We start from the raw sequence: 68,773 nt of genomic DNA, 5'->3' as shown, positions 1-68,773 counted from the left end.
TCCAGCATCTTAAAGGTAACGATGCGCGCAAGTGCAACAGCTGGATCTAACCTCGACTCACATGACGTCCATTCTTGAGTGGGCCAGACAGAACGGCACACCAGACTCCATTCAGAAAATCTCACTTTAAATTCATGTTAATATTCCTAAGAAGCCATTCAATAAGAGGTTTGTAGTATTATATTACTAAAAAATGTAAACTTTTAACACAAAAGGACACTGTGCTTAATGAGGGAGGGATGATCATTAAGTACATTAATGCTATAAACTGTTGGACTTTGTATAGAATATATTGATGGTAAATTAAGTGAGAATTTGTAGAAAACATTGGAAGACAATAATCTATGGAAAGCACAACAGATATTTGTGCATGCAGGTATGTATATTTGAGAATGGATGTTTGTGTGTGTGTGTATATATGTAAGTATGTTCTCTTATGCAGGTATGAACACACACACACAAATATATGCTCTTGTATGTATGTATTACTTTTTATGATTTGCTTATTAGAGAATCTGTTGATGTGCAGCATGAAATAGGTTTATTTTATATATATTATTTATTTATTTCTATTGGAAGTAAAGACAAATAAATAAATAAAACAAGGCAACCCAGGCTGTGAGACATAAGTTCATCCTCACTCCATCAAAAGAAATAGTTTTGTATGTATAAATGTAGGACTGAACCCTTGAACATATTAGGTTTTACATGTTATTTTACCACTTTAAAAGTCAAAGTGATTTGATCTGTGGGTGTTTCAGCTAAGTGTCACATCACATCAGCTGTTTCTGTTCTGTGACGGCTGCTGTCTACATTTTAAAGTTAAATAAAGTCTGTTTTTCCTGTTGCAGAAGAAAATATACAACAAAGATGTTTGAAAATGTCCTGATAAAATAAAATGCTTCTGCTCATCTCCTTTAGTGATTGCAGACATCTGGAAAGTGTCATGATTGGCTATCAGATATGAACAATAATCTAAATATCCTGCATCCTACATGTTTCCAGAAATGCGTCCATCCACCTGAAGCTTTTAATGCGAATTAGAAAGAAGAATAAGAGCAGTTTCTTCAGAGGAGATATTTTGGAAACTGAGAATTTAATTAATATTTAGGGCAGCAGAGCAGCAAGAAAATGAAAGCTTCTTTGAAACTCGGACTGATTTTCAAGGCCTTGATTTTGAAAAAGAGTGAAAGTGAAAAAACAAAAGTCTGGTTTTTATTGGCTTTATTTTGTAGCTGCTTTTACAGTCAATTCAAGCCACCTGAACTGCAAACAGAAAAACACCAAATATATGGATTACAACGATTGATGTGTATTTAAATATAATATTAGACTTGGCTTTGCTATTGTCTGTTGGTGTACATTTGTATTTTATAATAATACATTCCGGGAATTGAGTTCCATCAAAAACACGAGGCGAATATTTGTATTTCAAACACTTTCACACATTCTGCGTTGAAACTTTACAGCGAGACTTGGTGCTCTCCACTATGTCCTGCAGAACTTTCTATTTGTTCCAAAGGAGACTAAAACAAACGGGAACACGTCTCTTCTACCACAAAGAAACAACGTCCTAAATGTCAAATAAGCACAAACTGATCATCGGCCCTCAGGAGCCACAATCAGCATCTAACCAACCGAAGTGAAGAGTAACAGCAGATTCCAGAGGGAAGAACTCAGGAGCTTCGTGACGAAACAAAAGTAAAGTTCTGCTTTGGTCGGTGTTATTTCAGGGACACAGTTTCAAAATATTAACCATAAAAACAAAACTCATTAGGAATACAGGAGGATTCTTCTCGTGAGTTATAACACGGCAGCGTGTTCATCAGTCGAACTAATGGCCTTAATACTGGTTAATAAACCCTTTCACTCATCAGTTAGAAGCTTCATTAACGATTATTTTAGTCATGGATTAATTTGTCTTTTAATTTCTTGATTATTCTTTTTGGTCCATAAAACGTCAGAAAACAGTAAAAATAAACGTCCGTCACAGTTTCCCAGAGTCCAAAACTCGAAGATATTAAGTTTAATATCACAGAAGCCCCAGCAGCAGTCCAGATGTTTTGGATTAGTGGTTTATAACTGAAGATTTATTCACCATTAATGAAGCCGTAAAGGTGACGCAGTGTCAGTTTTAAGATTTGAAACATCAGTATAAATAACTCTCACTGTGATTTTCACACACTGGTTTGTTCTGATTTCCAATATTCAAATATTTATCAGTAATATTTGAATGTCTGATTGTCTTTTTCATGTACTGTGGCTTTAAAACAGGATCCGACTTTAGGTGGTGAAAGTCTTAAACACCTGGAGCTGCTGAAAAACAAGCTGCACTAACATGTTTCTGAGGTTGGCACGATAATATATGAATATGATCTTCAGCTCCAGACTCACACGTCCCCTCACTCATTAAACACCAGGCTTTGCCGGGTGATGGAGCCCCTGAAGCTAAATAGGACTGATATTATGTTTTATAAATATCTAATATTCTTCTGATCCGCTCTCCACTATAAAACACTTTTACTCTGATGATGTTTTTATGTAGGAAAATTAAATAATAATAAGTACAACGTCAAACTGAGGCTGAAAGGTAAAAGACATCTACGCCCTGTTGGAGCTGCTGAACTTGGAATTTGAATGTCGTGAGTTTTGGTCATAAAACTTCTTTCTGATGTGGTCCGACACACTGAAGTGAGCTCGCTGTGTTTCACGTCTTATTTAAGTCGCCTTAGTTCAAGTGCACAAAGTCTACCGTCACCCTGAAAACACAAACAAATAAAACTAGTGGATTTGTTGCCGAGGCCTCAGCTCTCACTGCGTCTTCATGCTTTTCTCTCGTTCGGCGGCGTCGAGGGCGGCCATGTTCTGGGAGGCCGTGATGAGGTGCACGAGGCTGATGCTGGACTTCAGCAGGCAGATGATCCCGCAGAGTCCCTGCAGCCAGTAGAGCCAGGCTGCAGCAGAGACACAGACACACAGGAGGTGAAAACACAGCTCATCACTCCAACCTGCCTATGAGCTGATGGAGGACGGGCGTCTCACCGGCAGGCTCCTGGACGTGATGGAGGACGTAGAGGAGACAGAAGAAGAGCTCGTTCCCAGCACACATCACAAAGAGCACCGGCTGCAGGAGACAAACACTCAGTCATCGTTTCTCTGCAGTCTTACGTTGAGATCTAATGTATGTGTGTGAGTGTGTGTGTGTGTGTGTGTGTGTGTGTGTGTGTGTGTGTGAGAGTGTGTGTGAGTGTGTGTGTGTGTGAGTGTGTGTATGTGTGCGCGCTCTCCTCACCTTGGATGTGTAGTAGATGCGGAGGACGGGGTTCCCCGAGAGGTCGATGCTCTTGTGACTGGTCGATCCTTTTATTGTTGAGCTGAGAGACAGAAACAGACATATTCATATACAGTTCAGTTACATTAACATGACAGCTACAGAGACAGCAGAGTCAGCGCGAGCTCGGAGTCTTCCTCATCACTCACGTCCACCAGAAGAAGAAGAAGAAGAAGAAGACACTGGTTTTTAGTTTGACGTACGTCACCGGGACGCGAGGCGAGCAGCCCGTCATCACCTCGACACAAACTCTCTGTCATTGACTCTTCAGTCTGTAGTTTTCATGGACCAGGTGTGTCGGGAGGATCATGTCTGACCCAACACTTACATGAGCGGGCAGGTGAACCTGCCAACAGGTGAGGACGTACCTGTGCAGGTGCAGCCAGTGGCTGGCGATGTCCAGACACATGCTGAGCTGGAACAGGAAGGTGTAGGAGGGGTAGATCAGGGACAGGTTGACCAGCAGACACATGGTGGCACAGCGGTCTGTCAGCATGTCCAACATGGCTCCAAACTTAGTGCCTGAGAGAAAAGTCAGAAGATTGTTATCTGTGACTAACGGGCTTATTGATTATTGATTATTGATTGAAGAGTCAACTGATCCGTCTCATCTCTCCTGCAGACACGTACACTGATTAAGCGCCCGGGCAGCGTGGCCGTCGAAGGAGTCCAGGAGGCTACTGAGCAGGTAGAAGAAGACGGCGGGCCACGGACAGCAGGGCATCAGGTAGAAGGACAGCAGGGCCAAGACCACACGGGCGTAACCTGATCAGAGATCAGAGGACAGAGGACAGGTCAGAGGACAGAGGACAGAGAACAGGTCAGAGAACAGGTCAGAGGACAGGTCAGAGGACAGAGGACAGGTCAGAGGACAGAGAACAGGTCAGAGGACCGAGAACAGGTCAGAGAACAGGTCAGAGGACAGGTCAGAGGACAGAGGACAGAGAACAGAGAACAGGTCAGAGGACAGAGAACAGGTCAGAGGACAGAGAACAGGTCAGAGAACAGGTCAGAGGACAGAGAACAGAGAACAGGTCAGAGGACAGAGGACAGGTCAGAGGACAGGTCAGAGAACAGAGAACAGAGAACAGGTCAGAGGACAGAGGACAGGTCAGAGGACAGAGAACAGGTCAGATAACCTGACTATTAAATTACAGTTTATTAATGAAGTTTATAATTATTGGTCACCAGGTGCAGACCTGGGTAACAGGTGACACCAGTGTTTCCCTTTTGATTCGTGGCCCCCAGAAAATAAATAAAGTCTGAAGAGGCCTGAAGAGCTAAAAGTGTTCAACATTTCACTTCATATGAAGCAAAAAAATACAGGACAAATAAAGCAAACCCACATTTAAAAGGTAGATAGATAACATGATGTTTTATGTATCCACTATATTCGGCATTTTTTGAATGGATTCCGGTTTGACATTTCTCTCAGCAGCATCCACTGTACGTTGGCTAATGCTAAGCTAGCGACATGATGGTATAGACGGTAGAAACTCACCGATTAAATTGGGAACGAAGAAGAAAATATTTTCCTGCGCCATGTTTGTGGTTTGGGGGTTTTGCTCCGTGTTCTCGGTTCTGTGTTGGACTCGTTCAGAAAGAGAAACTCGCTTCAAGCGACAGTTGAATGTTTTTAACGATGACTTCCTCTCAGCAGCTTTTAGTCAAGTGTCTGTTTTCACACCGCAAAACAACAGCTCAACTTCCGGTCGTTTGTTTTCAGAATAAAAGCGTCTTCTTGACAAATTGACTAAATTTCAAATACGATCTAGAGCTATTAAAAAACAAAACAACATATTTTTTAACAATGTTGTGATGGTTATTTTTTGTATGTAAACCCTGCACAATGTCAATGTATTATTTTTAAAGCTGAAAATTTTGAGTCAATTAATTAATTGGTCGCAAGAAATTAATCTAGACGTATTTTGATGATCATTGGGGCCGTTTTTGAAGTATGAATGAAATTCTGTTTCCAGCTTCTAAAATAAAATGATTTGTTGTTTTGTTTTATATATTGTTGTTTGACGTAATGACATACATTTAAGTTGTGCTTTTATTTTAGAAGACAAACATGTCTTTCCGGTCTCTATCTCCTGTTTCTGTGCAGCTTGATGACGGCAGCGACCGCAGCGTAGCTCCGGTTGGCTCGTGACGTCATGTGACGCAGGTCACAGCGTGCAGCGCGCGCCTCCCCTTTAATAATTTCTCCCAGAAACAGATTGAAAAGTTATTTTTAGGCTTTTATTCACCTCGGAGGTCACCGGAAGTACAATTCCTCCAGGACAAGAAGGACAAGAAGAACAAGGAGGAAAAACAACTTGGAATACAAATAAAAATACTTTTAATAAATGATGACCTAGTAAGAAGAGTACTTTTATTCATATCATGTATTAGTTATACTTATTTTCTTATTACACTCAACAGGTGAGCAATAGGTCAAATATTAAACGATCAATCACTGATTTAATTAATCTATTTTCTTATTTATTTTGAGCCACATAAATTTGATATTCAGAATTAAAAAAAAAACTGCATTTCTTTGTTTTGTTTCTGGTTAAACGGAAACTGTAAAAGTTAAAGCAGAAGACAAAAGACTAGAATGAAAATCCTTTTATAGTTAATTTTACGACTCCAATAATTCACAATTTAAAGACAGATCCATAGTTTGTCTCTTTAGTCTCTTTTTACCTGATCGAGGTATTAATTTATTTTAATTATTAAATATTGTCTATAAGTCTCCAATTCTTCTGGAGCGGCTCCGTGTTTGTCCAGAAAAATGAATAGAAACACATGAAATCATTCAAGTGTAACGGATCTCTTTTTCTTACACAAACATTATTTATCGATTCACTGATTGATCAGATTTGGGGACTGACTGACTGCTGATATCCTTCCTTCTCCTCTGAGCGTGTGCAAGTTTAAACTTTAGGATCTCTACTAGAATTTAAACTGTAAACTCCTGGAGAAAACTTTTCTGGTGAAGTGATTCAACTTATCGAACACCAGTTGACCTTTGACCTTCTCGCCCAACAGACAATGAAAACAAAGCAACGCTTCTGTTTTTGTTCATTTATTTCTCCAAAATTATTTTGTTACGTTTCTGTACAGCTCACTTTTCAACTCTCCTCCGAACGCTTTGCATTGAACCTGAAACTCGGCCTCCTGTTTGAAATCCATCCACGTCCTCACACACATGCATCCTGCTCTACACACAGACACCACCACCATCATCATCATCATCGTCATCACCACAGCTGAGCTTCCTGTCAGTTTATTAACCTGCTGGCCTCAAACAACACAAGCCAGGACAGTCGGGGGTGTTTTTGTCTTTTGGGGGGAGGAAGGTGTTTCCTGCCTTCTGAGGCCGTGGCAGTAACACTGAACGTCCCACAGAAACATTTAAAACTGCACCAGGAAACGTACATGAAAGAAAGGAATAATACAACACGGCATTCTGGGAAATCTGCTCGTTTGCCACGGAGTGGTGAACAGACTGAACCAGAGCTGAAACACGCAGCTACAACATTTCCAACTCATCCACCTTTTTCACAGCGTCCATGTTGGCAAGATTATCGTTCTTCTTCTGGATCAAAGTTGCTTCAGTTTATAAATGACTAACTGCCCTTGAACACACCACAGAGCAGACTGAGAAGTTTCTGAGTTTCAAAATTATGAAATCTGGCAAAACAGGAAAATCCTTTTTTTGGATTATTTTATAATGGAGTTAATTACTGGTTCAAGTCATTTGTCCAGAATCTGCTGATTTTAAGTGACGATAAACTGAAAGTCTTTAACCTAGAAAACAACAATAGCCTTAGATCAACAACTTATTTTCATTACCGATTAACCTGCTGATTATTTCTTCAATTAATCGATTGTTCACTCTCGTTTGGTTCGACAGATAAACAGAGAAAAGCAGATCATTCTCATATTTGGAAGCCATAGAGCTTTTTGGCATTTTTGTTTGAAAATTTACTTCAAAGGATTAATTCCTGTCCATTAATGAATCCATTAATAGACTAATTGTTTCACTCGCTCAGCAGATTGATAGCTAATAAAAATAATTAGCTGCTGCTTTAGACAGCAAACATGAACATTTCCCAACATGAAAACACAGAAATCCTGATGTCAGTGAACTTCTCACAGCAGATCCTGTCTGCTGCTGGAAACCAGAAACAAAACATGAGACGTTTGAGGATCCGACTTGAAACAGGAAGAATGTCCATCGACTCGCCCCTCAGCCCGGGGGGGGGGGGGCTTTATCTTCCCAGTGCAGCTTTCATTGGCAACAACAACCACAGAGGAATGTCAGCACTGAGACTCGTTACAAAATAATGCTTTTAAAAAAGGAAAAGGTTGGCAAAATGAAATTCAGTCCAGACGTTTTGAGGTTTTTGAGTTCATCCAGCAGACACAGACTTGTTTCCAGCCTCCAGGACGTCTTCAGAGTCTCCACGAGGGCCTGAAGTCCAGGTGTCCCGTGAAGACCTCACTGAGACGGCGTCTCTCCTGCAGCGTCCCTCTCAACATTTGCACAAATACGGAAAAAAACTAAAATTTGAAGCAAAAGCCAAAGTGTGCACACGAGAAATATGCACCTGTTTCCACCCAAACATTCTTTTACTATCAGTGCAAATGAGGTAGACATGACAACCAGACAGCATCGGCTCACACCGAGGTCAGCTTCCTGCGGCCGCGGCGGACGGACGGTCACGAGACCGGAAACAGCCGACACGGATTCACGTTCCGGCCGCCGGGACGCGACTGCAGGAAGCGACCGGAGGATGTTTCTACCCATTCACACTGTGCAAAACCAGCTGAGGAGAAGTTCTGCTGCCGGAGCCCCGAAGAGTTCAACGATGAGTCAAAGACCAGATTAATAAAAGGACTTCAAATATAGAGATGAACCACAAACTATTTCAGATTAGAAATGATGTCACTTTTCATGAAATAAAACGTTAAAAAGAAGAAATGATGAAACAAAAAAGGGGCTGAATATAAAACAATGAAATGATTAAAACGAGCTGAGTGTGTTGGTTCATGTATATATTTCACACTGAACCCTTTGAGGCTCCACAGTTTGCAGGTCTCAAGTGTTTTTCGGGGCGACTAACGAGATCTAAACAAAAACATGGCACCAAATGTAGTGACGGAACCTGGAAACACGCCCCCGTTTATACTGGCTCAAAATAAAAAGTAGAAAGTGGAACGCAGCCCTGCCCAGAACTGCAGACTCCTTCCCTGAGACCTCGACAGGAATGCTGGGAAAGGTAGTCCTTTTGTCCTCCTTAAAAACGTGAATATTTTTTATAGCTCTATCACAGTAACATTGCGCTTATTCCCCACCTAGTGGTCAAAATTGGCAATTACATTTTAAAAACTTAAAAATTAGCATACAACATAAATATTCCAACTGCAGTAGAGGTAATAATAATGATAGCATCTATTTGTCTGCATCTAGTACAAATTGGTAAAACTCACATGACAAAATAATCATTATTATTACTCTAACAGCCTCAAAGTTAGTGCTTTTATGTACACTGGTAAGTACAATGCAATCCAAGTGTTTGGACAGTGAACAATCTTCAGTAAACCTGCTGCATTCACGCAGGTGTTACATTTATACGCATTTATATAAATAGGTAGTGAGCATGGGATCCATACAAATGCCGTCTGTACACAAGTTCCATGCACTGAATTGTACTAATTTGAAATGTAACATGTACATCTTATCTACAGATGCAGGCCGAACTGTGGGGGGGAACACACACACACACACACACACACACACACACACACACACACACACACACACACACACACACACACACACACACACACACACACACACACACACACACACACACACACACACACACACACACACACACACACACACACACACACACACAGCTTCCCTTTAAAGGAGCAGTCTGACATTTTGTTTTCTTATTTCCTGTCGAGACGACTCGACTGCTCAGGACAGAAAAGTGTTTCAGATGCTTTCCAACAGCTTCACATTCATCTTTTCATGTTGCCTCTTCTTGGTTTGCGGGCGATAAGATGAAACGCACCGCGAGTCGGTACACAGGTTTATAATAAAGGCTGTTTATTGCTGTAATATCAGGACTACGTGTACGTCACAAGGGGAAGACTGGAGCAACTCTATAAATCTAGATTCATAGTTACAGTAACCAGTAAACTACCAGGTGTGATCGGCAGAGTGCATGCTGGGAAAAACGACGGGATGAAAAATGTTTGAAAGTCTTTAAAATATTCACTCTCATGAGATTACAGGAGTCTAATAAAGTTTTAAAAGAACTCTAGTGGGGGGCTGTGGTGGACTCGACAGAGGTTAGGGACCACTGCCGGTCTGTTTTAGTCATTTTATAGCATTTTTGCATCAATGTCAGGCATTAAAGTTGAATTTATCTTATCCATCAACATGTAAAATGTAGAATATATCACAATATGACCGTGTGATGGAGGGCGCGACGGGCCACTATAACCGGGCTTTTATTCAGAGTTGGTGAAGCGTTCACAGCCGGCGACTTCATCGGGACATTTACCAACAAGTAGCAGCGCAGACCGAAGGGGAACGTCAGCACGTAAATGTGACAGCTGTTGGAAGGCCGACAGTTTCCTCCTCTTCCTCCCTCTGAATGTCAGACTGCTCCTTTAAGAAGACTTAAAGGGCAGTGTGGTACAGTTGTCTGGGATCAGCCCAACAAAGAGATGGCAGTGTTTGTTTAATTGTCATATACAGAATTTTATCACTACAAATAAAAGAAATGTGTTGTCAAGAAATTTCCCCTTGGTCGCCACCCCCCCCTCCCCCCGCCGCACGTATGAAACACTTACAAATCAAAAACTGGGTTTACAATTGACCGTTATTTACATAGTTACAGTGGATTTTAAAGCACCGCTAGCCCAGTGGAAGCTCCACAACTGTCGCTCTCTTCCATACAAACTGAAAACATCACCTAAACCTGCTCGTCGCCTCGACTTTAAACCTGAACACCTGAAGGTCTCGGCTCAGACCTGAATCTCAAACTGGTCCGACGGGCGACCCGTGTCTCCCGCGGTCAAGACTGTGCAACGGATTCGGTGCGTCACAAAGCGAACAAACGAAACGGGTCGACTTGTTCGGTTTGCAACACACGGCTCATTTTCACACTCGTGGATGTGTCGCTCGTTGGTTTTTTTGGATTGTTTAGTTTCATCACTGCTCCTGTGCAACTCCTAATGTGTGGACGAGGACTCGGTGGTCCTCAGGGTCCGAATACTCGTGTTTGTGCTGCTCAGTCAGCGGGCAGCTCTGTAGAAAAGGTTCCTCTCTCTCTTCTTCTCACGTCAAGAGAGGAGATCTGAAAATGTGCACTTTTAAAATTGGGGTATGTTTTTTTTTAACAAGCCTCTTAAAATACGGTAACACTTAAACCCCCCCCCCCCCCCCCCCAATGGAACTAGTTCTACTTCTATGATTGGCTCAAACCCCCCGCAGCCCTGTTGGTTTTGTTTAAAGAAGCTCGCAGCAGAGACGAGAACTCACGAGTACGAGAGGTGAGAGCCGTTAGAGATGTGAGAAGTGACCGATGTGCTCCGGCTGAGCCCTCCGTCACTCCCCCCGCCGCCCCCCGGCCCCCCAGAGGCCGTCCTCCTCAGAGGCTGGGGGCTGTTCCTGAGGGCCATCAAACTGGGGCCCCTGACACTCAGGCCCCCACCTCCGTAGCCTCCCTGCGACGATGAAGAAGAAGAAGCGGAGGAAGGAGGAGAGGAGGAGGAGAGGGAGATGGGGGGAGGCGGTGGTGGGGGAGGCAGGAGAGCCAAGGACTGAGAGGAGGCGTGGGCGGACAGGTGGTGGTGATGGTGGTGATGGTGGCCCTGGGAGTGATGGGGGTAGTGGCCCCCTCCCACCCACTCCCTGGCCCGCTCGCGGTCCCTGCTGTCGCGCTCGTGGCTGTCGCGGTACAGCTGCGGCGTGCTCTGGTGGTGTTGGTAGTGCTGAGGGAGGTAGTGCTGCTGGTGCTGCTGGTGCTGCTGGTGATGGTGGTGGGAGGCGGAGGCGGCGGAGGAGGAGGGGTGGCCCCTGCCGCTCTTGTGCAGCTCGCTGTCCCTGCCGAGGCCGTGGGAGGAGGCGACGGACTCTGCGCGGCCGAAACCTCCTCCGCTGTGGTTCTGACTGCGCCAGGACGGAGTCGCCACAGAGTTCTGGACGCTGTGGCTCCAGTGGCTGCCGGAGCGGGGGACGGGCCGGGACGGCCAGCCACTGGAGCCCGAGGAGGGGCTGGGGGTCGGGTAGCCCTGGTTGAAGGCCTCGGCCGGGATCCCGGTCAGCGCCATGTTGCTGAAGCCGAGGCGCATGCTCTCCGAGTCGAAGGCCTCGATCTCGTGAGCCTGACGCTCCAGCAAAGTCCGGATTCGCTCGGAGCGTTCGTTCTGCAGAGAGAGCATCTCCTCCTCGATCTGACAACAGACATGCAGGCGGTTACTTAAAAGGCTTTTCTTCGAGAGCGCAATCAGTCCATTCAATGATTTATTGGCCTCTTTTCAGAATCAATATCTAATCTCTGGTTCAGGCTCTCAAATTTGATGCTCTGATTTTCAACAACCGTTAATTTGTGCACAATATGTAATTGGTGAAGAGGTAAAAAGAGTCACATCAGGCTCATAAAACTATTCAAAGACTGTGACGATGTGTTTGTGTACAATGCTACTTCTTCCACTGTTGTCTGTCCCACCGCTGCAAACAGCTGCAAACAGCTGGAACAGAGTCCAGTTGTCCCTTTTCAATAATGTATATCTGAAGCATCCTGGTCTGCGAAACAGGGGACACACCAGGCAGGACCCGGAACCAGAGCCTCACAAGGTTCTTTTAAGTTCAGGCCATCAAGCTTCTAACTGGGCGCCTGCTGACCAGCGTTCACCTACACTGTCATTAGCTGGTGACTAAGCGGTGGGGGCCGGACGGGCAGCGAAGCAGCAGCAGAGCACGGCGGGTTGATGGGACAGTGTTGTGTGTTCATACCCTTTGCTCCAGCAGCGCTCGGCGGATGGACACCCTCTGCTCCAGGTCCTTCACCTCTCGCTCGTGCTGAGTGTCGGTGTGGATCTTGATCTTGCTCTGGTAGGCGTTCAGCAGCTCCAGCTCCTGCTGCAGCTGCATCCTCAGCACCTGGTACTCCGCCTCCTGGGTCTCATCCAGCCGCAGCTGTGGGAACAAACAGGGACGAGCGTCAGTATCAGTGGAGCACCATCTGAAGCGCCGACGTGGGATTTTATTAATAAGAAGTAACGTGCAGCGATCTGCCTGCTTGAATAAGCTGATCATTGTAAGAGTTTCACTGCTGCCATCTGAACTCTGTTGTCACTCTGACATCATCGTGTCACTGGTTTCAGAACATCTCGTCTTGACTGCAGGTGAAAAACACGTTCACAGAAATGTTGATTCATGTGTTTTATCCCTATGAATAAAAGTGAAACATGAGGCTGAAACTAAATCTGTTTAGTATGATAAATGATTAAAAACAATAAATCAATTGTGAAATAAGCGTCCTTATTGTTTGTAGATAACCTGCTGACAGTCTGTGTCATATAACTGTGTCCTGACCACCTCTCTGGGGGGGTGCTGGTGCGGTGGGTGTGTTGAGGTGTAGGTGCAGTTTCAGGTGTAGCAGGTGCGCGGAGGTTTCCTTGCCTTACTCACAGCCTGTGTGGACAGCATGTCGTTGATGGAGTGGTCGTACTGCTCGGCCAGGATGGCCAGCTTACGTGTTTGCTCCTCTTTGAGGCGTTTGAGGACGGCCTTGTGGTCGGATTTGGGAGTGCTCTCCAGCAGGTGGTTCCTCAGGGCTTTGTACTGCCGAGTCTGGATCTTACAGGTCTCCTGGAACTGACGCTTTATCTGCAGCTCTTTGGACTGAAACGAGGTTTTAATAACAACCAGATGAAATCATTGTAATACCAAAATATGCTGTATATTAAACGCTAAAACTAAATATAGGAGGCTTGTGACGTTATATTTATTGTTTTCCAGGACACTTTGGGCAGTTGGTCACTTGCATTACAGAAGCTCCTTCATACCTTGAGGCTCTTGGGCTGCTGCCGGACCTCCATGGTGTGTTTCTGTCTAAGTTCTTGTTCCCGGCGCTTGTTGTACTCCATCTGGTTGGTCAGTTCGGTCTGATGTTGCGTTCGGATCAGTTCGGCCCGGGTTCGCTGCACGGAGCCCAGCTGCCTGAACTCCAGCTCCTGGGTGGACTCGTGGTGGCGCAGCAGCATGGCACACTCCAGATCCTTCTGGGTCTGCTTCTTGTTCAGGTCCTGGGGGGGGACGAGACCGAGGTCAGAGGGAAGAAGTGTAATAAGAAAGTTCAACCCGTGTGTGTCATGTGACCTGTCTTTTCCTGTCTAACAATGCCGGAGTTCTGCTTTCGTGTTCTTAATAACCCGTCTCAGATCTGTGCATCTCCACTTCAATCATTAGATTTTTTTACTTTTAGAGCTTAAGGGGGATCTGTCCTACCTCTCTGAGCAGGTCCTGCTCCAGGTTGTGGCGAGCCAGCAGCATCTTCCTCTTGTACTGGCGACACTGCAGCTCGTAGTACTGCCTCTGCCTCCGGAGCAGGCTGGCCTCCTCCTCCGCCTGCATCTGCTGCAGACACTCTTTCTGACGGATCAACCACTCCTGCTTCTCCCGCTTCGGAGTCGACTGGTTCTCACTCAGCTCCTGTTTAGTGCAGAGAGGCAGCCAAAGTGAACAAGACTGGACATCAAACATCCAGAAAAGTGTGGATGGAGAGCCGACAGTCCTGCCATGATGGAAATACGACTCCAGTCTGAGAATGTCATGTACACGTGTTGTTAGCAGATACAAACACTGTAAAACCTGTGTGGCTCTTTGTTTGTCTGTGCGTTTATATAACAATCTTTCCTGGCTGTGGATGTCTAGATGCTACGGTTTTCCTTTTGCTAAAACACACTCTTCAGGAACGACAACATAAAGATCCGCAGGAGGTCATTCAAACGGGTAAAGTATCTGTTACAAATCTACATGAGCTGCTAACATTTCAATCTGCTTTGAAGCACAAAACGTTGGTAGAACGTCTCTAAATAACACTGAGGTCTGGTGAAGATGAGTGACCTGAGGGGTGACTGGTAACCAGTTTCCATCATCAGCATTAGTCCTGGATATGTGAATGTGTGTTAGCTCTCACCTCTTTCAGCTGATCCTTGCGCTGGCGATACTGACGTTTCTGTGACTCCAGTAAGCTGGTCAGCTCTTTCTTCTGCTGGCCCAGTATGTGCTGCTGGAACTTCTTCTCTTCTGTCAAAGCTGCTTTCGTCTGCAGGAGGACACAAACCGAGGCTGGGTAAGAGGCTGGCTTTCTAAAAGAAACATGAGTGCTGATCCTGATACAGCAGCAGTGCTGAACTGATTAAACACAACCATAGAAACAGCATACGAGACAGAACCATGAAAACACCGATTCCTACAGGTGAGCATGGTGTGAACATACCGAGTCTACAGGTACACAAAGCTCTAAAGTCTCGGTCTGTCCCTCTCACCTCTTTCTCCAGGATGGCCTGGTGCTTCTTGACCAGCTTGTCGGCTTCGGTGGAGAAGCTGTTCCTCTGGTTCTCCAGCTCTTTGTCCAGCTTCAGCTGGTGCTCGTCCATCTCCGCCTTCAGCTTGTTCTCCAGCCCCATCAGCTGCTTCTGGTGCTGCCGCCTCATGCGTTTGTACCCGGACATCTGCTCTCGCAGCGCCGAGCCCTGCTCGTGTTCCTGGATCTGACGGGTTACCTGGAGGAGGGGGGAAGAAACAGGTTCTTCAGACTACTGATGTTTGACAATAGGAGGGCATTTCAGCTGGTCATGGGAAATCCATGAAACTGTGGCATGAAGACATCTGTCTGGTATCTGCAGCTGAACTGTCTGCAGTGTGGACTTATGGACATATGCAGATATCAAGCTGGAGCAAAATATAATCATACAAGAGTTCAGGGAGGTTTCTTCATCAGAAGGAATTACTTCATCAGCAACATCCCACAGAAAGTGTGTCTTAGTTAATCCTGATAACTTTTTATTCGGAGCTCTTTTCCACTTTACATAAACGAAAGTAAGGATGAAGTGGTCTGCATGTCTTGATGGCACTAGAGGAACTGAAGCTTTAGATAGGAAAGGCAGCCCATCTCATGTTTGCAATGCTCCGTCTACCCTGGAGAAGAAGTTCATCTTGAATCCGTAGAAACCTTCACTGAAGATTGTGTTGAGGTTTTGTGATGAATTGTTTTGTATTTCTAGTTACTGGAGGGCAAAGTTAAAGGACCCAGAGATTCTGAGACGTTATGACAATAATCAGCCATTATCTGTCCATCACTGCGGTGATTAACTGCCCACAAGGAGCTCTTCCTTGCCCCCCCCCCCAGGCCTGGTGTGCTTCCGCAAAGAGAAACTATAACGCTAATAAAATAAAAGGATAAAGTTTTGGACTTTGATTTAGAATTTTCGTTCTTTTTTACCTCTAAACCAAGGATTCATCTATCAGTTTAAACAAAACCAATGAGCAGCGAGGAGGAGGAGGAGGAGGAGGCCTCGCTGAGTAAACTCACCAAGGAGGCGGTTCGGATGGTGGCGAAGTGGTCTCGGTTGCGATAGTAGGCTCGACGGCGTCCAGCTGAGGGAGCCTGGGGTTGGTCCATCTCTGGCTGGTAGGGGTCATCATAGATGTTATCCTGACCCTGAGGAGGAGGGGGAGGAGGAGGATGAGAGGGGGGTGGGGTCAGGGTTTATTCACACACAGAAGAACACAGCCACATAGATTCAGGTGTACCTCATTTCTCTTTATGAAACTAGACAAACGATCTTGAAGTTCACAACATTCACTGGTATCAAAGTCAACTTTCTACAAATAATGAGCAGCATGACGCAGAGGGATGTGACATGTTTCAGAAGCTCTGGGTCCTGGTCTTTACCGTGGGTCGGTGGATGATGGAGCTGTTGGAGGTGACGGTGTGCTCGCCCTCCTGCATCATGGCCATCTCACTGCTGCTGTCATCAGAGGCGTCGGCCAGACTGTTGACCGAGCTGCTCTGAGAACTGGCTGAGATGGACATACTGGGCACCGACTGGGAGCTCTCCATGCTGTTGACTGTGCCCGTCCGCAGCAGGTACTGCTCCACCTCCTGACACCGACAACAAACTGGGTTTAGCTCCATACAGAGAGTTTATAGGTAATATGCCTTCTGGCATGTGGTTAACCCTAACCCTCCTCAATCTTTCATTTCCACTCCCCCTGCCCATACATAGACTTTATTTTGCCCTCTCCCCCTTCCTCACCTCCTCATCCTCCCCTCCCTCAGACACGGGGCCGTTCTGCTGGGTCTCCTGGAAGAGGATCTTCTTCATCTTGCGGTACTGCAGGTTGTCCAGCTCCCGCACTGCATCCTTGGTTCGTGCTATCAGGTCCATGATCACCGTCAGCGGACGCTCACGGCACAAGAACCGATGCTATGGGAGGGGGGGGGCACGACAAAACTCAGGTTTATGTGTGTGTGTGTGTGTTGGTGAGATGGTTCTGGATGAATAAAGAAGTCTGAACTCTCACATTCAGCAGCACGTCCGAGGTAGGCCGGTCCTGGGGAATCTTCTGTAGGCAAGAGTCAACAAAGTTGCGGAAGGAATCAGACCTGCAGTGAAAAATGGGATTATGTTATTTCATATGATGAAGTGACTCAGAGAAGAAATGACAGGCTTCCACACACAACAAACAGCTCATATTTAGTTTTTTAAGTCCATTATCCCAAAAGGATTCATTTTAACGTTGTTATTATTAATATATCAAACATTTCTGTCTCTCCAACACGAGTGAAATGTCTCATTATCACACTTCATGGACTTCATGGAGTCGCTCCTCTCAAAACAGAACAGAAATGACAGGAGAGAGAAAGGAGACCAACATATAATAATGTGATCAATCAACACAGATAGATAACAAGATAATTAAATCATCTACAAAAACATAACTTATTATCATCTCAAGAGAAAAAGAGTTGATCTTAAGATAATGAAGTCTCAAGCTGGTGGCTTCAGTAAAGATCAAACTAAGAACGGAGGAGACGAAGAAAAGTTCTCACCAGTGATTGGACTGAAGGATGGGGCTTTCATTCTGAGCGATGTGATATAAGGCACTCATAGCATTCATATTGAACAGTGGGGGCTTCCTCTCCGCTGTGGAAAGAGCACAATGTCAAAGACCTTTCATTTCATATAAACATCTGCTCATCTAACAACCACAGGAGTGGGACTGCAGGTCGTACCCAGCTCTATGCTGGTGATGCCCAGCGACCAGACGTCCACCTTGCCGTCGTACTGGCCCTCATCCATGGCCAGGATCACCTCTGGAGCCATCCTGACACAGAAGGCACAGCAGGCGTCAACGATACACAAGACTGAAGCATCTCAGCTCAGACATGCGTCAGTCACAATATGATTATCTTCTATCTTTTGTGTGCAACAAGATACTCAGTGCTGAGATCCTGTTAAAGATCTAAACAATTAAACAATTACATTTTCTTCTTCTGGTCTTTAATCTTTTACTAACAGAAAAATCCACTTGTTAGCAGTCCAGTTTCTGCTGGTTAATAGAAATATTAACAGACAGCTGGAGCTGGATTTAGAGGACTGACTGCTGGAGACGACTTTGTCTAAGAGAGGGACAGCTTATTGATTAAATGTAACTGAAGTATAGAAGAAGACGGCAGGTTTTGTCTGAGCACTCACCAGTAGGGAGTCCCCACGAAGGAGTTGGCCGGAGCCACGATCGAAGCAGAACCAAAGTCCCCCAGTTTGACCTGACCGGGCTCCGTCAGCAGGATGTTTCCTGCTTTCACGTCTCTACAGAAGACCATCAGACGTTAGCGCCAACAGTGATTGTTACACACACAAGAAGACACTAAACATCAACATACTGATGTCAAACCAGCAACATAAACGACATCACAGTGAACTGTAGAGGCTGGTACTCAATTTGTTTGTAGGGACAAATCAGTTACACCTTCATCACCTTCATCACTTGAGCACAAGACAGAACTCATAACCAGCATAGCAAGTTATAAACAGGCATATTGCGACTCTCAGGGTGCCAAGACCTGTTTCTGAAGAACATGGAGGGCTTGCCTCAACTCGCATCCCACTCAACACGTAAACTCGGGTTTGAAAAACCCCAGAGGACATATATGTATGTATTTGTGGAGATATGGGGGTTTGAAGTGTGCTCAAAAGTTAAAAATGTTCTGAGAAATGTTTTAATGTCTGTTGAAGCCAACAGACAAACATTTTGTCAGGATTTGTTGCGGTAAAGGGTTGTAAATAATAATCATCATTATATTCCAGTCAGCACGTGAGGAGCCAACACAGCGGAGAGGATTTTACCTGTGAATCATATTGTGAGAGTGAAGATATGCTAATCCCTGCAGTGCACCATGGGTAATAGCAGCTATTTCAATTTCCTGGAGTGGCTTTTTGTGAACTGCAAGGGAGAGAGCACACGAAGAGTCAAACAACAAAACAACCAGAGGCTGATCAATAAACACGTGTTGGTGACTGTTGAGCGTTAAACTGACCCTCGAGGAGGTCCGAGGCCGAGCCGAGGCAGTACTCCATCACCAGCTGGGGGAGAAACGAGTCCACATGAACACCAGCAGCTCCACACATGTTCTCTATGTGCACTCATTAACAATACAGTCGGCCTAATAAACGTAACGTCATGTGGAGGAGCTCTCATGGGAAATTATCTTACACACACACACTAGAAATACTGCGCCGAAAGTCCTGCATTAGTATTTTACTTACAAAAGTATGAGCTTTAAAGTATACTTGGAGTACCAAAAGTAATGGGTTTATAATTATAGATAATTATAATCCAATCCTCTAACATGTAGTGGAGTAGAAGTAGAAAGCAGCATAACACGGGAATGGTAAAGCAAAGTACAAGTACCTCAAAATTGCACTTGAGTAAATGTACTTAGTTACGTTCCACCACTGCTTACAATAAAGGATTGAGGATTAAGCAAAGAGCCAGTCAACAGTTTCACATCATTATGAACTGAATATCTAAAGTCAGTTAAAGACACACTGGACTCATTTTTCATTATTTTCTGACTGTTGTTACAGATCACTCATCGGGTCATCAAGTTCTCCTATAATTAAACTGTGGACGTAGTTATACTCCCCAGATACGTACCCATGCTGTGTGCTCTTTCAGGTAACATCCCAGATACTCGATAGTGTTGGGGTGGCGAAGCTTCTGCAGGAACTTCACCTCTTTAATGATGTCCTGCCATTTCTGCTCAAAACACAAAATACTCAGTGAGTCCTCGTCTTGTATTTTAGAGACGGACGGTTATTACAAGAGAACTATTCTAATTAACGAGCAGATGTCAAAAACAGCAGCGAGAGAGAAACAGGTTGTGTTTGTGTGAAGGTGGACCACGATGTCAGAGATAGTTGTAGAATAGATGGACAATATGGAGGCAGTCACTGGGTCACATGAGCTGAGAGAGTTTAGGACCATTTCATTGCCTCACTGAGAAAATCGAAATGATTCTCAGAGAATGAGTTAAGAAACAAGAATGAGGAAGTGATTTCTTTCTCGTCTGTTACCTCGTTTGTCTGCTTGCCACTGTAGGACATTTTCTTAATGGCCACCACCTCATTGTTGCGCACATCTCGGGCCTGTTGGATGACAGAAAGACGATTATCAGCACGTCAAACACTCAAGAGACCAAGTTAACCAGTCTGACGGGCCTCGCTACAGACTTGTCCAGCCAGCCTGGGGGTTAAAGCCCACCACTGCCCCCAACTTTTACATCCAGTAGTAGCCTGGTTTCTGTATATCCACGTTTACATGCAGCAAGTCAGTTTTCCCCCCTGCCCCAACTTTATTTTGGAAGCGTGGATTTCTTATTTGAACTGTTATAGTGGTGTAACACCCCCTCCTGATGTTTTGTGTGACGGGGATGTAGAACACCGATTAGAAACGTGTACACATGTTCAAGAAATCAGGTTTCTCTAATCCTCCACCCCGATTACAGAAACAAGGTTTCTTACATTACGTTTGAGAAACCAGCTTACTGGAGAGAGCCGACTGTAACCTGCATGCACCTTTATTACAGGATTTCCTTTCAATTCTGTTTGAATGACATTTTAGGACTTGACCGGGGCGACCTCACCATGTAAAAAAGAGGCTTTACGTCTTTAAATGCTGCTTTTGGTTTGTCTGAACCCTCCTCCATCTATTAGTCATGGTGTTCAAAGCCTGGGCAGCAGTGGCTCAGTGGTCAGCACCGTCAGCAAGAGGGTCCTGGGTAAATCCCGGACCTTCGCCCCATGTGTTTCCTCCAGGTTTCCATCAGAACATGTAGAATGTTAGCCCTTGACCACTGATTAAGCAACTGATAAAAAAATCTTTCACGTGTTAATTTTTCATTATCACCGCTGTGGATAAACTACGTTTTGTGAAAGCATGAAATATTGTCCAGAGTAAAGAGTGCAGGTTAATTTTAAGTCCACTTGGGGGTGCCAAACGTTTAACCGGACATGTTCGGGAGCCGAGAACAAAGATGTACACAAAGATCCATTCGTCAACCAAACTACATTATTTATTTATTTTTGGATAAAATACTCATATTTTCTCAAATGTACTCCCAGTGCTTAATCCTCCAAAAGGGCTTAATCCTAAATCCCAAGTGAGGGTGCTGCTATCAGACACCAGACGAAGTGATGGTGCACTGTGATGACACCGACAACATGAAGTCCTACTCCAGACTGTAAACAACTAAATGATGCATCATCGCTGTTTCTACTGAGAATAACTCCAAAATAAACAGCGTTCAAAAATGGAACAATCCGGTGAAACCAGCCAGTAGAGTGGTACAAGCCTTTACACAAACGTTTAACATTATGTAAGGCTCCGTAAGCCCTGACTGATGTTGTCAACGGTCATGTAAGGTCAGTTGTCCCCTTCGACACACGGATTGTACATACAGTCTGAGCTCTGAGGAAATACAGTACAACGACGAGGCACTCTTGTTAAATTGATGCAAATTGATGCACGTCATCTATTTTTGAAGCACATCTCTAATGGCCTTTTAAGGATCCTCTGAAACTCAGACAGTGAGAACACTGTGGAGGTGTTAGTCTACCACACAGCCTGAAGAATATTTTACAGGTAAAATGAGATGCACAGCTTAGTACACACTCGTGTCATGTTCCCACTGTTTCTCTAATTAGGTGGGGACATCTTCAGATTCACCGTTTCCTCATTAATGACAATATGCAGAAAGGACAGAATTTCTGTCTCTTAGAGACGCACGCAAAGTAACACTGGGTAATGTCTCAGGTAAAGATCTAAACAATTTCTCATGTCTTCAAGATCATCTCAGCACTGGACAGCAGGAACAACAACCAGAGTATCTCGTTTCTTTGCACACAAACAAGTAGAAAAGAATCACTTTCTCTCACTGCTTGTATGTTTGAGCTTCAGAGCACCTGGTTGGCTCTGGTTCCAGACCCCAGAATCACCGTCCACATCTCTGATTTACTATTTGTTGTGCTCATTGACGGCTGTTTCCAAACAGCAATTATATCCTTAATCCTGCCTACAACGCTCTAATTGTTGTAGGCAGGATTAAGGATATCAAGGTCATATTCTTGCAGAGCTTTCTTTTTATATTTTGACAGGACAACAGAACAGATGTTTTAATACCTCTTAACATCCAAAGACACTGTTCCCTCTTTTTTTCAAACTGGGGGAACACAGACAACATCCTGTCAAACAAAACAGAGTCCACAAACACAGACAACCCAGTCTGCACAAAGACAATACAGCTTCAACATGAGACAACCGTGGACAACCCAAAACAAACACGCCAATAAAGTAATCCACTTACATCTGAATCTACCAATTCATTAAACCAGGTGCCAGCACACATGTAGTCAGACAGTCCCTCTTTTAAGGCCAGAGAGGCGCCCCAGACTGGTTAGAAAATATCTTCTCTCCTTGCAGCTTTCTAGCTACATGCATGATATATAGTGACAAAAAAATGACCACAAAAATGACCACAAGCGTGGATGAGACTGACTCAATAACAATTCTTAAACTCGTCAGTATATTCATTAAAATATCTGATCCTCACATCACTACCACGGCTTCCTGTCGACTGAACAGGACGTCGGCAGGTTGGATACGCCAGTCGCTGCTGATCAGTTAAAAAATAAAACGAAATAATGCCCCCCCTTTACACACTGAATTGCCCTTTTATGTTCACAGATGATCCCAAACAGAAGAGGCTGAACGAAAAGACACGCTGGACCAAACAAACGTCTTTACGTCCTACTCACAAAGTAAACCGCTCCGAAGCTGCCATGACCGATCTCACGGAGGTCTGCGAACAGCTTCTCCGGATCATCTTTGCAGAAGAGATCTGCCACATCGGGGTCCTTTAGATTGCCCGCCCGTGCGCTCGAGGGCATGGCCAGGGCCTGGAAGACAGACGAGGGCAAAGGTTAGTACTGGGAGACTGCAGCGAGGTGTGGAAACACTCAGGTCAAAGGTCAAAACAAGGCGACATCCTCTGGCCTCAGTGGTATTACTGAAGTACTACTAAAGAGTTCCTTTTATACAATTCAACATAGTATTTTCTTATTTTCTGGTCAGTCAAAAGCCAAATCTGTTCAGTTATCAGTTATTCATAATTTCACATCATAATGAGACTTCTGACAAATCTGACGACATCACATCATACCTGAAAATATCGGCCTGTTTTAGTGTTTACAGTCATTTGTGATTTAAACAAACCTTTAACAGCATCAGAAATATGAATCACTTTGAATGGGTTTGAACTTTGCTGAAGGAACTACCCCTTTGGTTTAAATTTGGATCATGGACTGCGTGCCCATATTGTTTTTGAAGGATGTGAAGCGTCTGTTTTCCACTTCAGTTGGGCAGAAAACCATCTAATTAATGTGTTAAACATGCTGGAAAATGCATTCTTGTACTCTTGTAAAGTGACCCATTTGCAAAATTCCCTCATGTGCACCAAAAGCAGAGACTTTATCAGATCCTCCAATATTCAAAATCTACGGTGCATGTCTCAAACATTGTGTAATATTTCAGGAATGTCATGACTGGCTGGAGTTATCATGGGCTCTGCACCACTGTGGTGATAGAAAACAGTCTATCTCCCACAGTTGATCTATCTGGGACAGTAACCAGCTGACAAGTTGTGACATGAAGACATTCAACAGTCAAAAGAGAAGCCTGGATGATCAACTGTGGAAGCCCTGAAAGACTGGAGAGAGCGAGTTACGAAGTGAAAGAGAAAGGGTGTAACAACACAGAGAAAAAGAGTGACAGAACAGCACAGAGTGAGTGCTGATGTGGGGGAGACAAAATGGCAGCTGGTTTTCACAAAGTGCACTTCAACATGAATGGATTTCAATTATTAACTGTTCAGTTTAGGCTGGAACTTGTGACGTCAGAAACATAGAAGCTGTGAAAGCCCAACAGCTTCCAAAATAAGGACGCACGGCATCAGCCATCTTTCCATTTCATTAATGAGTCGAACTGATGACAGTTAGTGTCTCTCTTTGTGTTAATAAGACGCCAATTATAATAATGACAGATCTGTCAAGGGAGCCGACAGTCCACTCCAGACCATCACATACTTGTATATTTAGTTAACAATGTAATGAATACAAACGTGCGGCCTGGTTTACTGGTGTATTTTTATTATCAATGAATCTGCTTATTATAAATAATCGATCAATAAAATTGTTGCCCATTAATTTGCTCGATTAATCGACTGATTGTTTCAGCTCGAAATTCAAATTTTAGGAAGAAAATAGTGACTTCTTGATGTAACCATATAAATGTATTTACTTGTTCACCACCATTAAAAACGACTGAGAGAAAAGTGACGCAGAAGCTGTTTCCTGTTGGACAGTTAAACTGAACCAATCTGGTTTAACTAACTGAATCTTTACTCTGTCGTCACGTCAGCAGGTTTCAGGGTGAGAAAGAACCATGAGAGAATCTCTTAGTCCTCCTGTTAATGCTAATCAGCCATGACGGCCGTCATGAGACTGCAGAGAATATAATGCATTACATTATGATAAATGAGCTGTGGTCTCAAACAGACTAACAGAGTGACTGTGATGATTTTCACTGTGCAGAACGAGTTTGGTTACCGTCCAACTCGCAGTATTGATAAGTCTGTTAACAAGTTTTCTCTAAAGAACTGTTGAGAATGTTCATTACATAAAGTTTCACACAGATAAAAACCGTCACGTTTAAATTGTTGTTTTCATTATTGTTTAATCAGATGATTATTTTCTCAATTGATCGATGAACACATCTGTCTACAAAAAGCCAGAAAATAGTGAAAACCGTCATTATAATTTCACAGAGCTCAAGGAGACGATGAATTAATAATAAATACTGGAGATTAATTATCTCTTGGTCATCTAATCAATTACCTGTTTCAGCTCTAGCTGAAATATAAGGGAAGGTGTCAGCCCACCAGAGGGGCAAAAAAAATGAATCTTTACATAAATGTAATTACATGCATGACGCTTGTGTCGTCTCACGCATCTGAAGATCAGAGAGCAGCAGAAATCTTAACTGACAGCACTTCAGTTCTTCACCATCCAACTCAAATCAAAGATGTATAAATAAATCCATGAAGATGAGCCAAGCTGAGCCTCAAATCAAATCATTTCACCAAATCAGCCCCCTGAATGTAATCTCAGCCTGCACACTGAGTCGAGGTTATTGACAAATGCAACTTCATTTTATAATGGGGTTAATGTAGCCGCTCATCCTTGAGCCTCAGCTGGAGCCCCGAGGAGAGCCGGCAACATCACCAGGCCTCTGTGATTCAGTGAATGCACGGCCTCGGGGTCCCTGTTTAATGCAGTACTGCGAGGCTTGTTCCTTTTAAAGCACTGCTGTGTAAACGCGCTAGTAAATCTGTGCTAGACGAGGAGACAGATTCCCACCCTCCCACCCCCAACCCAACATTTCTTCAAAACGCAGTGAACCAATTTTCAATCATATTTTATGTGGCACTCAGTGGCCTGACGGTGTTTAATCTAAGGCAAGGAAGCAGACGCCTGCAGCTACTGTCTACATTCAGGAGAAAAACAGAAATGTATAGGTCTACAGGAAGAACAGCACATTTCTTCAAATTAGAAGGAAAAACTGGGGCATCCTAATTGCCTTAAGCCTATACTATGTAACTGTACTGTTATTGGTTCTGATCTGGCCAGGGAACCTGTATCATGTCATTCCCCTTTCACATTTTTATAATCATCCTACACTATACATTTTCTATATATTTTATAAAAGGGTAGCACACCATGAAAATAACTGTGGCCTTCAAATGGGGTCATGTAAACTGTATTAAGAGTCATATAAATGACCCAATGTTGTGGTATTCATGACTAAGTGGAATTTTCTGAAAAAGGTTCATGGACTGGGATGTGTACTGCACTGAGGTTTGTCACTACCGTGTCTACCATATAATGACTCCTCAGCTTCATGTTGAAATGCAAAAACCACCAGATCGTTCACCATTTTTGAAATGAGAAGCCGTCTTGTGGTATCTATTTTTGTCATTTTCCAAGGAACAGGGTTTTTCTCTCAAGTTAAAGCAGACAACACTGGGGAAGTAAGTTTCCTCAACTTCCTATGTGGAAAAAACAAACTCACACAAGTTGAATTAAGTTACATTTGAAGGCAGCATGAGACACCAGACAGAGGGAAGCAGAGCCCCAGACAGCTCTTTTTAAACACAGCAAGTGACATGTAGTGTGTCAGTGATGCCGAATGACCGAGATCACATGGCTGAACTCAGCCCTGACTTGGGATCACTTTTGCATAATAAAGGCTCCTTATTGTTAATGTGTGTGTAACATTCACACAAAGTGCGTATGAGAGCATGTATTAGCTCCAATAACCAACACTTACAAAAACTAAATTGACGTGATTTCTGTTCATATTTAACACAATTGGATCACAGGCAATAAGGTATCAACAATATTCACCGGGCGTGGTCATAACTTTTAAGCATTAACACTGAAACTGTACCACACAAATTACAAGCTACTCGTGGCTGTAAGCATACAAAGTGAAAGCTGCATACTTTTCTGTGATTCAATTCCAAATCTCCTAAGGCACAAACCGCCTTTATATCGAACTGAATCTCTCCACAGTTAGGAGGAAAAGAGGATACTCAGTACTTGTGGCTTTGATGTGAAGTTTACATAAGCATTACATCAACCTCTGCCCTGAAACAGAAACCTCAGATCTATCACGTTAGTGTTGTTTGGACATTGCAACACCATAAATGGCCTCCACTCCACCCTGATAAACACATCACCAACACATATGAGTGTTATTCAACTGGCAATAAATGTCTTGGCCTGCCTGTAACATCATGTCCGTTAGCGGCTCAACTGATCACATGTTAACTTGTCTGATGTGGTTAAAGCTAAAAATCCAGGACTCAATCCTCCTGGATGCAACTTGCTGCATCATATACAAACTATGCTGTGTTTATTCGCTAGGTTGCTCATTCTATTAACGTGCAAAGTTAGCAGATGCTAATAAATGTTGATGAGGGCAAAGCTAACTCTACGTGACAGCAGTAGCTAATGTTAACCTTACTGGGTTTTCGCAGAGGTGATCGACAGACCCCCAGCTAGAAACGCACTACAACCACAGGACATTGGTTGATAATACCTGTATTAAACACTTCCAGGAAGACGCATTTTGTGGCTGAATTCTCACTGACCTGAGTGTCTGTACTGTCTGTTCGGTATGCGGACAAATAGCGTTACATTCGGCTAACTGAATAAATGCAGATAACAAGATCCGTGAGGATGCTCTGAGTTAACGGTTAGCTATCTACAAGCAATTTACATTATTTCTCGTTTTACTGAAGGTCTGTGAAAATAAATCAAAGACAACTGGGCGTCCCCGGATCCAAGTTTGAAAACCTTTGGAATAGCTAACTAGGTTAGCTAGCACTGCAGCTAGCGAAATGTAGCATTACTTACCGCGGCTTATTGTGGTTCCGCTATGGAACGAAAAACAACTGTTAGCAGCCAAGCTAGCGAGCCTCTATCCTCATAGCCCGGTTCTCCTCTCAGCAGATAATCAGCACGACGTTTGGCCCATTTCCACCGAAGTCCCTCTTGATTTCCGGGCGACAGCGAAACGGTTTCCAAATTACACGGCTAGTTTAGCTGTCTCAAATAGAAACTTTAAGCTCACCAGTTGTCTCTCTTACGTTACTGGGTTACTAGCCTTAGCTAATTGGCTAGCTTAGCTTTGATAGCTTGCAAGCTACCGTTAACATTAGCTATTCTACGGGGTGTGGCTGATGTTTCTCCGCGGTGCCCCACTTCCAAGCATATTGGCCCGTTACACCTAACCTTTTTAAAATATACTCTTAAAATGCGACTTAATATCTGCGCCCCATCCCTCGGTTGGACTTGTTTCTTGCACCGTTTTTGTTCTTGCTAAATACAAGATGGCACAGACTGGTGGGGCGGGACTGAAGTGTTGACCGGAAGATGATTTGTTCTATTTCCTGTGAGGTTTCCGCTTCACAAATAAAAGGGTATAAATAAATCGACCTAGATAATATTAATAATCTAGTACAAAGGCTTGAAGCCTTGATTTAATGATTATTTTTTACAAGACTCTGTATATGTTGGCCACATTTCATAATGTCGAGGCACGGCACTTAATAGACATTGTCTATGAAAATGTTCAAGTAGGAATAAAAATCCAAATACCAAATGATATAGTACCTCTCAGCAATCAGGTGGTTACTGTTATCAAATAAATTCACAGGAGAAAGTATTCCCTCTGCACAAATCATTATTCATAAAAAATAAGTAAAGCACTTTCCAGCAATCTGTTTCAGAAGATTTTCTGGAATCAACTGTCCACAGTAAAGCTTGACAATGTGAGATAATAAAATTAATTGAACTTTAAAGTAGAATATTGCATGGATTTCCATGTGTGGTCAGCACTGTACCCTAGATCAATTTACTGATCTGGATGACAGAACAATTTAACACGTAACTTGAACATTATAATCCTGAACCGAGACCACTTTCAGTTTAGTTCTTATCTGCGTTCACCTCTTGACAGTTATCCCTGAACATCTGGTGGTGGTATTTGTCAGAATAAATTCAGTGATCCCACCTTCAGATACATATTAAGAGGATACTATCATTCTTTTTAGATCACCAGGAAACCAGCTTTGTTGACTGAAAAATAAAATGATAGCTGATGGCTGCAGTTTCTTGAATAGTATAAGTATAGTGATATTAATAATAGTGAAAAATGGTGAAGGTATTTAAAGGCCTTAATTCTCAAATGTGACAGACTGGCAGATAACTTCCTCGAGAGCCTAAGTGAAATTGCAGCATCTAGTGGTATCTCTGCATACTGCACTGTTTTTTGTTTGAGGTTCATACACATCCATTCTCACATTAACAAATCAAGTTGTTCATAATTCACCTCTTATTTTGTAACACGTGCAAGTAAGAAATGTTTGAATATATGTGGTCATTTTCAAAAACTGATGACTCAATGTTTCAAAATGCATTACCAACTCAACTGATATTAACAAATACATGCAAGATGAAACCAAAAGACGCATAAAGATTTATTTACCAATTGTCTTTATTGCAGGGTCCAGCAATGCAACAACATGAAAACGTATGGACAAGCCAGTTCTCAAAGAGTCTTGATTGCTAATAAGGTTATACGTCGCAGAAATAAGGACAAAAACATGAGGTATAAAGTTAACAGTTGCATATAAGACAGTTATTGTGATCATAGAGTCCATATGAAGGACCCCTTTAGTCCACCTCCTCAATGGTGGGCCCCTGGGAGCCGGCTCGTGCCTCCTCTCTACAGCTACCAGCGGGCATTCCTCCCTGATACAACTTGCTGATGACGGGGTTGCACACTTTCTCCAGCTCTTTCTGCTGGTGTTGGTACTCCTCTTTATCAGCCAGCTGGTTGTTCTCCAGCCAGGCGACGGTCTCGTCACACTTCTCAATCAGCTTCTTCTGGTCCTCCTCGCTAATTTTGCCCTTCAAGTTCTCATCCTGCACGCTGCTCTTCATGTTGAAGGCGTAGGACTCCAGGGAGTTCTTGGCGGCGATTTTGTCCCTCTGAAGGTCGTCCTCAGCTCTGTATTTGTCGGCGTCCTGCACCATCCTCTCGATCTCTTCTTTGCTCAGTCTGCCCTTATCGTTGGTGATGGTGATCTTCTTCTCTTTGCCGGTGCTTTTGTCCACTGCAGACACGTTCAAAATGCCGTTGGCGTCCACGTCGAAGGTGACCTCGATCTGTGGGACGCCTCGCGGAGCCGGTGGGATTCCTGTCAGCTCAAACTTGCCCAGCAGGTTGTTGTCCTTGGTCATGGCTCTCTCCCCTTCGTAGACCTGGATGAGGACCCCGGGCTGGTTGTCAGAGTAGGTGGTGAAGACCTGGGTTTGTTTAGCGGGGATGGTGGTGTTGCGTTTAATCAGGGACGTCATGACTCCTCCGGCTGTCTCGATACCCAGGGACAGAGGCGCCACGTCCAGCAGCAGAAGGTCCTGAACGTTGCCCGAGGTATCACCCGCGAGAATGGCGGCCTGGACGGCAGCACCGTAGGCCACCGCCTCATCTGGGTTGATGCTCTTGTTCAGCTCCCTGCCGTTGAAGAAATCCTGCAGGAGTTTCTGGATTTTGGGGATTCGGGTGGAGCCTCCGACCAGCACGATGTCGTGGATCTGCGCCTTGTCCATTTTGCCGTCCCTCAGGGCTTTCTCCACCGGCTCTAATGTTCCCCTGAACAGGTCGGAGCACAGCTCCTCAAAGCGAGCCCTGGTGATGGAGGTGTAGAAGTCCGCGCCCTCAAACAGGGAATCAATCTCGATGCTGGCCTGGGAGCTGGAGGACAGGGTTCTCTTGGCCCTCTCACAAGCTGTGCGCAGCCTCCTCAAGGCTCTCTTGTTCTGGCTGATGTCCTTCTTGTGTTTCCTCTTGAACTCCTCCACAAAGTGGTTGACCATGCGGTTGTCAAAGTCTTCTCCACCCAGGTGAGTGTCCCCAGCCGTGGCTTTGACCTCAAAGATCCCGCCTTCGATGGTCAGGATGGACACGTCGAAGGTGCCTCCACCCAGGTCAAAGATCAGGACGTTACGTTCTCCCGACTTGACTTTGTCCAGCCCGTACGCGATGGCGGCCGCCGTCGGCTCGTTGACGATCCTCAGGACGTTCAGTCCTGAGATGACGCCCGCGTCTTTCGTCGCCTGACGCTGGGAGTCGTTGAAGTACGCCGGGACTGTGATGACCGCGTTGGACACCTTTTGGCCGAGGTAGGCCTCTGCAATCTCCTTCATCTTCAGCAGGACCATGGAGGAAATCTCCTCAGGGTAGAAGGCTTTGTCCTCCCCTTTGTATTCCACCTGAATTTTGGGCTTCCCTCCATCTCCGACCACCTTGAAGGGCCAGTGCTTCATGTCAGCCTGCACCACTGGATCGTCCAACTTTCTTCCAATCAGTCTCTTGGCATCAAACACAGTGTTGCTGGGGTTCAAAGCCACCTGGTTCTTGGCCGCGTCCCCAATGAGCCTCTCGGTGTCCGTGAACGCCACATAGCTGGGGGTGGTCCTGTTGCCCTGGTCGTTGGCGATGATTTCTACTTTTCCATGCTGGAAAACCCCCACGCAGGAGTAGGTGGTGCCCAGGTCGATGCCGATCGCTACACCTTTAGCTGCAGACATTTTGATTGATTTGAATTTGTGTCCTAAAGATGCAGAGACAAAAATGAGAAAGGAAAATTAGAAAAGTAAATATGTAAAGCAACTGTTATTGCTTTTGGAAGGGCATATATTTTCTAAAAAATATAAAAGGGACTCTGTCCCAGCACTGGAATCCAGACTCAGGAGCATAACTGGGTAGACCGACTTCATAAATATGAAACAATCAATAAAATCACCCCATTTACCTTTTCATGGGTTAGTTACTTTTGTGATCAGGTCAAGTGAATCTAAATCTGCCTGTATCATGATATGACAACTCAAACAATGTAATGCCATCTCAATGCCAAACCTTCGAAAAGGCGTTTCTGAGAACAATTTCTTAAAATTGGACCGGACTGTACATTAATCCGCTGAGTTTGAGAGTTTGGTGGAGCGTTATCTACATTACCTACATTACAACATGTATTGACAGAATTCGCACAAAATGTCTTTAAAACCAATAGCTTAAATTTAAACGTTAAAGAAAACTTCATCCTCCAGCACCTGGACTCTGCAGGATCCTATGCCAGGATCCTGTTTGTGGACTTCAGCTCTGCCTTTAACACGATCGTCCCGGCTCTTCCTCAGGACAAGCTCTCCCAGCTCAACGTGCCTGACCCCCCCTGCAGGAGGATCACAGATTTCCTGTCTGACAGGAAGCAGCACGTGAAGCTGGGCTCAAGGCTGCGTTCTTTCTCCTCTACTCTTCTCCCTCTACACCATATGTGTCAAACTCAAGGCCCGCGGGCCAAATGTGGCCCGCCACGTCATTTTATGTGGCCCGCGAGAGCTTAAAAGGTCTGAGTGTCTAAAAATAAATAGGTCAAAAGAGTGCTTTGACCAAAAACTACATTTCCCACAATGCCTGTCGACTATGATACCCGCGAAGTGACGGCTCACCGCCACATCAATGCTAATGAGTGGAATTCAGAAATAAATAATGATTGCAGCCTTTTTTTTAAAATGCTACATCTGTCATACATGTTCTTAGCAGCTCACAATTGTTGATTTTACAGTAATTAAGCCCATTTTAATGGGTATTTATTGTGTTATTTTTCTGAGTTTTTTCTGAGTTATTTATTATGTTATTTTTCTTCATTCACTTGGATAGTTTGATCCATGATTGATGGAGTTATGTGGGTTTCATAAGCTGACAAATTAAAAGGATTTATGTTATAACAGAGCAACAAACAAACATATTTTTTCTATGCAACTGCAATGTTTCAGATTCAGAAAATTCAGAGTTATTTAACATTAAGGAGTAGTTACATTTATTTTACATTAAATTCGATTACATTTAGTTTCATTTATAAGTTACATCTGGCCCTTTGAGGACAGTCATTACGCTGATGTTGCAGCCCCACCCGCCCCCATCACCCTGTGTGACTCTCCAGTGGACACTGTGGTGTCCTTCCGTTTCCTGGGCTCCATCATCAGCCAGGACCTCCGGTGGGAGCTGAACATCAGCTCCCTCATCAAGAAAGCCCCCCCCCCAGAACACAAACACAAGCTATACGTTATATTAACGTACATCACCCCTGTCCCCCCTGCGTTACATTAACGCACCCACCCCCTACTGGACACTTTATCTGGACACTTTACTTTATTCTGGTCACTGCACTGTTGTTATTTATCTTATCTTATTTTTACTTTTATTCTTATTCTTATTTTAGCTTTTATATTCTACTTATTTGTTATCAAAACAATAGCACCTTCAGGCCACAGCAAATTCCTTGTAATGTATGTTACTTGGCAATAAACAGTTTCTGATTCTGATTCTGATTCTGAAACGTTAGCACCGTACATTGACCCGACGCCCAGCGCAGCCTAAAATTGACCGTTTTTCTAAAGGAGTTTGGTGTAACGTTCATTCCTTATGCGAAAAATCCCCGTTGCGATATTTAATCCAACGACAACGATCTATAATTGTCACATAATTTTAAGGACACGTCAGTTCAAAGCAACAAATCATGAATCAATAGCTTAAACATAAAAACTGAAGCAGCATACGTACCCGCGTTTAAATCTCCAGGGAGAAGAGAAGAAGAAACGTTGTTCTCTGGCCGTGTGGCTCCTCTCGTCAGTCTTCCTGTAGTCTCAGTGGAGAAAGTCTATCTGTCTGTGACTGTCGACCTCATTTTATACTTTTTCTCACTACCTGCTGGTTATTTCTCGAGCTTTCCACTGCGTTTCTTGTCCAATCACAGAGCGCGGCAGATGCTGGGCGTGATGACGTCGAATGAAGCGTGGCCCCAGAAGTTTCTACAAGTTTCTGGTCTCACTGAGAAGCTGCTCGAGTCAAGTCTGTGTGTCGAAAACAATAAAACGCAGTAAATTCAAAATCGGACAACAAATACAGCGAACAAATATAAACACGCTTAACAAAAAAACAACGTAACAAGTACGCAGACCCAGTTAATACACAAATCTACCAAAACAAAAAATCGTTTACACTTAAATGTACAATCCGTGAATCTTGAGTAACAAGATTGCCGACATGTTGAGGAGACGTTCATGATTAGTCTAAATCAGTCAGATGTGTTTCATTACATCGTATATTACTCAGACGCCTCAAAAAGCCTACAATTGAGAGTTTTTCAGGTGGAGTATAGAGAAAACATATACATAACATAATATAACATTTAATTCAGCATTAGAATAGCTATTCTTAAATTCAGGTTAGAATATTAGTACCGTAATATTTTCTGATGCTGTTATAGTTTAACTTTTACTTTAGATTTCCAGACGGTGTCTGAAACGGTGTCATTCTTTATATCACCACCAGATGGAGCCAAAGTAAGAAAATCAATGAACAATAAAATGAGAGAATTATAACTGAGACTCATTTTAACCACCATTAAAATTGAATAGTTACTGCTGTTACTCACTGACAGTGGTTTAAGTCATACAGTTTGCATTTTTGAAAAATAGTGACAATTATTATTAATTATTAGTCTTTTCTTCTGTAGTTTGTATGAAGAATTGTGCGTTATGAAGTCAGGACTACAGCATGAAACACTCACTGAAAGTCATTTTGAATCAACATATTTTACTCAAAATAGTAAATAATTTTATTTACATTTGTTTGTATCTGTGTATTTATGTGTGTAAGCAGGTTGATGTAGTATATATGGAAGACATAACATGTACAGTATGTCTTTAATATTATTATGGCTTACAGCTTTATTTTGCCTAACTGGCAGTGGTGGAAAGTAACTAAGTACATTTACTCAAGTACTGTATTTAACCACAGTTTTAAGGTGCTTGTACGTTACTTGAGTATTTATATTTTCTGCAACTTTCTACTCCACTCCATGTCAGAAGTCTTGTACTTTTTACTACCCAGCAGTATATGAAGTAATTAAAAGGAGCTCCACCTTCATCAGCTGCAACATCAAAGTGATGAACACATTAATGCATCATTCATTGTGCAATGCAATTTTTTATAATGCTAATACTTTTGTACTAACTTTTGTTTTGTAGAATTGAATTGATTAGAGTATTTTTACACTGTGGTGTTGTTACTTTTACTTAAGTAAAAGATCTGAGTACTTCTTCTGTGACACGTCCACATTCACCACGGAAGTACGAGGGTTTCAGGTTATCGTAACAGTTATCAGAAAGATAACTCAAATGTATTTAGTCTGTGTATAATCACACCGACGCTCCAGCAGGAAGAAATATCTGCCACGCCTTGTCGCGCGCTGTTGGTCACGGACAAAGATGTGGTAGTTTTGTTTTATTGTTTTACAATATTGAATCAGAATAGATTTAATGATTGACAGAAAAAGAGACTTCAATGTCAAAGTGACAACAGATCTCTACAAAGTGACTGAACTGAGTCACAAAGCCACACACATCTACTTTGATTCAATGCTGTAAAACAGTCAAACTTCCAAAGAGGTGAAGTAACAAGTGAGCAGCACTTATCTGCTATGCTAAGCAAGTTTTGTAAACTTTTTTTATTGCCTTTTCCAGAAGGAAGTGTTATCAAGGCACAAGCACAGCAATAAAACATAACAATGAGATCATAATACTAACAAAAACCCCCTGAATATAAGATATCCTCTGTCAGGTTCCCTGCATACATTCAGATTCAGAATCATCCGAATCATCCCAGCCGTTACCTACGGGAACTTTCAGCTTCTCACAGGAACAGTATCAGCTCTTTACACAGTTACTTGTTTATACCAGTATACGTGGTTTATGTTCAAGCCACCAGTTCAACGCTCAGGGCAACAAAAAGTCTGGATCCGACGTGCTGGCAGCTGTGTTTGTAAGGAAGGGCGTATGAGGAATGTGAGGTGTTGCCTTAGACAGAGCACAATGCACCTGACAGGAGGGCAGGCACCTGTCAGTCCCACCTCCCTGTCCCAGGCTGGTCAACTCCTCCATCCATTACAAAACACAGTTTGAAGAATCACGCCATGGACGTCAAACTGCTTCTTTGTGGTGTCGCGTTGGCGGCCTTAACGGTTACAGGTGAGTGCTGTTAAATATCGTCTCAGTGCCAATGTTGATAATCCATGTCTGTGTATATATGTATATATGTTATATATCCTTATAACTCGCCCAGACACATTTATATTCACACATGTACCGCAATGTGTTTGTGTGTATGTACTGGGGGTTTCACAAACTGGTTGACATTTTAACATCTGGCTTTAATGGACCTGAGAAGTGTCACATTCATTTAGTGAGTCTATATGTAAATATGTAAAACACACCACAGGTGAGGTGAGGTGGGCAGGGGAGCCAAATATTTCAGTATCACTAGACTCAACGTGAAAATCCAGAACAGCCAGTTTGTGTTGAGTGTTCACAGGACGGAGGTGTCTTCAGTCACTTAACGGCTTAACACCGCCGTCACTTCCTGTTGTAATGAAAAGACTTCGAAAATGAAAGAACACAGTTTTAATGAAGCACAAATTTAAGGTACTTCTTTTTTTTTGAGTATCTATTATTCGTAGTAGTATTTTTATTTCATGTAGTAGTACTAGTTACTTTACAAATTAAAATAAGTTCTCCACTAAAAACACACAACCAGCTCATAAAACATGTTATAGACAAACCTACTCAGCATTATATAAACTAGTTAAAATCAGCTCCACCTTAAATAATTACAGAGCTTACACAGAGATGCACCTGTAATAATAAACCAATTCTATGAAATATGATAAGATAACAACCACAGGGGCATTTTTCAAGTTTCCTAATTATACTATATCATTTTACTGAAGTACTTTCCAACCTATAGGTTGTCGGGGACATTAAGCGTCTTCATGTCGAACCTCGTCCAGCTTTACAGCCTCGTTGTGTTTATACTCATATATATATTTATATCTATCTGCGTATCTAAACTCTATTTATATCCTCTTACAAGTTGAAGCGTAGTGATGTTGAAGTCATGTGAACGTGTAAAAAGTTACTCCAGCTGTCAAACACATGTGGGGAAGTAAAAATATTTGCCTCTGAAATGGAGCAGGAGTAGAAAGTATCATTAAACAGAAGGACTTAAGTAAAGTACAAGTATCTCAAAATTGTACTTAAAGAAAACAACCCACACAGCAGAAGTCACTCGTTGTCGTATCTCATTTACCTCATCACACATTCCTCTCTGTATTTATCGACTCATCTTCGTCTCGCAACCCACTTGTTTTCTTGAAAATGGAGGAACATTTAAAAAGTATCAGTCGGTTCAAACGCAGACGTCACCGAGCAACATCCCGTGATGAAGGCCACCAATACAGGAGTGACCGGTTGCGTTTGTTTTTTCAAAGAAGCTCTCAGAAATGTAAAGACGCTCGTCAATAACAGCTCGTGAGTAATGATGGCCGAGATTTCAAAGCCTCTGTACAACAAACAAGCGGAGTTTCCTGACTAACTACATGTTGTTCTTTGTCTCTGCCACAGGAAGCAGAGCACAGTCAGACGGTGAGTTACGTTCATCTCACTCCCCTTTGTAAAGATAACACATGGCTGATTCACCTGTTTTCTCTGTTTACACAAAACACACACTAGAGGAAACGATTCAAACAGAGGTTATAAACTCCCAACATGAATCCAGGTCTAAATAGCCTCCAGCAGATTTTAGCTGCACTTGTGAAGCTCCGGGGAGAGTGAAATGCTGTCTCTCCACAGAAGCTGCTTAAAAAGTCATGAGATTTGGTTCAGACGGTCACGTTCTCCTCAGGATGAGTCCCAGTAACTTTGGGGATCCTCTGACTCTTCGTCTAGCCTCCACCAGTCCAGAAGGTCATGACAGAATACCTCTGAACCTGAGTTTTACATCCGCTTCTACTGTGCTTCCAGCCGCATGCTAACATGCTAAATGTTAGCGATAACCTGGTTTAAGCTGCTTCTCGTACATTTATTCACTGTCTTGAGGATCAATATAAATCTATGCTTTTTGAAGCAGTTCAGGTTTCACTTCTATAACTTCACGGCAAGAAGTGAAAAAATGTAATTCCCAAACAGTCAAACTGACCTGAAATCACATCAGTGTCACTGATAAATCTGTGACTTGGTGTCATTTCTGGTCTGAAAACTGGTGATAAGAGCAGTTTGACGTTGTGCCTCCTGCACACTGATAACCATCAGATATTTGCCAGGGACAGTGGTGCTTTGAGCTAAACGCTAACGTCAGCATGCTAACATGCTCATGCTGTTTACCGTCTTAGTTTTAGTTCTGTGTGAGACAGACGTGAATTCTGTTTCCCTCCAGCTTGTGGCACTGCGCCGCTCAACAACAGGATTGTAGGAGGGGAGGATGCCCCCGCAGGGACGTGGCCCTGGCAGGCCAGTCTGCACAACTCCAACGGACATTTCTGTGGAGGCTCCCTGATCAACAACCAGTGGGTCCTGACTGCTGCTCACTGTTTCTCCAGGTGAGCTCTGGTCCTGTCACATGACTCAGCACCTCACCTGCACAGAGTGACAGAGGGGGTGGCACAAGCTCAACCCACCCATCATGTTCTTCTATATGCAGCTGGCAAAGGTCAAAGGTCAAATTACAGTTTCAGTTCAGCTCCTTCGTGTGTTGTAATATAAAATACCAGCTTCAACAATGACCTCAAACGCAGCCACGAGAACACGTTCATCATATTTGATCATTAAGAACATTAAGAAGCATCATTAACGCATCATTAATGTTGTCTCTTCTGGCTCTCAGCTCCAGCACCTCCGGGCTCACCGTTTACCTCGGCCGCGACACGCAACAGTTTTTTAATTTTAACGAGGTGTCCCGGAGCGTGACCCGGGTCATCAGACACCCGGACTACGACGACACCCCCAACAACAACGACATCGCCTTGTTGCTGCTGTCCTCAGCTGTGCAGTTCACCGACTACATCAGACCCGTGTGTCTGGCGGCGGAGGGCAGCGTCTTCAACGCCGGGACGACCTGCTGGGTCACCGGATGGGGAACCATCCAGAGTGGCGGTGAGAATTTCTTCAGTCATTTTTAAATGTATTGTTAATAGTGACTGATTGATTAATCAAGTTAATGTTGCAGCTGGTGAAGGTGGAGCTCATTTTCATTATTAAAAAGCTGCTCGCTGGAGTTTCTATCAAACCAACAGCAGGAAATAGTGCATCTGTTGGGGACTATTTTCAGCGGCGGATGAATCCTCATGTGGAGCTCTAGTGAGTGTTTGTGGCAGCAGGACGGTGTGTGTGTGTGTGTGTGTGTGTGTGAGAGTCCAGATGAACTGCAGTGTGTGTGTTCATGGTGATGAAGGAAAGTTTTATTATTATTAATACTGATAATAATAAGATATAGCAGCCGTGGTACACACAACACTGGGCTTGACAGCGCTCTTCCTCTTCAGTTCCTCTTCCTTTCCCTCAGCGGCTGCAGGAGGTGAGTGTTCCCGTCGTGTCCAACTCTCAGTGTAACGCCGCCTACGGTTCAATCACGAGCAACATGGTCTGTGCCGGTCTGAGCGAGGGCGGGAAGGACTCCTGCCAGGTGAGTCTGTCTGCTCATCACAGCTGCTGCTGGTTTCCCTCAAATATTAGAAGAAGAAAACACTCGAGTAAAGTACAAGTACCTTTAATGAGTTCCCAAGTACAGCACGTGAGTAAATGTACTTCGTTACTGTTTGCCGGTGATATAACCGACATGTGTGGTCTGTGCAGGGGGACTCGGGCGGCCCGTTGGTGAGTAAGAGCGGCTCCAGGTGGGTCCAGGGTGGGGTGGTGAGCTTCGGGAGAGGCTGCGCTGTGGCAGACTTCCCGGGAGTCTACGCCCGAGTGTCCCAGTATCAGTCCTGGATCAACAGCCAGATCAGCAGCGACCAGCCCGGCTTCGTCACCTTCGAGGGTGACGGTTCCACCTCCGGGACCGCTCACCTGGTTTCCCTCTCGGCCCCCCTGCTGCTGTCCGTCTTACCTGTCCTCTTCTCGCTCTTTGTGCTCTCGTAGCTTCATGAGGGTTCCAGTGTCTCTTATTCAGCCTCTGACAGTCATTCACTTCTAACAAGCAAACAAACCGCGGGGGGGGGGGTTGTTTAAATACTTATTAATTCATTAATTTATCAAATTAATCGTAAGGTGGAATATGTAACATTTACATTTAAAAGCATTAAAATCAATTATTAATTCATCACTTAAAGACAATAAAGATAAATAAACATTTAATAATCGTTTTGTTATTTTGTTATATAACATTATAAAGAGTCGGTCTAGACCTGCTCTATTTTGTAAAGTGTCATGAGATGACTTTGTTGTGATTTGGCGCTATAGAAATAAAATTGAATTGAATTGAATTATTTGAACTCCTCTATTTAAGAAAGCTCTTTTAAAGTGGTGACTTTATTCATGTGGTTATAATTAAACTTTATTGAAGTGATTGAACTCTGAATCTGATCAGATCAATAATGTATCTTTGTTCAAATGATGATTCTTTTCTCTACGTTTGAATTTTCTTTATTTATGAGCACAAATATGAAACGTTTGCACTGAGATTTACTTTACACAGTGTCATCAATTTACATTAACCGGGGTATTTACCACACACACACACACACTCACACACTCACACTCACACACTCACACACTCACACTCACACACACACACTCACACTCACACACTCACACACACACTCACACACTCACACACACTCACACTCACACACACACTCACTCACACACTCACACACACACACACACTCACACTCACACACACACTCACACACTCACACTCACACACACACACACACACACACACTCACACACTCACACTCACACACACACTCACACACTCACACACTCACACACACACTCACACACTCACACTCACACACACACTCACACACTCACACTCACACACACACTCACACACTCACACTCACACACACACTCACACACTCACACACTCACACTCACACACACACTCACACACTCACACACACACTCACACACTCACACACTCACACACTCACACTCACACACACACACACACACTCACACACTCACACTCACACACACACTCACACACTCACACACTCACACTCACACACACACTCACACACTCACACACACACACACACACTCACACACTCACACTCACACACACACTCACACACTCACACTCACACACACACACTCACACACTCACACACACACTCACACTCACACACTCACTCACAGCTGACAGTATTGTGAATAGCAGGTGTATTGTGAGCTGTGTATCACGTCTGTCTGGAATCTTAATGTATTGTGAGTCTTTTGAAATACTTCTGAACACCAGAAACAGTTTGTATATCTGTTCTTTTGACTGCTTGTGTTGAATAAATACTTTTTTCTTAACATTTGGAGTTTGGGGTGTAAAGCAGAGTGAACGAGACCCGACAGCAGAAGTGGATGAATGAACGCTCCATTAGTACTTAGTACTTTAACTACATTTACTAAAGTATTTCTACTTCAGTAAGATTTTCAATGCAGGACTTTTAATGTAGTATGTTTGTAGAGCTTGTTGAGTAGCCTATACATAACATGAATATATAATATATAGTTTTATAGCTGTAATAGTACATACAAGATAAATGCCCATGCTATACGTCATATATAAATATCAGATATAATATAGTAAACTAAAAAACAGAATATCTGATAGAATGTACTCTTATAATATTGTGTAATTCATTACAAGGGACTAAACTCCTTTAGCACTCCATAGTTCCCATGAAACTTGAACACAGCACACAGTGTTTTCTGATTGGATGTGTGACAATGTGGTGTTTCCTGATTGGATGTGTGACAATGTGGTGTTTCCTGATTGGATGTGTGACAATGTGGTGTTTTCTGATTGGATGTGTGACAGGAAGCGAGGAGGCGGTTCATGATTTGGGAGAATGGCAGCTTTTCAGCCTGAAGCGGCCGTATTTCCTCCCGAATCGTATTAAATTGAAGTTTGCGGGGGCAGTTTTGAATGGATTATAATAAGCTTGTATTAAACACGTGTACACAGTTTCTTCTGTTATGTCTCATCGTCCTGAAGGCGGAGGAGCCGTCAGGTGACGGAGGCGGCTGGTGAGTGTCAACACTGTTAAACGGACACTTTTGTGAGCTTATTTTATAACATGATGTTTGCCATTTATAGTTTTTGTTCTTGGTATGAAATTAATCTTACCATTTGCTAAATGTTGCCTAGCTTAGCCCTTAGCTTACCTCACTGAACACACCAAACTCCATTTGAAATTCGGTCACTTTAACGTCTACCTCGATAACGAGCACATAGGAACACGTCACAGAAACTCAACGAGAAAAATAAGCGCGAACACAATGCAGAGTAAGATGGGGGGGGGGGGCAACATTTAAATCCTCTGAGGTGTTGAACGTGAGTGGGAATAAACTCAGATAGAAAGTTCTGTCTCTGTGTTCAGGTCGCTCAGGTCAGATGTCACATTACAGGATGAAGGTCCTTGTAACATCGACGTGTTGGACAGCTCTTCACTCTCACACCAGCACTTCATTATAAGGTCGGTATAATGAGCTGATATCACTGAATAATATCATGATGTGAGATACTAGTATCACCATGACAACCACTCTAACAAACACCTCAGGAGCATCTTCACACCTCCAGGGTTTTTCTTCAGAATGGTTTGTGGGATTTGAGGGCTGCTCACCTGACAAGCAGCTGATCTGTGCACTTCCTTTCCCTGTTTGCAGATATGCGTACAGCAGGCCGGTGATCCTCCGAGGTCTGACTGATAACTCGGTACGTATTTCAACATGATTTAATCAGTAACTGCACGTTGGCTGCGAACACTGCTGACGGCCTCCTGCTGCTGAGCTGAACACAGGAAGTCACGCAGTCGCATTAGTATTGTAAAAGTTTTAAGGAAAAATCTCACTGATTATTTGAATCCTACTCGTTGGTGGTAACTACATGACCCCACGCCGTCTGTGTGTGTACTTGTACCTCAGCGTGTACACGATGTGAAAACACTGTGGAGCAAAATCCACTTTTTATTTATTGTCACGATATCCAGTAAAGTACCAGCTACAATAAGACGGCACCTCAAAGTTGTACTTCACTACAGTACTTGAGTATATGTACTTTCCACCTGCATGTACACGCTGCAGAGTCAAACCTCGGGGTTTCACCTGAAGGTCCAAACTGCAACACAACAAAGACGGTGTGAAGGCGACTGTGAACTACTGTGAAACTGCTAACACACTGACTTTGTTCTAGAAATTCAGGTCTTTGTGCTCCAAGTCGAGTTTACTGGAAGAGTTCGGCGGCCGGAGAGTTCGGCTCAGTACAGCCAACACTCACTCTTACAGGAAAGGTAGGCGCGTCTGCTGCAGTGACCCTGAAGGCCACCTTTGTTTTCATTGATCTTAACCGTTCAACACGTTGTTCCAGTGGACGTCCCCTTCCAGGAGTACGTGGAGGTTTTGCTGAGGCCTCAGTCTGCGGACGCCCTCGGCAGCGGTGAGTAGTCTCTGTCTCAGGAGGCTGCAGGTTTGAACAGACTGAAAACCAGCTCCTATGTAATGTTTGGCATTTTAGCTTCTGTTCAAGTCTTCGGGGGGGAATCTTGTGTCTTCAACAAAAGCTGTAAGGACAGATGATGTGTTTTTGTTTGATTTTAAAGTTCATAATATGTTATTTTGGGTTAAATAAATAAAACTTGAAAAGTTGATAAAGTTTTCAATGTGCAGAACAAACTAAATGAACTGAAAGACAGATTACAGTATTAAATGTTCTCCTCATGGGATCATTGAGGGATAAAAGTGTCAATATATTTTCTATTTGTTGTTACTGTCAACAAATCTCATGTTCAGACTCAAACCAACAGCCTGTCGGTCCGTCCCTCAGTCCTGTCTCACTTCCTGTCTGTGGCTCTCAGCTCTCAGCCCATTGGTTCCTACTGAAGACGTCAATCTTTAAAAACTCCTCACAAACATATAGTTTCATGTTTAAAAGGCTCAGTCGTTTCCTCAAACAGTAGTTTCTATCAAACGAACAGCAGGAAACAGTGCATCTGCTGGGGACTATTTTCAGCGGCGGATGAATCCACATGTGATGCTCTAGTGAGTGATTGAGTCCAGATGAACTACAGTGTGTGTGTTCATGTGATGAAGGAAACAACAGCGTGGCTCACTGATGAGTAATAATAATAATAATAATAATAATAAGAGCTGGCTGTGATACTCTTTGATTTGCTGACCACAAGTTAAAACAGATGGACAGACTTCCCTCTGTGGAGCAGAAATATACAGAAGAAAGAGCAAAATAATAATCAGACAAGTTGCCGTGAAATCCCCTGAAGCCAGTGTTCAGACGTGATGGTGACGAGTTCCTCTCTCCTGCAGACACGCTGTATTTCTTTGGAGACAACAACTTCAGCGAGTGGCACAGTTTGTTCCGGCACTACGAGTCTCCTCCGTACGTCCTGCCTCACACCAGCGGAGCGCTCAGCTTCGGGATCGCAGGTCTCTCCTCAAACACTGCGGCGCTCTGAGCTAAATGCTAACGTGCCGATGTTCACCGTCTTAGCTTAGCGTGTTAGCATGCTAACATTAGCTGACTAGCAGTAAACACAGAGTCCAGCTGAGGCTGATGAACATCTTTAGTTCTGCAGGTATTTAAATGTGGTCATGTCAGAGGAAGTTATCTCAAATATCAGCCTCATGGTGGCGCTGTGACTTCCAAACTCTAATATCTAAATTATGTAATAATATAATATCTAATATTATTAAAGAAAGTGCACCTGTTTGGTCTTCAGGTCCAGGAACCGGAGTCCCGTTCCACTGGCACGGTCCTGGTTTCTCTGAGGTCATCTATGGACGGAAGGTGAAAAAATAACTTTGCTTTTCTTTTGTTTGAATGTTTTATTTCATATTTCAACTGTTTGTCGCACGAACTCCGATAAATGTCACCTGGTAGTGAACTGAATGTTTGGCTTGTGATCACACAGCGTTGGTTCCTCTACCCGCCTGATCAGGAGCCTCATTTCCACCCGAACCGCACCACCCTGTCCTGGGTGACGGAGACCTACCCCCACCTGCCCGAGGCTGAGGCTCCGCTGGAGTGCACCATCAGACCTGGAGAGGTGAGCTTGTTTTATACTCACAGTGAAGAGATGAGTCCATCATAGGAGCGACTCTGTGGAGGGTTAGACCCCCAGCAGCCCCCCCGGTGGCTTCTCCAGCCGACAGAGAACAAACGTGGCTGTAAACTAAAGTCAACACAAGAGTTTTCTGACACTCTCGACGTTCCTCCATCAGGTTCTGTATTTCCCCGACCGCTGGTGGCACGCCACCCTCAACCTGGACACCAGCGTTTTCATCTCCACCTTCCTCGGCTGAGCTTCATCTTCAGTTCTCCACTATTTAATATATATATAGATCTGTTTGATCAGTTTGTCTGAGTGCAGCCTGCCGGGAGGAAGAACTCTCCAACAGCCACAGATTTCCTCATGAAGAGACTGATGGACCGATTTAGTCTGAAGCACCACCGTAACATTCCAGGTGAATTATTATTATAATAATAATAATAATAATAATGTGTATTGAATGACCAGAGGAGCTAACAGCACCGTCACACAGTCACAGTCTGTCACTTCTGTCTCAGGATCAGCTGTAAGAGTGATGAAGCATCAGGAATAAAGATGTCTGCCATGAAACTGTTCGCAGATCATTTCAGCAGATTAAAGTTTCACTGCAGCGACATCGTGTGTCCAGCTTCCAACAGCAGCTGTTATTAATGATTAATTATGATTCTGTAACTGTGCTGATGAATAAACCTGACAGACGTGCTAACATGCTATAATATTCACTGAAACTCAGATGTAGAAAACATGAAACATTTATTTTCAACCATCTTTGTAAATGTGCTCCCTTCAGGCGCCGTTAGTCTTTTAGAAACACAGAAAATCAGATTTGATCTTGATTGAGTCACAGCTGGATTGTAATCATCACGTTTAAGCAGAAGCATTTAATCAGCTGATTGTGGCTGAAACAAGTGAAAACACACACAGTTGTAATTAATTATGAGATTTCAGGCAGCTGTTTTGACACTGACGCAAGATGGCCGTCATATATATGTGCACACCTGGTGTTTAAAACACCGTTACAGGAAGTCTGCAAAACCAACTATTAAAAAAAAGACTTAATAATCAACAAGTAAAAGAAATCATGAGCACAAATGTAGTTATTGCACAAAGAAGCTGCACCAGACTCCACTCATAAAAACCAGAAAATAATCTGAAAATCTCAATGGACTGATTTACAACAGAAGGTTCTCCGTCCAGTTTCTCTCTCAGCCACAGCGTTACACTTTCCTCTCTTTCAGTTTGCCAGCAAACGCAACACTTTACTGGTGTAATGATGATTATATATAATCTGATTACTGTGAGGGAGTAATGGGATTGTAGTCAGCGGTTTGGATTACTGCACCAACTGATGATCAATACTGGGACACATTAACGTCACTGCTGATCACAGACGGTCCTCAAACATCTCATTTAAAGCCTGACAGCTGATGAGCTCTTACTGGTCCTACTGGTTGGTCTTACTGGTCCCTGGAAACACAGCACAGAAACAAAAAGGGGCTGTTGCTCTCTGTCAAACACAGTGACGGAGAAATCAAGTCAAACACAAGAATCTGTTTCAGTCTAAATGTCTGATACGTTTGGATTGTTGTATATTTCTGTATTTTAATACAAATGAACATTGAACCTTAAAACTTTGATTAACTTAAAGTGCTTCTTTGTCACGACCTGTTGCCACCAACAGAAACAATACAATCATTTAAAGCTGCAGTGGGATTCGGTTGGACGATGAATCAGTGAGTATCGTTTTGGAAGTACTTGTACTGCACTTGAGTATCATTTGATGCTACTTTCTCCTCCACTACACTTCATCTGGTACTTTTATCTGACAGCTTTAGTTTCTCTTTCGATGAGATTTTACAAACAAAACATATGAACAATCCAAGAAATGAAAATGAGCTTCACCTCAAACAGCTGTTAAACTGTTGTTTACATCTTAATGCATCAATAATAATAATAACAATAGAATAATAGAACTCTCAATGCACAATAAGTACTTCTACTTTTGATACTTAAGTGTATTTACTTTTAAGTAAAAATGTAACAGAGTATTTTATACTGTAGTACTGCTACTGTTGAGAGGGATCTGAGTACTCTTGAGTATTTGCAGGTTGACCTTCAGCGCCCTCTAGTGACGCCTCAGAAGCCCAGTGATCATCTTGTAACATCTTGTTGGTTTTTTTTGGCTTTTTCTTGATTTTGTGGGTTAAAGTTCGTCCCTTTCTCCTCGTTTCATGTATGTACACTTGCGTTTAAAGTGTAAAAGTTTAGAGGACGAGTGATTCGATTCTTAAAGTCATGACGGAGCAACAGCACCATCAGGACACCACTGATCCGCCTCCATCCACAAACTGACAGCGTGACTTCCCTTCCTTCCTCTCATTGGTCAGTAGTCCTCCACCCATCCGTTCTCCAAAATAAAAGCATCAATGACTTCCTTCATGGCCAGGTTTGGGATGAGCTGATCTTGGGTCAGGGGAGTGCGCGTCACCGGGTCAAAATGGCCGACTCGCTGCAAGAGAACAACGAACACACCTTTTATATTTATATTGATATTTATATTTACACATTACAATGAGTCTTTTCAAACTTTTCATTCTACATTTGATCTCACTGTTGATTTTTAAATCTCTTTAAAATCCTCCTCTTTTTTAACATTCCTACTTCTTGCATCTGTTCTTTGTGTATTTTTATTATTATTTTGTGAAGCACATCGTTTTGCATCTTTTTGGATGAAAGTTATAAATAATGTTTTATCATTAATATTAGATTAACGTAGAGATCGAAGTAGCTCTTCAGGGACTTTCTGAAGGAAGTGAATGTAACCAAGTACATTTACTAAAGTACTGTACTTAAGTACACTTTTGAGGTACTTGTACTTTACTTGAGTCTTTCTACTTCTCCACATCTCAGAGGAAATATTGACTTTACAGATGAAAACACACAGAGTTTATAACATATGATGTTTTGTTCTAATGAAACTCAACAGTTTATTAAGTCCAGCTTTTTACTGCTTTAATACTTACATACTTTTACTGTAGCAGAGTATTTGTACAGTGTGGTATTAGCACTTCTACTGCAGAATGAACTAAAGTTAGTGGGACTGGTTTTTACCTGAAGGTGCTCCTCGATGTCTTTCCTGTCATAGGTGACCCCGCTGGGGGTGATGCAGGGCTCTCTCATCAACTCAAAGCTGATCTTTCCACACAGGAAGTCCGGGATCTCACGCTTCTGTCAAACACAATAACATCTCACATTTAACTTCTTACACCCTCTTTTCTACATCAGCAACATCATCATCACTGACCTTCCTCTTCTCGTCTACTTGACAGAACAGCTCCTCCATGTCTGAGAGATACTTGTCCTGCAGAGAAACACGTGTAGGTCACAAAGCAGGTTATATATTAGTTATTATTATTACACCCCCCCGTGTGAACTCAACAGAACAGCCTGACTGAACTTCCTTTACAGTTTACTGAATTAAAGAGTCAGTGATGTTACAAAGACAAAACATAGTGACTATTAATGTTTATTGGAACCAAGATTTAAGATTGAAGATGGAGTGAATGTTGGAATGAAACGAATCACAGAATCTTCTGTACACGAGAGCAAATTAATAAATAAATACGACAGAAATATATCAAGGTACTGGTTGTTGATATAGATCATTATAGATCCAGAGTTATTGGAGGAGAAATGAAGATATATTACAGGATACAGGAGAAAGAGGAAAGATAAACGTGTTACAAATGAACTCAATGTGAGACGTGATGATAATAAAGCGGTCAGAATCTGAAGTCTGTGTTTTATGGACACAGCCTACATGTTTGGTGTGGATCTCGTTGGGGTTGTGTTGAATCCTGCCGTCGTCTGACTTGTCTTCTTGTTTCTGCCGGCAGCCGTCCAGTTCCCTGAAGAAACAAACATTTACTTTAGAGAAGAATCATTCAGGGAAGAAAAACCCCAACAATCTGTGTCAGCCTGCCTCTTCTTCTCAGCGTGGATGAGTTTGGAGAGGTAGGCGTGCAGCTCGCTCTCCTGGTTGATCCTCCTGTCCTCCATGTTGTTCCACCGTTTCTTCTTCGCGACCCGCAGAGCGCTCGGGATGTCGTCTCCAAAGTTCAGCCGCTGCTCCTTCGCCAGGTTATAAGCTGGAAAAAGACAAAAAGACAAGCTACGAGTTAACGTCCATCTGTCCATCACTTCTTTCACTGTGTGGTCAGAGCGTCGTAAACATCGTGAGCGCCGTGAACATCGTGAACATCAGAGCGTTGTGAACATCGTGAACGTCAGAGCGTCGTGAACCTCGTGAACGTCAGAGCGTTGTGAACATCAGAGCGTCGTGAACGTTAGAGCGTCGTGAGCGTCGTGAACATCGTGAGCGCCGTGAACATCGTGAACATCAGAGCGTTGTGAACATCGTGAACGTCAGAGCGTCATGAACCTCGTGAACGTCAGAGCGTCGTGAACCTCGTGAACATCAGAGCGTCGTGAACGTTAGAGCGTCGTGAACATCGTGAACGTCAGAGCGTCGTGAACGTCAGAGCGTCGTGAACCTCGTGAACGTCAGAGCGTCGTGAACCTCGTGAGCGTCAGAGCGTTGTGAACATCAGAGCGTCGTGAACGTCAGAGCGTCGTGAACCTCGTGAACGTCAGAGCATTGTGAACCTCGTGAACGTCAGAGCGTTGTGAACATCGTGAGCGTCAGAGCGTTGTGAACATCAGAGCGTCGTGAACGTCAGAGCGTCGTGAACCTCGTGAACGTCAGAGCGTTGTGAACCTCGTGAACATCAGAGCGTCGTGAACATCGTGAGTGTCAGAGCGTCGTGAACATCAGAGCGTCGTGAACATCGTGAGTGTCAGAGCGTCGTGAACATCGTGAGTGTCAGAGCGTCGTGAACATCAGAGTGAACATCAGAGCGTCGTGAACGTCAGAGCGTCGTGAACATCGTGAGCGTCAGAGCGTTGTGAACATCAGAGCGTCGTGAACATCAGAGCGTCGTGAACATCGTGAACATCAGAGCGTCGTGAACGTCGTGAACATCAGAGCGTCGTGAACGTCGTGAACGTTAGAGCGTCGTGAACGTCAGAGCGTCGTGAACTTCGTGAACGTCAGAGCGTTGTGAACATCGTGAACATCAGAGCGTCGTGAACCTTGTGAACATCAGAGCGTTGTGAACGTCAGAGCGTCGTGAACATCAGAGCGTCGTGAACATCGTGAACATCAGAGCGTCGTGAACCTCGTGAACATCAGAGCGTCGTGAACCTCGTGAACATCAGAGCGTTGTGAGCATCAGAGCGTCATGAACATCGTGAACATCAGAGCGTTGTGAACGTCAGAGCGTCGTGAACATCGTGAGCGTCAGAGCGTTGTGAACATCGTGAACATCAGAGCGTCGTGAACATCGTGAACATCAGAGCGTCGTGAACATCAGAGCGTCGTGAACATCGTGAACATCAGAGCGTCGTGAACCTCGTGAACATCAGAGCGTTGTGAGCATCAGAGCGTCATGAACATCGTGAACATCAGAGCGTTGTGAACGTCAGAGCGTCGTGAACATCGTGAGCGTCAGAGCGTTGTGAACATCGTGAACATCAGAGCGTCGTGAACATCGTGAACATCAGAGCGTCGTGAACATCAGAGCGTCGTGAACATCAGAGCGTCGTGAACCTTGTGAACGTCAAAGCGTCGTGAACTTCGTGAACGTCAGAGCGTTGTGAACATCGTGAGCGTCAGAGCGTCGTGAACGTCAGAGCGTCGTGAACCTCGTGAACGTCAGAGCGTCGTGAACCTCGTGAACGTCAGAGCGTCATGAACCTCGTGAACATCAGAGCGTTGTGAACGTCAGAGCGTTGTTAACATCGTGAACATCAGAGCGTCGTGAACATCAGAGCGTCGTGAACATCGTGAGCGTCAGAGCGTTGTGAACATCAGAGCGTCGTGAACATCAGAGCGTCGTGAACATCGTGAACATCAGAGCGTCGTGAACCTCGTGAACATCAGAGCGTCGTGAACGTCGTGAACGTTAGAGCGTCGTGAGCGTCGTGAACATCAGAGCGTCGTGAACTTCGTGAACGTCAGAGCGTTGTGAACATCGTGAACATCAGAGCGTCGTGAACCTTGTGAACATCAGAGCGTTGTGAACATCGTGAACATCAGAGCGTCGTGAACCTTGTGAACATCAGAGCGTCGTGAACCTCGTGAACGTCAGAGCGTTGTGAACCTCGTGAACGTCAGAGCGTCGTGAACCTCGTGAACGTCAGAGTGTTGTGAACCTCGTGAGCGTCAGAGCGTTGTGAACATCAGAGCGTCGTGAACATCGTGAGCGTCAGAGCGTTGTGAACATCAGAGCGTCGTGAACATCAGAGCGTCGTGAACATCGTGAACATCAGAGCGTCGTGAACGTCGTGAACGTTAGAGCGTCGTGAGCGTCGTGAACATCAGAGCGTCGTGAACTTCGTGAACGTCAGAGCGTTGTGAACATTGTGAACATCAGAGCGTCGTGAACCTTGTGAACATCAGAGCGTTGTGAACATCAGAGCGTTGTTAACATCGTGAACATCAGAGCGTCGTGAACGTCAGAGCGCCGTGAACATCGTGAACATCAGAGCGTCGTGAACGTCGTGTACGTTAGAGCGTCGTGAACGTCAGAGCGTCGTGAACCTTGTGAACATCAGAGCGTTGTGAACGTCAGAGCGTCGTGAACCTTGTGAACATCAGAGCGTTGTGAACGTCAGATCGTCGTGAACCTCGTGAACGTCAGAGCGTTGTGAACCTCGTGAACGTCAGAGCGTCGTGAACCTCGTGAACGTCAGAGTGTTGTGAACCTCGTGAGCGTCAGAGCGTTGTGAACATCAGAGCGTCGTGAACATCGTGAGCGTCAGAGCGTTGTGAACATCAGAGCGTCGTGAACATCAGAGCGTCGTGAACATCGTGAACATCAGAGCGTCGTGAACGTCGTGAACGTTAGAGCGTCGTGAGCGTCGTGAACATCAGAGCGTCGTGAACTTCGTGAACGTCAGAGCGTTGTGGACATCGTGAACATCAGAGCGTCGTGAACCTTGTGAACATCAGAGCGTTGTGAACGTCAGAGCGTTGTTAACATCGTGAACATCAGAGCGTCGTGAACGGCAGAGCGCCGTGAACATCGTGAACATCAGAGCGTCCTGAACATCGTGAGCGTCGTGAACATCAGAGCGTCGTGAACATCGTGAACATCAGAGTGTCGTGAACCTTGTGAACGTCAGAGCGTTGTTAACATCGTGAACATCAGAGCGTCGTGAACGTCAGAGCGTCGTGAACATCGTGAACGTCAGAGCGTCGTGAACATCGTGAACGTCAGAGCGACAGCTGATTATTTTCTCCATTAATCAGTCGATTAATCACAATGACCCAGAGCCCAAAGTGACGCCTTCACAAAGCTCCACATTATTAACAAGGCATTACAATTATTAACAGCATTCAGAGGGAAAGCAGCAAATGTTTGTTAGCTATTTTCATTTATCAAAATAGTTGCAAATGTTATGAACCGTTTGGTAGTTTACTTTTTCACATTGCATCATATGTTAAAGGTTCTTCACTGGTTTTGGATGTAAAATCTTAATCTGTAACGTAACTAAAGCTGTGAGATAGACGTAAACATGAGTTAACCCCTCGTACCTTTCTGCAGGTTGCCGATGGCCTCGTCATAGCTCTCCATCTCCAGGTGACACTGGCCCATGAAGAAGTGAGCTTTGACCGACTGGCTGTCCAGCTCCAGAGCCTGTCTGCAGTCTGCCAGAGCTCTGTCGTACTGCTGCAGCTTCACGTAGCACAGCGCTCTGTTGGTGTAGTAGGCGGGGACGGAGGGACTGTGGCTCTAAAGGAGGGAAAGACCAAACATGAGTACTGTAGGGATGAACTGTTTCTGTCCAGATACTGATCCCAGCACAGACTCATGAAGCTCTGAATGAGAGACGTCCTGCCACATCGCAGGAAACGAGGTCCTCAGTCAGGTCTGAGTCCCGTCTCTCTGATCCTAATAACCTCACTACACGACATTAATACAATACTGAGGTAAAGAAACCATCACTTCAAGAGACATCTTTAGGATAAACTCTTGGACGTCGTACATTTTCAGTCACAGACACAAGGACACATGTCCCCCATCACTTGGTCCTTACTATGGCTTTGCTGTAGCAGGCTGTGGCCTCCAGGTACTTGCGGTTCAGGAAGAGGCGGTTGCCCTGCTCCTTCAGCTCCTGAGCCGACACCGAGGCGCTTTTCTCCGGACTTTCTGACATTTTGTCCGCCAGGCTCGCTGCACCGGCGGCAGCTGCCCCTTCACTCTGCTTCCCTATCCTGACGCTCAGGTCCGACAGACGGGACAGAAACTGAGACAACACAGCAAAAACACATGAGGTCATTTAGGAGATGAAGAGGAGCAGCTACTGCTGTGCTGTGGTTCAAAATCATCAAACAGTTCTTCAGGGCCAACAAGCTCTTCAAAAACGTCCTTTCCAATTATTTTACTTAAATTGGAGGTTTGACGTGAGCCTGTACACGAGCCTCCATCACTAGTGAGGCGTCTAGACTGATCCCTGAATACATGAGTGGCTTAATAACTGCAGCTTCCAGCGTCTGACAGAAGAGAAGCGATGACTGTCTGCAGGAGATCTGATGCCAGATCAGTTAAACAGCTGGTGGGCAGAATATCAATCAGGTACTGGCAGCTCTGTTTCTAACTAACGGCAAAGTCTCGTTACCATAAAACATACTGTACACTTTGACTTATGTGTACAGCTGTAAGTCAGGTTTTTGTTCGTGTACTTTATTCATTAACACAAATAAGACACAAAACACATTGAAGGAGTACAAGGACAGAAGAGCTTATAAAGACATCTCAGCAGAAGAGGAAGACATACACATATATACATATGTCAATTATTTTCTCCGGGTTGATCCCTGAGAAGTTCACCTGAATCTCCATCATTTACTGGATCCATACTTCCATCATTACTGTCAAAAAGAGCAACGGTTGCTTAATTATCTTTGAAGGAGCCAAAAGAGGAACCTGATGACTGAAGAGGATCCACAGGAACTGAGATCAACAGCACCAATAAGTCTGTCGCCTACTGAACCCCTCTAGTTAGACTGCCAACACAGACCCACGACAGACTGAGAGAAACAGCATGTGTTAAATGTGAACTTTCTAAAAAAGTCAAGCATTGATTTGCCATATTTGCACTGACTTGTATGATGTGTATCCAGCATGTTGTGTAGATTTGTATGTTTTCAGTTATAATTTATGGGCCTGGTCTCCTTGTAAATAAAGTCTGTTAAATTCAACCTTTTTATAATAAGACCATTGACTGTATTTCGGAGGTCTACTCATCTATTTCAGTCTAAAATATGACCGTAGTTCGGAGCCAGGTGAGGGAGGAGTTTTGAGGAGGAAGGTGTCAATCACAATATTAGCAAACAAAGCAGCTGGAGCTGGAAAAGGTCTGCATGCCGACGTGGGTCCGACCTACAGCCGGTAACGACCTGCCGATAGAGCCGTAAAGTTGATATTTAATCCTACTTGGAAACCCACGACGGAAACTCACACTTCTTACTGGATGAGTTAATCAAAACACTAAATACCTCAAACACATCAGGCAGTCTGGCGCACTCACACTTCAGTTACTGCGTACCTTCTTCAGGTCTGATCACTGTGTCAGCATGTTACTGACTATTATCGATTATCAATCTGCTGATACTACAGACAAAACAGATATTACTATACTGTATGTGAAATATTTCACATTTAGTTAAGCTAGTCAGATGTTAGCTGCTGCTGCTGCTCTCCTGAGGGAATCACTGCTAACATGCAGCAAACGTTAGCTGCCTCTCCGACGTCTCCCATCTAATTCCTGATTTCCCCCTAAATGTTCTTGGTCAGTGTCCGCCACCCTGAAGCCAACAAACAGCGTTATTTAACATGAACACACCGAGCAGCGACCTGAAGCGGACACAGACACGTTACCGTGCAGCGACATGATTAATAACGTCACACTCACGTACCTGAGTCGCTGCTGTTTGACGACACTGAATGAAGTCAAGGTTTATTCTGCGTAACGTTAGCTGCTGTTACAGAAACATTAGCTTTAAATGTAATTTAGCCAGGTGGCTAACTACCTAGCTACAAGTTGTCTCGAGACGTGCGAGGGGCCAGATGTTTTGGCTTTGATCTGTGACGTACAACGCGTCACCAGGTGACACGCCTAACGTCATTATCATCATCAGGTTCTATTATGGAAGGAAATATAAATAAATAATTAATTCCAAACATCTTGAATAAATAAATGGAACACAATAATAATCTGAAATATAACAGATGAGTTATCACATTTTAATGGACGAAGCATCACAAGCTTTCAAACATTTGCATAGTTTATATGTTGTCTAACAATATAACTGGTTTTAATCATTTTAATCATTAATAAGCACACAATAGTTTTTCAAAACATCTCCTTTCAAAGTAAAACACGAGAATCCAGCATCGTTTAAAGTTCGTAAAGTGCTAATGCGTCCAGTCTCTAAAACTACTAAAAGACTTTATTTAAACACCGTGAAGTATTAAGACTGAATAATACTGAGAGGATGAACACCATGTTTGTGTCATCACTGTGAATATTCTTGGCAGCCGCTTCAGACACAACTAAGTTAATAACTTCTATTTTTCTATCACCATTGCAATTAAGACCTGAAGACCATCCTGTGATCTGAAATGTGTTATAATTTATAATATAAAGTGCAGCATGTGTATCATCTGTTCTAAATGTCTCTGTGGAGGAATGTGCAACGTGTGTTTATGGGTTGGACGTTCGCTGGAGGCAGAGCTGCTCTGAAGACAGAAATAAATCATCTCAGTCAGTTCACACCTGTACAGACAGTTTGTGTGGCAGCTTTCAGTTTTACTACAAACTAGAAGCATCTGTTCTGCAGCGTTTCTCACAAAAACACTTATTACAAAATACAGCATTTAGAGGCAGCGCAGAGGCGAGAATCATCCAGCCGGCCTGGGAGTTACATTTATGCACTAACTTTATTTTTCTTATCCAGCACTCGTTTAAGTAAAATAAAGTAAATAAAAAATGATCTGAGATGAACCATAAAACGTCTGTCATGTGGAAAATGATAAGCCTGAAAGAATAAGGTCTATCAGCTCCTGTATGACGTCGTAATGAAATCCAGCGAGGCGCTGCTGGAGTCTGTTATGTGGTTTTGGGTGGAAAACACAACATTTCATTCTGGTGTTCATCTACAGTGTTGAGTTCGATCAGCTGATTCATCACAGTACATTTAAATGAGTTAATAAACTGAATTTCTTCCAATAGTGATGATGAAATAAAGTGGAAGTATTTAACCCTGAATAATCCGCAGAATACAATGTGAACAGTTTCCATAGTGACGACTTTCAACCAAAGAAATAGTCCCTCTGAAAGGTGCCGACAGTGGATCAGAATGACTGCAGTCGTCGCTGTAACCTGACTTTTAAAAAGCTGCATGACCCACTGAGGGTTAATTTGAGCAGTGAGATTATTCCTGTCCTCGAGGAGCTCTGACTCTTAGAAACCTTCGTAGAACTGGATCAGCACTCGTGACCGAAGTCTGCCTGCTCTTTAAATATGTCAGCCTCTTTGCAAAAGAGTCCAAATGAGACAAACAAGCTCAATTCCTAAAGTGTTGGGCTGGTCTTTAAAGAAGCTGCCGCCGCGTTGAGATCTTCTGATCCTGGTCTAGAGTATGAAGCAGATCCACCCATCAGAGGGGTCGAGGCTGATGCAGACCTGCCGTCTCTGGGCTCAGAGCTGGACTGTGTGTCGTCTTGGAGGGACTCCAGTTCCCCAGAGAAGCCTGGGCGGCCTTACGATGAGCCAGCCTGTGTGTGATGGAGAATCCAGCATTTCCCTCCAGCTGAGACAAAACCACAAGCACCTGTCTGAGAGAGAAACGACGCAGAACATGTTTCTGTTCTTTCATTCGAAGTCTGCTGATGTTCTCGTGTTCACACTCAAACCAACAAGTGTTGTGTGTCACAGCCTGATATATCTGATATATATAAAACTACAGCCAGCAGCGGTTTGAGGAAAGGACTGAGCCTTTTTAAACATGAAACTATATATTTCTGACGTCTTCAATGAGGCAAATAGATGCAAGTTCACCTTCCTGTTAGATTACTGTGTAACATGAACGCTGTCTTTCTACTGTTGAGAGGGTAAAACAGTGACGTTCCAGAGCTGTAAAACTATAAACTGCTGGATCTGTTGTTCGAGATGAACCTGGACCTGGATCGACTGTCGTGTCTGCGTACGTGAACAAGAAAAGCATCACCATGACGAAGCTCATCCAAAGGAAAAGGAGAGGCTGTCCACACACTGTGCAGTCTGACAACCGGCTTCATGTCCAGATGCATGTTTGCCTGATGAAGAAGCTGTACCTTTACTTTGAAAACCACTGACACATACTTACGTATTTAAATAGTAATTACTAAATACTTGCTTCATTCATGTGCCAACTTTAGGGACAGCAGCTAACCCAGACTTCCTTCAGGGACTCTGAATCGTCTCTTTCAGATCAGTTTGAGTTTGTAACAACATGAAACATGAGCTGATCTTCAGACCTGACACACTGTGTGTGTGTGTGTGTGTGTGTGTGTGAACCTGCTGTGTGCTGCAGTCAACCTGTGCAGGGGAGGGATGCTGTCGATGGCTTTGAGGCTGCTGCGCGTCGACACCACGTTGAAGCTGTCGCTGCAGTCACACGACACATGCAGGTGATGTCTGGGGTGTCTGTTTTCCACCATGACGATGAGCCCCGCCCAGCCGTGGGTCAGGTAGTAACACGTCATCCCCTCTCGACCCTACAGTATCACAGTAACAGTGTATAAGTACTGTCAGTATCACAGTAACAGTATGTTAGTACTGTCAGTATCACGGTAACAGTGTATAAGTACTGTCAGTATCACAGTAACAGTGTATAAGTACTGTCAGTATCACAGTAACAGTCTGTAAGTACTGTCAGTATCACGGTAACAGTATGTTAGTACTGTCAGTATCACGGTAACAGTGTATAAGTACTGTCAGTATCACAGTAACAGTATGTTAGTACTGTCAGTATCACAGTAACAGTATGTTAGTACTGTCAGTATCACGGTAACAGTGTATAAGTACTGTCAGTATCACAGTAACAGTATGTCAGTACTGTCAGTATCACAGTAACAGTCTGTCAGTACTGTCAGTATCACGGTAACAGTGTATAAGTACTGTCAGTATCACAGTAACAGTATGTCAGTACTGTCAGTATCACGGTAACAGTATGTTAGTACTGTCAGTATCACGGTAACAGTGTATAAGTACTGTCAGTATCACAGTAACAGTATGTCAGTACTGTCAGTATCACAGTAACAGTCTGTAAGTACTGTCAGTACTGTCAGTATCACAGTAACAGTCTGTCATCAGTATCACAGTAACAGTCTGTCAGTACTGTCAGTATCACAGTAACAGTCTGTAAGTACTGTCAGTATCACAGTAACAGTCTGTAAGTACTGTCAGCACTGTCAGTAACAGTCTGTAAGTACTGTCAGTATCACAGTAACAGTGTATAAGTACTGTCAGTATCACAGTAACAGTCTGTCAGTACTGTCAGTACTGTCAGTATCACAGTAACAGTCTGTAAGTACTGTCAGTACTGTCAGTATCACAGTAACAGTCTGTCAGTACTGTCAGTATGCTATATGTTACCTCGTGTCTCTCTCCTTTGGTTTCTGTCAACTGGACGATGGCGTCGGCGATGGTGGTGTTGGAGGCTGTTACCTGCTCCACCATCACCAGTCTGGAGCTGTAGACTGCCAGCATGTAACCAGGAACGTCCGACCTGCAGCTCGCTGAAAACACACATCAGTGGTTCAAATAATGTCCCGCAGGAGACGATCTCACCATAATGTGTTTGACCAGCTGTCTTTTAGCTCACAGGGCCGTTGAGGTGATTTCTGAATTGTTGGATTATTTTAAATTAAGATTAAACTCATTCATTTAAAGTGAAAGAACCTGTCGGAGGTGAAGCGGCCGGCTTTGTTCTCATAATGTTACTGAACGTATAAAGATGCAGATTTGAATCAGCAGCTGTTGTGTTTCTTACTCGTCCCCTCTGTGACGGCGCTGTGCCAGTGGTTGAAAGCGCAGCAGAGCACCGCGTACTCCCCCGGCTCCAGCATGACGTCGCAGCCCACGAACCTCCTCACGGAGCGCCGGCTGTGAGCCAGCAGACGGCCCAGCATCAGGGTTCCTGAGCTGTCGTAGGAGACCCGAAACACCAGCACACACAAATCCAGCAGGTGGCTCTCTGCAGTGTCCCAGCGCCTGAGGAAGAGGAAGGTTTCATACATGAGCTCACCTTTAATCTCAGGGTAACACCTGGACGTACCTGCAGGATTCATGACATCACAACTAGTTTGGAGTTTTTTGGGTTTTTCAACTTTCTTGTGGAAAAACAATGTCAGACATAAATCATGATTCCCAGCAGAGTCGTCAGGACGAGATCTTCTCTCTGGCCGGTTTACTGTTGACATGGCTTTGTTAAACGTGTGTTACTGGACATGAGAAGATATCGGAGTCATTTTTCTAACTTCAGCTCAGACGAGGATGAGGAGGTGCAGCCTGCGTCTATAAACATCCCTTCACACTAACACATCATGTTGACAGCTTAGTGTTTGTGAAATAGAGATTCAGGTTAAACTGTGGACGCCGTCCCACCTGCTGCCCTGCTGGAATAAAACCAGTTCCATGGCCGTCCTCTCCAGGACTGTGATGGACGCCACCGTCACCGGGACGTCGGCTCCGCGGGGGAAAACGCCCGGCACTCGAACCTCCTGCCAGTCTGAATGAATCTTACAGATATCCACTGAGTCAAAGTACCTGCACACACACACCCAGATGCATTATGGGACTTTGGCTTCATTACTTCTATCTTTTTGTTTTCTGACTAACACTCAGAGTGTTTGACACAGTTTAAAAATGTAACATAAATGATAAATAATCACACAGACTTTAAACTAGAAACCTGCTGACGCACCTGATGAAGTCCAGGAAGTCCATCCAGAACAGGCCGTCCTCCGCCCGCTGGGCGCAGAGCTCCCTCTTCAGGTGTGGAGGCCAGTTTGGCCAGTCGTCCGCCCAGGGTCCGGTCCAGGAGAAGCGCCCCCACGGGTTCCTCAGCTGCAGTAATCTGGAACAGGAAGCAGAGGTTAAAGTTTCCACTTCTATGTAAGACGCTGTGTGTTACAGTTACAGCCTCATGTTAACTAGTCAGGCAGCATTTCACAGATTTGCACTTGGTGTTGGCAGAATGTGTCTCGGGAGAGAAAGAGTCAGACTGCTGCAGCCTTTCTAAAAGAGCAGCTTCAAACCGTTTGTGTTTTCTCTTCTTTGACGGAGAGCAGAAATAATTTGCAATGGATTCCAACTTTTTTACAGCAGAAAAAAGCATCAAAAGCTGCTCAGAAACCTTTCAGACCTCCTGCAGCAAAATCCTCCTCTGGTGTTAATCCCTTTGCTGCACATATCCTGAACGGTTTGGTTTAAAAAGGCACTGCTTCCCGTCACACTCAGCTCTGCCTTCAGATGTGTTGCCTCTGTGTGCCTGTAATATCACTGGAGTCCTCACCTGTGACCGTCTACATCTCTCACATCGAGGACAGAGTACGCGTGGCGTGGTCGTAAACCCATAGACTCGTACTCTGCGTCATCCACCTTCATGTTTCCACCTCCACAAGATGCCCCCATCAGGAAACTAGCAGCACGAAAAGAGTTAGGATTCACTTTTCAACAGAGACTGTTTCAGTGTTTTCACAGACTTCCTGTCACTCACCCTGCTTCTTTAGAGCTCAGCATTTTGGCCCAGATGAGGTCTGTGTCAATGGGGTCTTCCTTGGGGTTGGTGGCACTGACCTGGAGGGCCAGAGACTCGCAGGGGGCCCCCGTCAGCGTGGACAGGCCCTCGATAGCGCGACCTGCCTGCAAAGCAAAGTAGGACCCGTGGAGCTTGGCCAGCGCTTTCTCAATCAGAGCCACCCAAAGCTGCTTCCGCTGGGCCTGGAGGGGGGCGAGGAGGGGGAGAAGGATTATCTCCTGAACCTGAACCTCCTGAACTATCCAAAAGACAACTGGTGCACACACACACACACACTGAGAGCCTTCAAAAATAAAAAATATAATCATTGTTGAGTTTAAATTCACGTTTCATTGACAAAACACAGTTCTTTTGGATCCAAACAGTATATATTCATATTAATAATGATTAGTTATAGGTTTATTTTGCGGTGCGACCTGCAGAATGAAAACAGCCTTTCTTGTGTTCTCCTGCTGTTATTTAAGTGCATGTGCAGTGAGGAGCGACCCTGCAGACACCGAGTGATAAATATATAATACAGCATGCGTCATTAAAGCTGCAGTAAATCCAGCCTGGAGGTATTTTTCGTGTATTTTTGCGTCAGTAACATTACTGTTGGTGTGATAATAAACTCATCTGTTGCCGTGACTTCCTATAAGTGTGTTTTGACATATGTCCTCCTGCTTGATACATGAACATAATAAACAGCCCGGCGGTGAACGTTTGACCTGAGAGAAGAGGAGGTGGCCGTTCTCGTCGCACGGCAGCATGTCGTCCACCAGCACCGTGGTCCACGAGCCGTCTTTGCAGAGACGCACCTGATAGGCTCCTTCAGCGCACAGCGAGCGAGTCACCATCACTTTCTCCACCAGCTCGGGACGTTCAGCCAGAACAGCCAAGGCACTCAGGAACCTGCTCTCCAAACAGACACAGTGCTGAGAAACCGCTCCGGATCCGTCTGGAGTTCAAAGGAAACATCTGTTTTGCGTGAGTGGATTCAGCAGCATCCGTTCTGCTCTCTAATGTGGAGCTGACTCACCAGCAGTTACCCAGAAGTCCCTGCAGGATGTCAGACGGGCGAAGCGTGCGGAAAACGGACCACTTTACCGGACGCTCTCTCAAGTTGCAGCAGTTGATTTCTTGAGGACGAAGCCACTTCTTGACCCGATGCTGGACGCTGTCGTCCAGCGGGAAGCCGACGGACTTCGGACCGGGAGGGAAGCTGTCGTCCACAAACGTCACCGCGTTCTGGGGGAGAAGGAATCAAATCACAGATACAACCGGACCTCAAGTGCAATGAAGAAGAAAGAAATGTAACAGACGCCATCACAAAATATGAGAAAATATTGTTTATATAACAGTGTGACAAGGAGTCAATATTCAGATTCATGGCGCAAAGTGTTTATGAAATATTCTTAAAAATCCTAATATTGTTTAACATCTGGACATAAGATGTGTCCTCAGTGTCTAGTTTCATCCTGGACTCTGATTGGCTAGAATCCTGCAGGTACGTCCAGGTGTTAACCTGAGATTTAAGGTGAGCTCAGAGGACGTTTCCTCCTTCAGCAGCTGGATGTGAAAACAAACTCTCAGAGTGACGTTTACTGTGTGCTGTCGCTGAAGGGCTCACCTGGGACAGGAATACGAACCTCTCTGCAGAAGCTGACGATGTTCTCCCACAGCTCTTTGGCCTCTCCTTCGTCACTCTGGCGCAGCGCCTCCACCAGCATGCTCTCCTTCCTCTTCGGGGACAGAGCTGCTTTCAGCGTCGTGCCGTGTTGCTGAGGAGTGTGGCAGGCCAGGCAGTGTTTGGCTTTGACCTTGTTGATGAGAGTGCAGGCCAGACAGGACCACTCCTCCGTCCTGCTGACGGGGACTCCACCTGGCGGGAACGACGCCGAGGCTTCTGGTGCAGGAGACAGGGGGGACATTTCCTCCTTCAGGATGCTGAGCCGCCGGCCGGGCAGCAGCTCTGGTTGGGCAGAGAGATGAGAGACAGCCAGCGTCGACGGAGACGGACTTAAGTTATGTGTCTGACTGAGGCAGCCTTCTGGGGGGGGCACCTCTCTGCGACTGCAGGGAAGAGGATTATTCTGACCTGAAGACGCTGCGCTGGGCACCGAGGAGCTCGCGTGTGGATACGAAGCTTCCACCGGTAAACACTCTCCTCGGGTGCATATGGAAAGGGACAGCGCCCCCGCTGCAGGTTCTGGTTGTTGTGCTCCTGTTTGATTGCAGACTTCGGGGACGAGCAAGCTGTCGACGGGGATTTGGGGCAGAGAGAGTTTGCGTGGTCCGCCACAAGCAGAGCAGGACATGGAGGTAGGGGTGTTCTGCAGAGTGCACCTGGAGCATTCCCAGACCAGGCTGTTCTTATCTGCACCTTCGGGCTGTTTTTTATTTTGCTGCCTGCAGGGCTCAGACGATGGTGGCCTCAGGGGGCCGGAGCAGCTACTGGAGCGCTGAGGCCGGGGCAGGTCCTCAGACGAGCCCCGGGGTTGGTCCAGCGCTCCCTTGTAGCCGCACAGAGAGCAGGCCAGACTGTCGGGGGGGTTGGCCAGCGTGCAGCGCGGGCAGGACCAACGGCCGTCCTCCCTGCTGGTCCCCTGCCACATCCAGCGGGGGTCAGGTCTTCGCCGAGGGGCTTCGCAGATGGAGCAGCGGGGGGCGCCGGCTGCGTTGAGGAAAGTACAGCAGCCACAAGCCCACTGGCTCCTCTGCAGGGGCATCGAACCAGAAGAGAAACTGAGGGAGAAAACAACACTTCAGATTCATAGAATATATATATATATATATATATATATATATATATATATACATATATAGTAGTAGTGTATTACTACTGTATCGTGTCTGTAAATGACATGTACTGCACATATATTATATATGAGACTAATATAATAATAATTTTAATGTAACCTCTCATTCAAAAAGCTCTTTATCTGCTTCCTTACCTCTCGTCTCTGTGCTGCTACATGTGACTTTCACTCTCTGAGATCAATCAAGTCTCCTCTTATATTGGCCTTCGTCAGTTGATCAGTTTAATTGATTAAAGAATAATAATAATAACAATATATAAGAGTTTTGTCGTCCTCTGAGAACGTTTTTTGGAGGACATTAACCCTTCAGTGTGTCAGGAGGATCATTCAGGGACGGTTCGTTCCAGTTTGAGGTGTTTCCTGTGACTTCGGCGTGACAGTGGTCACATTCACTGATATAATACCTACCTATATATACATATATATGTATATATATGTATATATAACACAAATATCTGCTAGTAACAAGTGTAACGTGAAAGATATCTTGGCTGTCTTCAGCTGAACTCTGGTTTTATGTAACTGTCCGATCCCAAGAGGAGAAAAGGAGGAAGGAACGAGGGAAAGATCCAAAAATAAATGGATGCATTAGCAGTTCTTGTGTTTTTCTATACCCTGCGGTGGCTCGGAGGACAGAATTAAAATGCATGAATATGGAAATGAAACAAGAAGCTGCACTACAGCAACAACATTAACTGGTCCCTCACAGACACTGATGGAGCTTTAGAGCCTTCAGTTCTTCGTAAAACTCTGAATCTGGTACAAAAACACTGTTAAACATCGAAGATTTATGTTCCAGAACAGCCTCAGATCATCTGCGTGATGGCATCCGGAGGGAGATCCAGACTGGAGGAGCCAGAGGGACCTCATGTGGAGGCTGGCCCACATTTTCTGGCTGCTCGAAGCGGCTTCGGCATCGAGCCTGAAACTTCCAGCGGAGTCCGACGTGGACGAGTTCTGAGACGAGGAGCTCGGGGAGGACGTCAGCATGAACAGAGGTGGAAACGGAGGACGCAGAGACGCTTTGCTGCTGTACGGGAGGTTTTTACAAACTACCTTCAGTACTTCCTGCTAAATACACTGAAACTCAAAACTGATCGGTGCCTCCAAACATCCGTGTAGATTTTATGTCTTTTATTTATTTACTGAAGTCTAATCTGCACCTAGAAGGTCAAAGATAATAACAGGCAGAAATACTTCATTTAGCTTTATATTTATATTAGTTTACTTCAGTCCGTCCCCGGGGTACCTTTATTATTTCCTACAAAACTCACATCCGTCGACTTGTAAACAACAACTGGTCTTCAAATTAACTGAAGAGCGTCTCGGTTTCATGTATTTCATTTATTTACTGAAGCGCAAAAGGAGTAAAAATTGTTATTAATTATCACTTAATTATTTGATCACACCTTACAGATAAAATCTGATGACGTTTCTTTTTAAAAAGCATTTTGTTGTTTTGTTGCTACTACGTTTTCATTTCTTCAGTTTTATCTGTTTATTTCTCTCTTTTGATCATTATCACCTTGTTTATATATATATATATTTCATTTTATTGTTCGTTATTTTATTCTACTTAGTTGTCCGACTTTATTCAGTTGTAGTGTTGATTGTTTCCATGTGAAACACTTTGTAACCTGGTTTTGAAAGGAGCTGAATAAATAAAGTGTATTATATAATATTATATGAATCAATATGCAACGTTGTTGGCTTTACTCATGAATACAATATGATGTTTTTCTAACATATTCCAGCTTCAGAAAACAACTACATGCATTTAGAGACGTATTTCTGCTGCAGCTCGTCCTCCAGCTGCTTGATGCGACTTTAATGTCAACCTCTGGAAACAACAGCTCCACAAACACTCCTGATATTTAGAGACTTTCCTGCACAGATGTTTTCTTCCAGATGTCTCTGCTGGTCCATTTTCATCGTCATGCATTGAACCAAACTCCCTCTGGAAAGCATGTGTGTGCATTTCCAGACTAACGTCTACAGTTCAGTCATCAGGGATTCCCCCGGTCGCGTTACGCTTCCTGTCAGAGTAACTTGACTCCTGCTGGAAGTCTGATGAGGGACGGGACAACGTGGCAGCAGAAGACTTCCATCAGACAGAGATACAGCAATAATTAATAAGTGGAGATTTGAACAAAACTCGGGGACGCTGGGGTTTACTTTATATCGACCAACTCATGAAAAATTCACGAGGATATACTGGAGCCCAGGACGTCCTCACAACTGTAGAATATAAATGAAACATCCTGCCGTCACACTTAAGGTGCAATAACATTAATAAATCATCATAATCACTCATTGGTACACACAGAATTAATAAGCAGCACCGTCTCAGGACCGACAGCCTTCGTTGGCCTTTAATATTAATATTTGTGTTGTCCTGGAGTCCTGCTCCTGATCTAAACAGACGTGTGTCTCTAGCACTGAGACTTCTTCTGTCCATTCAGGTCTGATGTAGAACCTGTCAGAGTCCACGGGGACCTCAGGACCGCATCTCTGCTGTTTGCTGATAATGTAGTCACATAAGCTGAGACGGACCGTGACCTGCGGGGGCTCTGGGGGTGGGATGGGTGTTTGCACCCCCAAGAAAACTGGCAGTAAACGGAGGCTGGGAGCAGCTTTCTGTCCCAAGTGAAGGAAGTGAAGCGTCTCTGTTGTTTAGTGAAGGAAGTGAAGCGTCTCTGTTGTTTAATGAAGGAAGTGAAGTGTCTCTGTTTAGTGAAGGAACTGAAGCGTCTCTGTTGTTTAGTGAAGGAACTGAAGCGTCTCTGTTTAGTGAAGGAACTGAAGTGTCTGTTGTTTAATGAAGGAAGTGAAGTGTCTGTTGTTTAATGAAGGAAGTGAAGTGTCTGTTGTTTAATGAAGGAAGTGAAGCGTCTCTGTTGTTTAATGAAGGAAGTGAAGTGTCTCTGTTTAGTGAAGGAACTGAAGTGTCTGTTGTTTAATGAAGGAAGTGAAGTGTCTGTTGTTTAATGAAGGAAGTGAAGTGTCTGTTGTTTAATGAAGGAAGTGAAGCGTCTCTGTTGTTTAGTGAAGGAACTGAAGTGTCTGTTGTTTAATGAAGGAAGTGAAGTGTCTGTTGTTTAGTGAAGGAACGGAAGTGTCTGTTGTTTATGAGCTGGTAAGAAGCAGCTGAGCGCTCTGAATGTACAGAACTGAGTTCTGATTATGTGAACACAGACAGCTGTGCCCTCCCTGTCCTCCCTGTCCATCCTGTCCTCTCGGTCCCCCCTGTCCTCCCTGTCCTCAGTCTGTCTTACCTGCGCTCTCTGTGCCTGCTGGCTCTGGGAAGCTGCCGAGGGATGGAGGTGCTCTGGCTGCTCCTCAGACATCCCATGATGGGGGAGGGGGGCAGAGCAGCGCCCCGGGGTGCAGCGTCACCCTCGGCCTCCTCAACAAGGGAGGAGGTGGAACCTCCCATGATGCTGCTGGCTCAAGTGGAGGGGTCCTGAGGGGGGAGGCAGAGGTGACAGATACTGAAACAAACTCAGCTGGTATTTGACAATTTGATAACTGATTTATTGTTTATTCATTTACTGTCATTTTTCCATTTTCCATCAAAACAAAATATTGTCAGATTCAAACTTCTCAAATGATGAAGATTTGATGCTTTTCTGAATATCTCCGATAAACAAGACATCTGAACACGTCACCTTGGCCTTGTAGAAATTATTGGAGGTTTTTCACTATTTTCTGACCTTTTAGAGAAAATAAACCAGTGTAGGATTACTGTACTCTGATCTATTCTACATGCATATTCTATGAAACATGACAGCCTTATTTAAGACTTGCAAAATTTGGGTTTAAACAAGTTTGTTTAAGTTTGGGTCAGAGTTATTCTTTCTAACAACAAGACATATTTTATTGACTTTAATATCTCCTCCACGTTGGCTTAAAAGTTGAGAAGTTCATTCTGCTGGTCGAGAGATCAAGATTCAATCTCGACTTGGAGGAGACGTCTCAGAGGAAGACCATGTGATACAGTCGAAAGCTCCAGAGGTAAGAGTGTTCTGCCAGCTGCTGTTTCCAAGGTCAAGAATGAACTTTTCAATCTGATGAAATCTTCTTCATCTTTATAAAACATATTGACTCTTCAGGCCTCAAACTGAAGGCTTGTTTTATATCGATTAGTTTAAAAATGCATCGTATTCACATTTAATCAGTACTGAGCATAAGTGGCCTGCAAACAAACAGTATTCAACGTGTCTACATGGGACAGTGACATTGCTCAGACTGTTGATGGGAACATACAGAGGTCTGGTTGCTTCAGCTCCCTCTCACTCCACACTTTTGTCCTTGAACAAGGACTTAAAATCTGTCGGAGAAGCTCAGTGTGTGATACGGACACACTCATCACAAAACATATGTTCTCCACTAAAAATCCACTTCTAGTGTCCTTCACATCAGAATCGCGTCTCAGAGCATCTGTCTCCGTCTTTGTCTCCCCTGTCTCCTTCTATCGGAGTGTCTTCTATCCGTCTCTGAATGACACAATAACAATCAATACATCAAGAATTTACATTTCAACAATTACTACTAAAGACAAATCTGTGTGTAGTTTCATCCAGGAGGGACGCATGCAAGTGAAGTCCTCTGTACCTCAATGCAGATGCACCCCTGCTGATACTGAAGTTCATGTTTAGGTAACCTGGTGCACCTGCAGTACAGCTGGTGGCGGAGTGAGACACTGCAGACCAGCAGGAGGACACTGAAACAACCAGCAGCTCTGAGGGTCTCTGGACTCACCTGAGAGCAGACGGGACGCGTTGAGCAAGAAGAGGACGAATACTCCTGCCAGCTGTCTGAGACCTCCATGCATCCTCTTTCATTTCAGCCCGATGTGCACAGTCACCACTGGTCTCCTCTCATCAGCACCGTCAAGCCACCGGGAATACAAAACACTTCCTGTCACAGCATTCAAAATAAAACTGCTGTATCGGGAATACAGAAAGAGAAAATAACACATCAGCTCCATTGAAGGCCAATAAAACATGTCCGTGCACGACACATTCAAGACTCAATATATTAACCATTTTCATTTCCAGTGTAGCTACGTATCATTTCTCAGAGGAAACTCTGACCTGCTGTAACCAGACCCTACTGATTAAAGTGTTCATTTAACTGTTGTTGTTAACATGTATGGCAGAATGAATTGCTAACATGAGCTTGACTTTCAACACAGCACACAGTGTAAAGTGGGTTTGGCTGGCCCCGACCACGGAGAGGATATATACCCTTCTTC

The 68,773-nt window shown here is 44.2% G+C and overlaps 7 protein-coding genes across 10 annotated transcripts; 2 read left to right on the top strand and 5 right to left on the bottom strand.

Moving 5' to 3' along the window:
* Positions 1-1,209: 1,209 nt before the first annotated feature.
* Positions 1,210-4,986, bottom strand: cdipt (CDP-diacylglycerol--inositol 3-phosphatidyltransferase (phosphatidylinositol synthase)). 3 transcript variants are annotated; one of them, XM_070923893.1, is made up of 6 exons: positions 4,833-4,986; positions 3,962-4,096; positions 3,700-3,853; positions 3,293-3,374; positions 3,032-3,124; positions 1,210-2,934 (listed from the first exon to the last, which is right to left on the bottom strand). In XM_070923893.1, exons 1-6 carry the CDS (start codon positions 4,873-4,875, stop codon positions 2,812-2,814), a joined length of 630 nt encoding a protein of 209 aa, XP_070779994.1. In that variant the 5' UTR covers positions 4,876-4,986; the 3' UTR covers positions 1,210-2,811. The 3 variants fall into 3 exon arrangements, with proteins under 3 accessions (XP_070779994.1, XP_070779993.1, XP_070779995.1); XM_070923892.1 differs by having other exon boundaries at positions 1,210-2,954; positions 3,043-3,124; XM_070923894.1 differs by lacking the exon at positions 3,962-4,096.
* Positions 4,987-10,839: 5,853 nt separating this feature from the next.
* On the bottom strand, positions 10,840-27,552 carry taok2a (TAO kinase 2a). Its single transcript, XM_070923847.1, has 20 exons — positions 27,458-27,552; positions 22,739-22,879; positions 20,000-20,071; positions 19,581-19,682; positions 18,961-19,006; positions 18,770-18,866; positions 18,119-18,232; positions 17,656-17,747; positions 17,473-17,566; positions 16,944-17,025; positions 16,676-16,846; positions 16,312-16,521; positions 15,949-16,077; positions 14,903-15,139; positions 14,551-14,679; positions 13,860-14,063; positions 13,418-13,657; positions 13,041-13,253; positions 12,363-12,545; positions 10,840-11,800 (listed from the first exon to the last, which is right to left on the bottom strand). Exons 2-20 carry the CDS (start codon positions 22,868-22,870, stop codon positions 10,883-10,885), a joined length of 3,465 nt encoding a protein of 1,154 aa, XP_070779948.1. The 5' UTR covers positions 22,871-22,879; positions 27,458-27,552; the 3' UTR covers positions 10,840-10,882.
* Positions 27,553-29,081: 1,529 nt separating this feature from the next.
* On the bottom strand, positions 29,082-33,340 carry LOC139300690 (heat shock 70 kDa protein 1). The gene is made up of 2 exons (XM_070923856.1): positions 33,231-33,340; positions 29,082-31,221 (listed from the first exon to the last, which is right to left on the bottom strand). Exon 2 carries the CDS (start codon positions 31,196-31,198, stop codon positions 29,279-29,281), a length of 1,920 nt encoding a protein of 639 aa, XP_070779957.1. The 5' UTR covers positions 31,199-31,221; positions 33,231-33,340; the 3' UTR covers positions 29,082-29,278.
* A 2,245-nt stretch (positions 33,341-35,585) lies between these two features.
* On the top strand, positions 35,586-41,026 carry LOC139300708 (chymotrypsin-like protease CTRL-1). The gene is made up of 6 exons (XM_070923877.1): positions 35,586-35,698; positions 37,130-37,150; positions 37,941-38,103; positions 38,394-38,656; positions 39,046-39,185; positions 39,356-41,026. Exons 1-6 carry the CDS (start codon positions 35,644-35,646, stop codon positions 39,638-39,640), a joined length of 927 nt encoding a protein of 308 aa, XP_070779978.1. The 5' UTR covers positions 35,586-35,643; the 3' UTR covers positions 39,641-41,026.
* Positions 41,027-41,634: 608 nt separating this feature from the next.
* Positions 41,635-45,483, top strand: jmjd8 (jumonji domain containing 8). Of its 2 annotated transcripts, XM_070923881.1 has the most exons (9): positions 41,635-41,749; positions 42,103-42,198; positions 42,392-42,440; positions 42,918-43,014; positions 43,092-43,160; positions 44,045-44,164; positions 44,458-44,525; positions 44,650-44,784; positions 44,960-45,483. In XM_070923881.1, exons 1-9 carry the CDS (start codon positions 41,649-41,651, stop codon positions 45,038-45,040), a joined length of 816 nt encoding a protein of 271 aa, XP_070779982.1. In that variant the 5' UTR covers positions 41,635-41,648; the 3' UTR covers positions 45,041-45,483. The 2 variants fall into 2 exon arrangements, with proteins under 2 accessions (XP_070779982.1, XP_070779984.1); XM_070923883.1 differs by lacking the exon at positions 44,045-44,164.
* Positions 45,484-45,523: 40 nt separating this feature from the next.
* On the bottom strand, positions 45,524-54,843 carry LOC139300710 (E3 ubiquitin-protein ligase CHIP-like). The gene is made up of 8 exons (XM_070923880.1): positions 54,830-54,843; positions 52,948-53,157; positions 52,445-52,643; positions 48,770-48,935; positions 48,608-48,695; positions 48,092-48,148; positions 47,899-48,015; positions 45,524-47,296 (listed from the first exon to the last, which is right to left on the bottom strand). Exons 2-8 carry the CDS (start codon positions 53,065-53,067, stop codon positions 47,171-47,173), a joined length of 873 nt encoding a protein of 290 aa, XP_070779981.1. The 5' UTR covers positions 53,068-53,157; positions 54,830-54,843; the 3' UTR covers positions 45,524-47,170.
* A 1,729-nt stretch (positions 54,844-56,572) lies between these two features.
* LOC139300686 (calpain-15-like) lies at positions 56,573-66,952 on the bottom strand. Its single transcript, XM_070923852.1, has 12 exons — positions 66,792-66,952; positions 62,347-63,442; positions 61,737-61,945; positions 61,426-61,609; positions 60,677-60,900; positions 60,473-60,598; positions 59,882-60,034; positions 59,563-59,724; positions 58,949-59,169; positions 58,552-58,694; positions 57,493-57,671; positions 56,573-56,750 (listed from the first exon to the last, which is right to left on the bottom strand). The coding sequence occupies exons 1-12, from the start codon at positions 66,950-66,952 to the stop codon at positions 56,573-56,575; spliced, it is 3,036 nt and encodes a 1,011-aa protein (XP_070779953.1).
* Between the last annotated feature and the right edge of the window lie 1,821 nt (positions 66,953-68,773).

This window comes from Enoplosus armatus, chromosome 17, assembly GCF_043641665.1.
Source record: "Enoplosus armatus isolate fEnoArm2 chromosome 17, fEnoArm2.hap1, whole genome shotgun sequence".
NCBI lineage: Eukaryota > Metazoa > Chordata > Actinopteri > Centrarchiformes > Enoplosidae > Enoplosus > Enoplosus armatus.
Note: the sequence above shows the minus strand (reverse complement) of the source record. Positions and strands in the feature narration are given on the sequence as shown.

Bases quoted from the DNA above. Each gene is read 5' to 3' on its own strand.
- LOC139300710 (XM_070923880.1), bottom strand. From the start codon at position 53,067: ATGTCAGAAAGTCCGGAGAAAAGCGCCTCGGTGTCGGCTCAGGAGCTG. The intron at 52,644-52,947 runs GTAAGGACCAAG...TCCCTCCTTTAG, and splicing joins CCTGCTACAGCAAAGCCATA to AGCCACAGTCCCTCCGTCCC. The intron at 48,936-52,444 runs GTACGAGGGGTT...GTCTTTTTCCAG, and splicing joins CATCGGCAACCTGCAGAAAG to CTTATAACCTGGCGAAGGAG.
- LOC139300690 (XM_070923856.1), bottom strand. From the start codon at position 31,198: ATGTCTGCAGCTAAAGGTGTAGCGATCGGCATCGACCTGGGCACCACC.
- jmjd8 (XM_070923881.1), top strand. From the start codon at position 41,649: ATGGATTATAATAAGCTTGTATTAAACACGTGTACACAGTTTCTTCTG. The intron at 43,015-43,091 runs GTAGGCGCGTCT...ACGTTGTTCCAG, and splicing joins CACTCACTCTTACAGGAAAG to TGGACGTCCCCTTCCAGGAG. The intron at 44,165-44,457 runs GTCTCTCCTCAA...TTTGGTCTTCAG, and splicing joins GCTCAGCTTCGGGATCGCAG to GTCCAGGAACCGGAGTCCCG.
- LOC139300686 (XM_070923852.1), bottom strand. From the start codon at position 66,952: ATGGGAGGTTCCACCTCCTCCCTTGTTGAGGAGGCCGAGGGTGACGCT. The intron at 61,610-61,736 runs GTGAGTCAGCTC...TTTGGAGAGCAG, and splicing joins GGACTTCTGGGTAACTGCTG to GTTCCTGAGTGCCTTGGCTG. The intron at 57,672-58,551 runs GTAACATATAGC...GTGATACTGTAG, and splicing joins CCAAAGGAGAGAGACACGAG to GGTCGAGAGGGGATGACGTG.
- LOC139300708 (XM_070923877.1), top strand. From the start codon at position 35,644: ATGGACGTCAAACTGCTTCTTTGTGGTGTCGCGTTGGCGGCCTTAACG. The intron at 35,699-37,129 runs GTGAGTGCTGTT...TCTCTGCCACAG, and splicing joins GGCGGCCTTAACGGTTACAG to GAAGCAGAGCACAGTCAGAC. The intron at 38,657-39,045 runs GTGAGAATTTCT...CTTCCTCTTCAG, and splicing joins GGGAACCATCCAGAGTGGCG to TTCCTCTTCCTTTCCCTCAG.
- cdipt (XM_070923892.1), bottom strand. From the start codon at position 4,875: ATGGCGCAGGAAAATATTTTCTTCTTCGTTCCCAATTTAATCG. The intron at 3,854-3,961 runs GTACGTGTCTGC...CTTTTCTCTCAG, and splicing joins TGCCCGGGCGCTTAATCAGT to GCACTAAGTTTGGAGCCATG. The intron at 2,955-3,042 runs GTGAGACGCCCG...TCTCTGCTGCAG, and splicing joins TCACGTCCAGGAGCCTGCCG to CCTGGCTCTACTGGCTGCAG.
- taok2a (XM_070923847.1), bottom strand. From the start codon at position 22,870: ATGCCCTCGAGCGCACGGGCGGGCAATCTAAAGGACCCCGATGTGGCA. The intron at 20,072-22,738 runs GTGAGTAGGACG...GTCATCCAACAG, and splicing joins GCTTCGGAGCGGTTTACTTT to GCCCGAGATGTGCGCAACAA. The intron at 12,546-13,040 runs GTGAGTAAGGCA...TTGTTCCCACAG, and splicing joins ACATGCTGTCCACACAGGCT to CTGCGGCTGGATGAGACCCA.